General features: G+C 42.8%; 3 protein-coding genes across 3 annotated transcripts in view; 2 read left to right on the top strand and 1 right to left on the bottom strand.

Moving 5' to 3' along the window:
* The window catches only part of dnaaf11 (dynein axonemal assembly factor 11), a 48870-nt gene extending 22859 nt beyond the window's left edge, over window positions 1-26011 (bottom strand). Inside the window, exons 1-10 of the mRNA XM_061731399.1 lie at window positions 26002-26011; window positions 21516-21728; window positions 19519-19596; window positions 19133-19305; window positions 17763-17915; window positions 13302-13444; window positions 6599-6679; window positions 3753-3818; window positions 3603-3672; window positions 1-14 (exon numbers count right to left, since the gene is read on the bottom strand). The exon at window positions 1-14 is cut by the window's left edge and continues 82 nt beyond it. Of these exons, the coding sequence (XP_061587383.1) occupies window positions 1-14; window positions 3603-3672; window positions 3753-3818; window positions 6599-6679; window positions 13302-13444; window positions 17763-17915; window positions 19133-19305; window positions 19519-19596; window positions 21516-21728; window positions 26002-26011 (1001 nt within the window). The remainder of the gene's footprint in view (window positions 15-3602; window positions 3673-3752; window positions 3819-6598; window positions 6680-13301; window positions 13445-17762; window positions 17916-19132; window positions 19306-19518; window positions 19597-21515; window positions 21729-26001) is intronic.
* Window positions 26012-33335: 7324 nt separating this feature from the next.
* Window positions 33336-53869, top strand: LOC133452177 (zinc finger and BTB domain-containing protein 24-like). Its single transcript, XM_061731396.1, has 5 exons — window positions 33336-33552; window positions 35220-35903; window positions 43796-44134; window positions 52183-52242; window positions 53084-53869. The coding sequence occupies exons 1-5, from the start codon at window positions 33471-33473 to the stop codon at window positions 53866-53868; spliced, it is 1950 nt and encodes a 649-aa protein (XP_061587380.1). The 5' UTR covers window positions 33336-33470; the 3' UTR covers window position 53869.
* A 3242-nt stretch (window positions 53870-57111) lies between these two features.
* Window positions 57112-68317, top strand: LOC133452391 (zinc finger protein with KRAB and SCAN domains 1-like). Its single transcript, XM_061731661.1, has 4 exons — window positions 57112-57486; window positions 63126-63220; window positions 63299-63365; window positions 67321-68317. The coding sequence occupies exons 1-4, from the start codon at window positions 57174-57176 to the stop codon at window positions 68121-68123; spliced, it is 1278 nt and encodes a 425-aa protein (XP_061587645.1). The 5' UTR covers window positions 57112-57173; the 3' UTR covers window positions 68124-68317.
* Window positions 68318-72089: the final 3772 nt, after the last annotated feature.

Raw genomic sequence — 72089 nt, 5'->3', positions numbered from 1 at the left:
ACGACCTGGAACATCTGCGGAGGGAAACGTTCTTTAATTAACAAGATTAATGTTCTGATCCGCCGTCGCCGCGTGTCAAAGGCCTTCAATCGTTAGCGGCTCTTTTTATAGGTTCCAGACCGGAATAGCTCCGGCCATCAATCACTCGGCTGAACTAGCACCAGAACTAAGACGGACCCGTGTGGGATCAAGACCATAATTACACTTTTTTTTTCCACTTCTCAATTACTTTTATTCCAAACTGGGCTGCAGATTTATGGGATGTGCTTTTCGAACTCTGAGAGCAGCTGACGGGATCTCCTTACAGATGCCCCCCCGACCCCGAATGGTTTCATACAGTTGTAAAAAAAAAAATCAGGGGGGATGGTGGATTTTATCATATGGGGACAGATAATTTGTGCTGATTACAAATAATATAATATATTACAAATAATAGCAGTGACCAAAACAACTGCAGAAATACTGCAGGAATGACATAGCAGCAGTTAAATGCAGCCTTCTGTAAGCTTTAAATATCCACTGGGCTTACATCAAATACATCAAAACACAACAATAAAAAACACTTTTCTGAATTTATCAATATGACTGTGTCCTTCACAGGATAAGTAAAATGGATCACTGCAAAAACTCAAAATCTTAACAAGAATATTTGTCTTATTTCTAGTTAAAATGTCTCATTTTAGTAAAAAAAATCTTATTACACTTAAAACAAGACTCATCACTGGAAAAAACAACAATTTTCACCTGTTTCAAGTAGATTTTCACTTAAAATAAGTAGAAAAATCTGCCAGTGGAACAAGATTTATTTGCTTGTAATGAGAAGATAAATCTTGTTCCACTGGCAGATTTTCCTACTTATTTCAAGTGAAAATTTACTTGAAACAGGTGAAAATTGTCAAATAAGTAATTTTTCTGGTGATGACTCTAAATGTTGAAATAGCAGTAAAACCACATTCATTAATGAAATGACATAAGGGATGGAAAGGGGGGATGGCAGTTTTACAGGGGGGATGATTTTGACTGTATTTATTTCAGGGGGGGATGCCATCCCCCCTCACCCCCCTCATCCCCCCTCAACTCCAGTACTGGGTTCATATTAAAGAGAATCTGAAAGGCCTGATGCATCACGTTGTAAATCCCCTCACCTGTCCAATCAGCAACTGCACGTAAATATTGTGGCCATGGCAACGGGAGATAAAGACCTCGACCACGACTATATGCTGGCCGCGGGGTGAAAAGGACGGGGGGCATGTTAACGGCCGTTAACCAGGGCTCAAAGGTCCCGGCAGTCTGTCAGCGGCGGATTTAAACCCCCGACAGAAGTAAAACAAACAGACCTTTGAAATAAAAGCCAAACAAACCTCTAACAGAAGCCAGAGACAATGAGTGCGTTTACATGGGAAGTTTAATTCCTCTTTAATTAGGGCCCTATTGTATCTGTAGGAGTTTTTGTTTTTCTCGTTTTTCTTCCGACGAAATGAGGGCCTTTTTTCCCCCTAAGCGTGCCCCAAAAGTCCCCAAATTTTGCACGCAAGCCAGGCCTGGCGATAAATGTGATATTTAATGGTTTGCATTAATGGGCGTGGCCTAATGACTCAACAGCGCCCCCTAGAAAACTTTGTGCCTCAAGCCCCACAATACGGTTTGACGTACATGCACGAAAATCGCTACACACTTGTATCATGTCACAACTTAAAGAAAAGTCTCTTGGAGCCATGGCCGAAACCCAACAGGAAGTCGGCCATTTTTAATTAATCTTGTAATTTTGGCGCAATTTATGCCATTTCTTCTGCAGTTAATACGGCCCGAACCGTAACATGCACCCAGGTGTGTTATACATCAAAATGTGCGTCTCCATCCTTCGACGACGCACATTACTTTTCTTAGTCAAAAGCGTTACCGTGGCGACGATAGACGCCAAAAAGCGTGCCACCCCCCTTCATCTGATTGGTCGATATTTGATAATTCCTACTTTCTGCAATAACTTGAATGGTTTGACATAAAGACTCGTGGGTGGTGTCATCTGACTCCATTTTGAGTTCTTTACCTTTATTGGTAAAAATTGCACGCGCGAGGGCGCATTCATCTCTGCTTGCAGGTTTAATTCAGAATTAAAATTAAATCCAATTTAAAATGAGTAAAAACACCTTATTCTGAATGAAAATGGCCGAAGTGGCTGGTTTATTCCGATTTTAAATCCGAATAGAACAATTCCGCCATCATACATACACTCATTCCGCTTTAAATTAATTGCGGTCCTTCTGCGCTGCTCGTTCCCTCGCCCGTCTGTCGACATGACATTGGGTTTTCTTTTCCACGTCTATGTAGGAAAGTGGATCCAAAGATGGATCTTCTTCTTCTTCTTCTCCAGCCCCAGAGCAGATCCCCACGTTTCTCTATGTAACTTAGTTTTTAATCTACGTGAACCTAGAGCTCTGCGTTAACGGCATCAGCCTCTAACTCTGCAGCTGCATCTTCTGGATCTGATTCCCCGCTGCAGCGACTGGGATTGAGGACTAACGTCACCCAGCAGAACTAAACCAGAGAAACTACTGAAAACATGGACATTAAACCAGAGAAACTACTGAAAACATGGACATTAAACCAGAGAAACTACTGAAAACATGGACATTAAACCAGAGAAACTACTGAAAACATGGACATTAAACCAGAGAAACTACTGGAAACATGGACATTAAACCAGAGAAACTACTGAAAACATGGACATTAAACCAGAGAAACTACTGAAAACATGGACATTAAACCAGAGAAACTACTGAAAACATGGACATTAAACCAGAGAAACTACTGAAAACATGGACATTTTAGCAGAGTTTTTATTTTGTAATCTACATTTTAGTCTGGTTTTTATTCCTCTACGATATTGCATTATATATTTCATTATCGTTATCGTCACATGACCAGCATGTTCGTTGCGTCTTGTCTCGTTTTCCTCAGGTGATGAAGGTTCATTGACAACGATATTTAGTTGGCGAAAGCAACTTTAGCTGGCTGTCAACTCGTCTTTAAGAGAACAGAACCTCATCCACGACAAGGTTCATGCGTAAAACCATTTTTCCACCACTAAGAGAAGCCGTCCAGTTGTTTTCCAGACAGACTGTCCCTCTGATGGCTGCTGGGGGTCATGTGACCTTGTTTCAGAGCGGTAAAGCTCTGGGATGTTGACGGTTGGGCTCGTGGAGCGTGGGACGGGTCGTCCGTGGACTCGGCCCGTCCCAGATCGCTCAGGAAGCCGCTGACAAACGCCGGCTGAAGTGTGACGACTCCTCTCTGCTCATGTGTAACTGCTGCTGCCGTCTGAAGTCTGGAAGCGCGGATCTCTGACCCGCCGCCTCCATCGACGTGTCGCAGTGAGACAAACTCGATGAAAAAAAACACGAGTCTCTCCAGAAATGCAGCGGCGCCACATCAAACATCTTTCAGAGAGTTTAGTTTCCTCCGTCGGCAGAAATGAGCGACTGTTTCCGAGGCTCTTTTCATGACTCAGCAAAAACCGCCCGACAGGAAAAGCTACGGAGCAACAAACATCGAAACTACCAACCGCTGACGAACCCTAACGAGGGTCAAGAACGGGGGGGTACCTTTCCTCTGATGGCCACTCTGGCGTACGTCGGCTGCACGTCCACGTCCAGCAGGGAGGTGTCCATGTGTCTGGGCGGGCGAGGAGGTCAAGGTCAGTCACATCTCATAATTATCTAAAGTAAAGCTATTAAGGGTTTTTATTGTCCTACCTGTAAACTGCCAGGTCCAGAACGACGGTGCCGTTCTCTTCATCCTCCGTGAGACAGAAGTCCAGTCTGAGGACGGAGAGAAAAGTCCCAACATCAAGAAGGAATAGCGATGATAAAGCGGGACAATACGACCGTTACTTAGATCATAACAGAACAATAAAAACAAACATTGAATTAAAGCTGCAAGCAGCGATGAACGGGCCCTCAGGCGTGCAATTTTCACCAATAAAAGTCAAGGACTCAAAACCGAGTCCGATGACACCACCCACGACTCTCTATATCAAACCAATCAAAAATTATGGCAGAAAATAGACACTATCAAATATCGACCAATCAGAAGAGGGGGCGGGGCTAATTTGCACCAATTATGTTCAAGGACTCAAAACCGAGTCCGATGACACCACCCACGACTCTTTATGTCATACCATTCAAAAGTTATGGCAGAAAGTAGGAACTATCAAATATGGACCAATCAGATGAAGGGTGGGCGCGCTTTTTGGTGTCTAGCGTCGCCACGGTAACGCTTTTGAAAGAGAAAAGTAATGCGTGTTGTCGCAGGATGGAGACGCACATTTTGATGTATAACACACCTGGGTGCACGTTACGGTTCGGGCCGTATTAACGGTCAAAGGAATGGCATAAATAATTACACAATTAATTCAAAATGGCCGACTTCCTGTTCGGTTTCGGCCATGGCTCCAAGAGACTTTTCTTTTAGTTGCGACATGATACAGGTGTGTACCGATTTTCGTGCATGTACGTCAAACCGTATTGTGGGGCTTGAGGCACAAAGTTTTCTAGGGGGCGCTGTTGAGCCATTAGGCCACGCCCAATAATGTAAACCATCAAATATCAAATTTTTCGCCAGGCCTGGCTTACGTGCAAAATTTGGTGACTTTTGGGGCACGTTTAGGGGGAAAAAAGGCCCTCATTTTGTCGGGAAAAGAAAAACAAGAACGAGGAAAACAATTCCTACAGATACAATAGGGCCTTCGCACTGTAAGTGCTCGGGGCCTAATTACTGACATTATGATCCGGAAGTGACTGAAACATCAACAAAGAGGAGCAAAATACCTGAAACAGAACTCAGACCCACAAACCGACCATAAGACCCGCGCCCAAACGCAGATGAGCCAATGGAGCTCCGGGTGACCTACCAGAAATTTGAATTATTGCCTTAATCCGACCGATATTGATGTTTTAACAATCATGCTTACATCTTAAACGGGCCGAACTGAAGCTCTTGAGATTTTAGTGCCAGATAATGGTCCTAATCTGAGTTACTCAGGCATTTATACCAACGGATCGATCCTGAAATATCGATACTTCCGATACCGATTCCGATACTGGTTGCAGAGCCCTCACTCACCACTGCACCTTATATGATAGAGTTGAATAGCCGTCTTTGACGACGCGCCGTCTCATCCACTGGTACAGTTTTATCTATAAAGCATTCCTTGGCCTACTCCCAAATTATTATTTATGCAACTACATTTCCAGAACCCACAGCAATTACTGCTTATGTTCCAATGAGTTATATCTGCTAAACGTGCCAAAGATGCATTCAGAACTAGGTAAACACTGTTTTAAGTATCTGCACCTGCTGCCTGGGACTCCGTACAGAAGACACTAAATCTGAAGGATTTAGGACTGTTGGAAATTTTAAAAGCCATATGAAGGATCAGCAGCAGCTACTTTTCACACTTCTTGTTGTTTTAATGTAAATTCTTAACCTTGTGTTTTAACCTAGCACACATTTTTATTTATCTTGTCGAGTATTTTATTTATTTATTTTATTGAGTGAGTTGGTGGTGTCTGTTTTTAAATGTTGCACTTTTAATGCTTCTCTGGCTGTTGTCTTGGCGAGGCTTCCCTTGAAAAAGAGGTCATTGTATCAATGGGACCGACCGGGTTAAATAAAGGTTAAATAAAAAATAAAAATAAAAAAACAGATCTGTTGGCTCCAAAATCGATTTTCAAACTAAAATATCAATACTTCCGATACCAGATCTGTAAGCTGTAAAATCGATTCTCAAACTGAAATAGATACTTTTAATACTTCGGTTATTTGTGGTGATGTACATCATTAACAGGAATACTGTGGAAAGTAACTAAACTATTCAGATTCTGTCTAAATGACACGCTGCTGGTAGGAACTAGTTATTATTTAGTAGTTCTCATTTTTGTTTATTATTCTCTTATCTATTTTAATGGTTTTATTATTTCACGTAGAATCTTATTCAGTGATGGAAACACCTTTTTCAAACAATTGTTGTAACAGCTCAGCTACCTCAGTAAACTTCTGACTTTAAGATAAGTAGCTAAATAAGTGACTCTGATGTCTTGTATTCTTAAACTATCTAAAATACACCATTTATTTTAAATTTAACGGCACATTAGGTGTAATTGAATAATGTATCGGTGTTGCTGATACCAGCCTGAATTCTTCTCAAGTGATGACACCGAGCGAGGAATATCAACATTCACGGTATCACAACAACACGGAAACAGAAGAAGAATGGGGAGACTTTTACAGAGCTGCTGCGACGTTAGTTCCCATGTTGTCGTCCTCCTTCGCACTTATTTACTAATTGTACCGGAAGAACGCCAAAGTGAAAGTATGAAAGTGCCACCTAGCGTCACAGAGTCGGACGCATCTCACTCAATTGATTTATCTTTTTGTGAATTTTTACTCAGATGTCTGTGAACCTCCAGTTTACTCCTCAGCTGGATTGTTGCCAACAGCTGGATTTATATGTGCAGGGAACGGCACCGTGACTACAAATTCAGCTCTGAAGGCTTTACAGCGCAGCTTTTAGGAAAATAAGCTTTTCTGAGGTTCCTACTTGGGTTCATTGACGTTCAGCACTCGTCCGTCCGCGGTGATCAGCGTCCTCGGCGTCTTCGGCTTCGTCTCTTTGGCCCTGCTGAAAAAACAGAAACGTTAATGTGAGAGGAGTCCAGTCCAGATCCTTGTCTGGGTCCAGGACTCTGGTTCTGGAGGTGGCCAGGCCTCCCCCAGGTGATCCCCGCCTCCCCCAGCTGGCCGTTACGTAACGACGGGCGCGATTTCCATAGGTTGGCCTCCGATGCGTGAAACCACGTCCACAACTAACTCCGCCGGAGCTTCCGCCATTTTTCCGTAGCGGTGTATCGCGTCATTCAAGCAGCCAATCAGCACAGAGCCTCATTATCATAGCCCCGCCCACTCAGAATCCCGCATAGATAATGAGGTTAGAGAATGGGAAGATAAAGACATGGTTTAGAGGCTGAATTTCTAATTTATTTAGCAAAAACAATCAAGCTTGTTTTTAAGATATTCAAGGCATGTTTAAAATAGGTATTAGATGCCATAATAGGTCCCCTTTAAAATGTGACGGTAAACAAAGCGAGATTCCGTCACCTCCGTACCCTTAAAGTTTCCTCCTCTGTCAGACTGGACACATGAAAAGAAAAAAAACAGAAGATGATGGAAAGAAAGAAGGTGATGTGAAGTTTGGATATAGATAGTTATGTTATTTATTATTTATTTCATATGTTAATTGTTAAATAAAAGATTTATTTGCTGATCTGTGGTCCTGGACCTCATTCATCATGATTCGGGGGGGGCCCATGGTCTCCCCTGCCCAGGGCCCCCAGGGGGCTAGAAACACCCCTGTTAGAAACTCATTTTGAATCAGAGCTACTCTGAAAAGCGTGTTTTTCTTTGGGTCTCGAGGAATAAATGAGTCCAGCAGTTGGAGACGACCTGGAGACGTTACCTGTTCAGTAGTCAGATGAAAGTGTTTGTTTATCAACGTTTGAATAGCAGCTTGGTTGAAACCACTGAAGTCTGGAGTTCAGCAGGCCGCGACACGAGCTCCTGCAGGGAAACAAACGTTCTGCATCCGTCCGTCTCCTCGACCCGCTGAGCAGCAGACGGCCGGATCAGCGGGACGGAGTTTAACGCTCTGCAGAGAGCCGCCGCCGAGACCTGCAGCCGTCCATCAGCCGCCCAGAGCAGCGACGCGGCGCGATGATGGTGGAGGTCTGCAAACCTGATGGTCGGAACGGAGCTACAGGAGACCACCAGGGTCTGGATCCAGACCTGTAGTTCCTCTATGGACCACCAGGGTCTGGATCCAGACCTGCAGGTCCTCTACTGACCACCAGGGTCTGGATCCAGACCTGTAGTTCCTCTACTGACCACCAGGGTCTGGATCCAGACCTGTAGTTCCTCTACTGACCACCAGGGTCTGGATCCACCAGTGAGTTAACCTCCAACTTTACAGCAGACACAAACATTTACATTCTGGAACCAAACCACCAGTTTTTCAGGTAAAACTGTCTCAAGAAACACATTATTACACATTACGTTTTATAGAAATATATATTTGTACTGTTGGATCCCAGGAAGAATAGTTGCTGCTGAGGCAGCAACTAATTGGTCTGGTCTGGATCTGGACCCTAGTGGTCTGTAGAGGACCTGCAGGTCTGGATCTGGACCCTGCAGGGGACCAGTAGTAGTGGTCCCCTGCAGGCCCCAAATTTAGCGGCCCCGTAAAAGACGAGAGCGTGTTTAACACATTTATGTTGGGAGGAAATCAGCTGGTGAACTGAAGGAACATTGAAACAGGTCTATTATTGGATGGTCTATTAAAGAGGTTTTATGTCTCAAAACCACGTGGAAAGAAGCACATTTTACCTGATGTGTCGGTTAATGTGGAAAATGAGCCATTTCCCTCCAAAAATTAAAAAATGTACCGTATTTTTGCGACCATTAGGCGCATATAAACGTCTTCTTCTTTTTTTTTTTTTAAATGTGCCGCTCGCCCAATGACGCAATGCGCCTTTTGTATTATCTAAAGGCTGATTTATGGTTCCGCGTTACACCAACGCAGAGCCTACGGCGTAGGGCTGCGTCAACTTAACGCGGATCCATAAGGCGGACGTAGTAGTGTGTTTTAAATACAAAAATGACACATAAAACTGAGGGTGCACCTTTCCACACGGCGCACCGAATGGTCGTGAATATACGTTAATAAAAACCAGTCACCCGCCACAACAGATCTCTGATAGCTCGGAGAGATGTGACAAAGGACACAGGTGGACGGGATAAAAGACACAGGTGGATATTCTCTTTTTCTTACCCGTTTTCTCACCTGTAGACTCTGTGGATGTCGGGTTATTGATCGCGTCGTTGCTCAGGATGAAATAAAATCTTTTATAGGGGCTGAAAAAGTCACGGAAGCTCAAATAATTGATTGCAATCTCTTCTGAACTGCTGCTAAGGTTTTTCTGGGTAACAAACTCAGTCGTGGAGATGAAGTCGTTACGAGAGTTAAAGCTTTGTGCTGCTTCGGTCACAGAAACATTCACGGATCAATGAACGCAGGTTCATCAGCGGCGTTTCAACATCTCGGGGACTTCATATCGACATTCACCTCACGAGCTCGGAACCTTTATGCAAATCGGGCCGTTCCCATGGAAACGTAGGGAGCATCAATCAGCTGGTGGGAGGCAGGACGAAGAGATGGCTCCTCTTGACATGTAGAGCTACCTGCGGGTCTCAGAGGACCCCCCCCCCCCATGATAGATGAGTCCTCTGCAAGGGGGGGGGGGACATAAATCCAGCAGCGGAGGACGGAGGGGTCTTACACAGTCAGCAGTTTTCTGGGCCGCAGAATCCCGATGTTCAGGAAGATCAGCTGTCACTCAGACGTGCGTCCAGATAAACCTTCAACAAAACCGTCAGATGAAGATGGAAAGAATCGTATTTGGGGTTAAAAAGTGCTCCGGATGTAGATCCAACCATCGGTGTCCTCTTGCCCAACAGCCGAGTCATTAGTCACAGACGTGGTGCCTGATCCTGCCGCCGCCACCAGAACCGCTCGTTAATTAAGCTCCTCGTTAACCTGACAGCTGAACCCGGACCGACCCGCGCGGCCAACGAGGCTTCATCCGTCCCTGTCGGGGTGAGATTTATGGCCACTCGGAGTTTCAGACCGTCCTGATTGATTGATCTGTTCTCCTAAACGAGTCTCATTTACATCTTTTGCTCGTTTCGGTGGTTCTGACCCGTCCAGGCCCATGAAAACGCCACCTGCCATCTTTTCAGAACAGAAAAGATGGAGTCATCCTGAACATCTGCTCTTGGACATCCACCCGGGATTCTGAATTTCTGGGATTCAGTCTCCCAATTTAGAATACTTTATCTACAAAAGGAATTCATTGTTTCAGCTTTCAGAGACTCAATGTAGAGGTTTACTACTGTGGTCAGGAGGATCTCCTGAAGGGTCTCCCGTAGAGGTCCGGAGGGTCTCCCGTAGAGGTCCGAAGAGTCTCCCGTAGAGGTCTGGAGGATCTCCCGTAGAGGTCTGGAGGTCCGAAGGATCTCCCGTAGAGGTCCGAAGGATCTCCCGTAGGTCCTATGGGTCTCCCGTAGAGGTCCGGAGGTCCGAAGGATCTCCCGTAGAGGTCCGGAGGGTCTCCCGTAGAGGTCTGGAGGTCCGAAGGATCTCCCGTAGAGGTCCGGAGGGTCTCCCGTAGAGGTCCGAAAGGTCTCCCGTAGAGGTCCGAAGAGTCTCCCGTAGAGGTCTGATGGATCTCCAGTAGAGGTACAGAGGGTCTCCCATAGAGGTCCGAAGGATCTCCCGTAGAGGTCTGGAGGATCTCCCGTAGAGGTCTGGAGGTCCGAAGGATCTCCCGTAGGTCCTATGGGTCTCCTGTAGAGGTCCGGAGGTCCGAAGGATCTCCCGTAGAGGTCCGGAGGGTCTCCCGTAGAGGTCTGGAGGTCCGAAGGATCTCCCGTAGAGGTCCGAAGGATCTCCCGTAGAGGTCCGGAGGGTCTCCCGTAGAGGTCTGGAGGTCCGAAGGATCTCCCGTAGAGGTCTGAATGATATCCCGTAAAGGTCCGGAGGGTCTCCCGTAGAGGTCTGAAGAATCTCTACGGGAGACTCTTCGGACCTGTACGGGTGATCCTCCGGACCTGTACGGGATATCATTCAGACCTCTACGGGAGACCTTTCAGGAGATCCTCCTGCCCACAGCTCCCGTAGAGGTCCGAAGGGTCTCCCGTAGAGGTCCGAAAGATCTCCCGTAGAGGTCCGGAGGGTCTCCCGTAGAGGTCCGAAGGGTCTCCCGTAGAGGTCCGAAAGATCTCCTGTAGAGGTCTGAAGAGTCTCCCGTAGAGGTCCAAAGGGTCTCCCGTAGAGGTCCGGAGGATCTCCCGTAGAGGTCCGAAGGATCTCCCGTAGAGGTCTGAAGGATCTCCCGTAGAGGTCTGAAGGATCTCCTGTAGAGGTTTGTGTTCCAGCGGATTTGAAGACTCTGTTGCTGAGTCACTGTGTTGTGGAGAGGATGTTCAGGTTGTCCGTGATCTTCTATATTATATTACCGTAAGTTTCGTCCTTTGAACAATCTCCTCCAGAGGCTCCAGAACAGAATCAGCCTTCTTCATCAGTTCAGTCCAGCTTCATTAAGTCTCTGGTTCTGATGCTGCAGATGTGATTGAACTCTCCACAACAAACTTGTAGAAGATAAACATCTTGCTGAAGGAGCTGATCCTCCTGCTCCATCCTTCCTCATAAACACCATCAGTGTTGCATCTCCGGAGGTGAACACCCAGGTGTTTACACCACCTCCACCTCTCATCCCTTCTCTCATAAAAGACTAAAAAACAGATTTTATTGGACTGCAAAGATGAAAAAAACAAAACAAAAACAGCTTCAAAGTCTCTCCAACAGCTGTGATCATGGAAGTGCAGAAAATGTGTCGTAAATCCTTATTAAATCTTTTTATGAGCAAGATTGGCATAAAAAACGTATGACAAAAACAGAGACTGAGGTCGATAAAGAGACCGAACCAGAACAAATCCTGCAGAACTCTAATACCTTCACCTGCAGACCGAGATCAGGGCCGAGTCGGGATCATTTCACCTGCTCAGTAACCGGCTCATAGACGAGACATAAATCTGTCAAACGTGTGTGAAAGTCACTTTAATTACTGCATAGGTCACGCGTGAGTCGACTGTTGAGCCCTCAGCCGGGGACGTGTCTCTCTGATCTATTAAATCTATACACCAACTTGATAAATCAAGTACTTTTGAAGTGAGCTGAGTTGCTGGTTGATGTCACACTGACATCTAGTGGCCGAGACCGGAAACTGCAGCCGCGGATGCTGCGTTACACACTTCCAGTTCCGTCCAACTCGTAAGACAGAAATTCTCTAAATGATCATCTGGTTGTTTTCAGTTTAAGAGCAGTTTAAACTCAGAGAGCAGCAGAAATATTAGTGGTCAGGTTCTTTTAGACCTCATTTGCTCTCAAATCCTCCATAATCTATATTGATTATCAGGTATTAGTTTCTCACATGTGCAAATATGGCAGTTTTCATATTTTCCAAGATAAAAAAACCTTGACATCTTTGGGTTTTTGACTGTTGGTCAGAACAAAAACAGACATTTAAAAATGCTGATGCTGAATTCTACACGTTAAATGTCAGAACATGAATCTTCAGTTGTCCGGTTTTATGCTTGTAGCTACGGCAACAGAGGAAAATCCTGTTCCTGACACTAACAGGCTCTGTCAGTGGCGGCGGGTGGTGCTAAAACATTTTTTGGGGGGGTTGCAGTTTACCTCGGCATAAATGGGGGTGTAACGGTACACAGAAGTCACGGTTAGGTACAAGCTTGGTAGAACGGGGAAGAATGAAAGGTTAAAAATTATATTTTGGTCCTTTAATTTAGAAAAATGGAACCATCCAACAATGACTTATTGGTCCTAAGTTTTAGTGAAGCAGTTCAGTTCTGCTGCAGTGGAAAAAGAAAACTGAACATAAAGTAGGGGTTTAACATTTCAACAAGTCCACTCTTATTTTTGTTCTTCATGGTTTGGGTTCAGTTTATTTTACACATTAGAGAGAAGAAAAACATGAACATTTCCATTGTTCTGTCTGGAATATATATCATTTGAAAAGATAACGTTCCTTTCTTTCAGATATTTGATCATATACAAAATCAACAAATATTATTTCAAAAGCAAGTGTTATTTAACCTATTTAAAACCAACGTAAAAATCTGGTTTGTGTCGTTCAGTTTGATTTTCTAAAAAAGACGGGGAATGAATTGTCCAATAACTTTAGATTAAAACAACATACGAGTCACGATACTGATCACTGATTCGTTGCTGATAACTGAGTTTCTGGGACACGACTGCGTCACTTTAGAATCTAATTCAACCAATTAACAGAGATCCTCAGGTCACTTATCAAATGTTGGAGAGCTACACTGGATTCTGTTTAACCGGCGAAGTAAATAAAATAAGATAAAAAACATTTTGGAACCAAACAAATATTTAAACAACATTTAATTACTATTGACAGTCACCCACAGACTGAAATAACATCCTCTTTTAATAATTATATGCATCTTACAGCACGTTTTTTCTTTTTCTTTTATTCTTCTCTTGTTTTGTTGGGGGCGGCGCCCCCTACTGGCCAGCCGCCACTGTGCTCTGTTAAACCTTTCCTTGTGTTGGGGGGAGACAGGTGAGAGCAGGTGAGAGCACCTACCTGTCCCTGGCCCTCCTCTTCTCCTCCAGGTGGCGGTGAACCTCCAGACGAGACTCGGGGGTGTAAGAACACGGGGTGTTCCAGAACTCCTTCTCCCGCTGCTCTTCATCCAGGTCCCGGTCCTCCTTGTTCTCCTTGTTCTCCTCCACATCTGAACTGCAGAGGGAGATTGCATGAGTTCAGACTGGGATCATGGTGATTACTGCGTTTTAATCTTCCAGTTTAAGTCTGGTTTGATGACTCTGTTCGTGTTTGCTCCAGAAAAGAAGCCGAGCTCCTGTTCTGGACTTTTCTTTTATCTTTTTGATCAGGTTTCTCCTCAACTGACTAGATCAGGGGTCGGCAACCCGCGGCTCCAGAGCCGCATGCGGCTCTTTAGCGCCGCCCTAGTGGCTCCTGGAGGTTTTCAAAAATGTTTTACCTTTTTTTTCCTTTTTTTCTTCTTTTTTTTCTCTTTATTTTCTCTTTTTTTCTTTTTCTTTTTTTCCTTTTTTCTCTTTTATTCTTCCTTTTTCCTTTCCTTTTTAAATCTCGACATTTCGACTTTTTTCTCGTCATTTCCACTTTTTTCTGAACATTTCCACTTTTTTCTCAAGATTGTACTTTAACATTAATCTTGACATTTCGACTTTTTTCTCGAAATTTTGACTTTTTTCTCGACATTTCGGCTTTTTTCTCGTCATTTCGACTTTTTTCTCGACATTTCGACTTTTTTCTCAAAATTTTGACTATTTCCTCAACATTTCAACTTTTTTCTCAACATTTCGCCTTTCACCATTTGCCTTCATTTTAAGGCTGATACAAGACTTTTCATTTTTTGCGGCTCCAGACATATTTGTTTTTTGTGTTTTTGGTCCAATATGGCTCTTTCAACATTTTGGACTGGACTAGATATACAGGACTGTCTCAGAAAATTAGAATATTGTGATTTTCTGTAATGCAATTACAAAAACTAAAATGTCATACATTCTGGATTCATTACAAATCAACTGAAATATTGCAAGCCTTTTATTATTTTAATATTGCTGATCATGGCTTACAGTTTAAGAAAACTCAAATATCCTATCTCCAAAAATTAGAATATTCTGGGAATCTTAATCTTAAACTGTAAACCATAAGAATGTATGACATTTTTGTTTGTTTTTTAAATTTCATTACAGAAAATAAATAACTATCACAATATTCTAATTTTCTGAGACAGTCCTGTAAAAGTGTAACCAGGGGGAACCACGTCAGATGAAATCCCATAAAGCAACAGATGCGTCTGTGACTGTAATAACATTTGCTCAGTGTCAGGGATGTGGGGGACAGGACCAAGATACAGGAGACCGTGATTTATTAACTTTAACAAAACCAAAAGCGCTCCTGAGCAGGATGCAAAACTAACCAGAGAGTAAACACGACCAAAACTACCGGAACCAGACCTGAAACATGGAGGTAGAAACAGTACGGACCAGCAGGGAGGAAGGGGAAGACGAGAGCAGATATAAAACAGAAGGCTTGACGAGACACTGGTGCAGACAATCAGGACCGATGGGAACAAGGGAAGTCAAGACAGAACTGAAACAAATACACAGGTTTCAAAATAAAACACTGCCAAAACGAATTTCTTAGAAAGTTAAGAAGCCTTGTTTCAAGAAAAAATAAGACTGATTGTTGTGATTATATTGAATATAAATCAGCTGATTTTTATGATTATATTGATTATAAATCAGCTGATTTTTATGATTATATTGATTATAAATCAGCTGATTTTTATGATTATATTGATTATAAATCAGCTGATTTTTATGATTATATTGATTATAAATCAGCTGATTGTTATGATTATATTGAATAAAAATCAGCTGATTGTTATGATTATATTGATTATAAATCAGCTGATTGTTATGATTATATTGATTATAAATCAGCTGATTGTTATGATTATATTGGTTATGACTAACCTGATTGTTATGATTATATTGATTATCAGATCAATCAGCTGATTGTTATGATTATATTGATTATTAGACGAATCAGCTGACTGTTATGATTATATTGATTATAAATCAGCTGATTGTTATGATTATATTGATTATAAATCAGCTGATTGTTATGATTATGAATCAGCTGACTTTTATGATTATATTGATTATTAGATGAATCAGCTGATTGTTATGATTATATTGATTATGAATCAGCTGATTGTTATGATTATATTGATTATGAATCAGCTGATTGTTATGATTATATTGATTATGAGATGAATCAGCTGATTGTTATGATTATATTGATTATCAGATGAATCAGCTGACTGTTATGATTATATTGATTATCAGATGAATCAGCTGACTGTTATGATTATATTGATTATCAGATGAATCCGCTGATTGTTATGATTATATTGATTATCAGATGAATCAGCTGATTGTTATGATTATATTGATTATGAATCAGCTGATTGTTATGATTATATTGATTATGAATCAGCTGATTGTTATGATTATATTGATTATCAGATGAATCAGCTGATTGTTATGATTATATTGATTATCAGATGAATCAGCTGATTGTTATGATTATATTGATTATGAATCAGCTGATTGTTATGATTATATTGATTATCAGATGAATCAGCTGACTGTTATGATTATATTGATTATGAATCAGCTGATTGTTATGATTATATTGATTATGAATCAGCTGATTGTTATGATTATATTGATTATGAATCAGCTGATTGTTATGATTATATTGATTATCAGATGAATCAGCTGATTGTTATGATTATATTGATTATGAAACAGCTGATTGTTATGATTATATTGATTATGAATCAGCTGATTGTTATGATTATATTGATTATGAATCAGCTGATTGTTATGATTATATTGATTATGAATCAGCTGATTGTTATGATTATATTGATTATCAGATGAATCCGCTGATTGTTATGATTATATTGATTATCAGATGAATCAGCTGAATCAGCTGGGCTGTCTTACATTTTTGCCATTTTTTTATGATTATATTGCCAGTTTCCATTGGCAGAGGTACTTTTGCTCATAATAAGACAAATATGACTAGATTTAGGAATATGAGGCTTATTTCTAGCAGGGTTGTTTTTGCAGGAACTAAACACCAAAACTGTTTTATTATTATTAATAATATTAATACCTTATTCCTTTAAGAACAAAGAAGCTTTTCTCTTAGCAAGCCCTTAAATGAATCATAGATCTATTAATGACGGTAGCGGACTTGTGCAGACTTGTAACTACTGAACACTGAGTCCTTTTATGTATTTTATATCAACATACAAAGTTAAATTACTTTATTTTACTTTTTAATTCATTTATTGCCATTTTGCTGCAAACACATATTTTGTTCCAACTCTTCAGATGTCGTCGGTGGTGACAAACAAACCTTGACGTCTAATAGTAGATCCACATTTGTTTTAACTGCATGAATCTTACTCTAAGGTTTATAAAAAACATCTTTTTCATGATTGCAAAGTATTCAAAGATCCAAATATGTCTTTGTCTATGTCTTTGATAATTAGAGTTATGTACAGATTTCTTTTTTAAATGTGTGCATTATTATGAGCAAAACTATATTATTATTATTAGATTATTATTGATTATAATTATACGGAAGCGTATTGCATTCACAAAAAAAATCTGCTCTGTTTTTCTGAATTAACGAGATAATTATCTCAGAATTCTGAGAAAGGTTTTAATGAAGAAAAAAAAACGCTTTCCGTCTGAACAACTGCAAAGTCCTGAGGTGCCTGCGCAAAGTCGACAAACTAATACCAATACCATCTATATAACTTAAAGACAAGAGTATCTCCCAATGTTTCAACGCAAAAGCAAAATAAAACTGGATTAAACTGGACAGACGCAACATGTTTGCCATGAAATCCAGCTCTCAATTGAATGACAGCTTCTTGCAAATTGTGAGGTTAATTCAGAAAAACAGAGCAGATTTTTTTTTCATTAAAACTTTTCTTAGAATTCTGAGATAATTAACACGTTAATTCAGAAAAACAGAGCAGATTTTTTTTTCATTAAAACTTTTCTTAGAATTCTGAGATAATTAACACGTTAATTCAGAAAAACAGAGCAGATTTTTTTTTCATTAAAACTTTTCTTAGAATTCTGAGATAATTAACACGTTAATTCAGAAAAACAGAGCTGATTTATTTATTTTTTATTCAAATTTTTCTCGATTTTTGAGATAATTATCTCGTTAGTTCAGAAAAACAGAGCAGTTTTTTTTTTTTAATTAAAACTTTTTCTCGGGATTCTGAGATAATTCTCGTTAATTCAGATAATTCAGATAAACAGGAAATATCGTCCTGTTTAGACTCATGATGTCCGTGTACCTGCAGCCGTCGAGGCCCGGCGTCCTCTCCTCCTCATCTCCTGCCTCCTTCCTCCCCTCCTCGTCTCCTGCCTCCTTCATCTCCTCGTCTCCTGCCTCCTTCCTCTCCTCGTCTCCTGCCTCCTTCCTCTCCTCGGCTCTCGTCCTCAGGTACTCCCTCTCCTGCTCCCTGACTCGCCTCCTCACCTCTGCCAGGCCCTGCTGAGCCCGGATCTTCTCCGAGCGGGTCACCTCCGTCCCGTCCAGCCACTGAGGAGAGCAGAGCTTTAGCCGGAGCCCGGAGCCACCTGGAGCCCCATCTGGAGCCGGGGGCCACCTGAATCTAGGGTTGCCAACTGTCTCTTGAAAAACGGAATCATCCTGTATTTATAAACTAAAGTACGCGTCCCGTATTGAGCTGAAAAATACGGAAGAGTATTAGGGCCATGCAGGAGAAAACTTTTGTGCACTTTATATTGTGCACTTTGAGAAAAAAGTCAAAATGTTGAGAAAAAAGTTGAAATGTCGAGATTAATGTTGAAATAAAATTTCAAAATTAAAAAAGTCAAATTTCCGTGAATAAAGTCAAAGCATTTCAACTTTATTCACATAATTTTTTACTTTTTTCTCAATATTTCGACTTTTTTCTCAACATTTCAACTTTTTTCTCAAAGTGCATAATGAAAAAAAAATCTTCCTCCTCTAAAATATTATTTTTATTTTTCCCTGCCTGGCCCTAATACTCTTCCGTAGTACGGAAGAGGTTGAAATTTCAAGAAAAAAGTTGAAATGTCGAGATTAATGTTGAAGTACAATCTCGAGAAAAAAGTCGAAATGTTGAGGAAAAAAGTTGAAATTGTCGGAAAAAAAAAGTCGAAATGTCGAAATTAATGTTGAAGTAGAATTGGAGAAAAAAGTCGAAATGTTGAGAAAAAAGTCGAAATGTCGAAAAAAAAAAAAGTCGAAATGTTGAGATTAATGTTAAAGTAGAATTGGAGAAAAAAGTCGAAATGTTGAGAAAAAAGTCGAAATGTCAAGATTAATGTTGAAGTACAATCTCGAGAAAAAAGTCGAAATGTTGAGGAAAAAAGTTGAAATTGTCAAAAAAAAGTCTACATTTCGACTTTGTTCTTGAAATTGTATTTCAACATTAATTTCGACATTTTGACTTTTTTCTCAAAGTGCACAATAAAAAAAAATCTTCCTCCTGTAAAATATTTTTTCTCCTGCATGGCCCTAATACTCTTCCGTATGAAGACAATCGGGTTGAGGTGTCCCTATTTTGTTTTTCAGGGAGTCGGCAAACCCTACCCGGAGCTGCACCCACCTGCAGCTGCACCCACCTGGAGCTGCACCCACCTGCAGCTGCACCCACACGGAGCTGCACCCACCTGCAGCTGCACCCACCTGGAGCTGCACCCACCTGCAGCTGCACCCACCTGGAGCTGCACCCACCCGGAGCTGCACCCACCCGGAGCTGCACCCACCCGGAGCTGCGGCAGCGCCGCCACCACGAACTGGCGGTATCCCTGGAAGCGGGAGCAGGGGTTCCCCACCAGGAACAGCTCCCTCAGGTGCTGGTTGTGCCGCAGCGACGCCACGCCGCTCAGGGCTCCTACGAAGTTCATCGTCAGGTCCAGCTTCTGGAGGCTCTCGCAGCCTGGAGGCAGGAAGCAGCCCGTTTCCGTGGCAACGGAGAAAGTAAAAGAAAAGGTCAAAAGAGACATTTTGAGAACATTTTTCAGCAGTTATTAGATTTCAGGGCTGTAACTCCGGCCGAGTCTCTAGGCCTCGAGGTTTGAACCAAACGTGACGAGAGTGTCGGGACAGAACAGCATCCTTGAAGCAAAGACGGAGCGTTTGGGACTCTGACCTTCCAGGTTTTCGATCATCTCGATGTTGTTGACTGCCAGATTCAGATACTCCAGCTTCTTCAGGCGGCCCAGATTCTCTGCAGGCGAGAACAAAAACACAAACGCGTCAGAGGAACCTGTGGAGTTTCTGTCCACCTCTGGGTCTCTCCAGGTCTCGGACTCGGATAACTGAGAGTCCGTTAAACACCAAGGTGAAAGAATCTGGTGATCAGCAGTTCTTCCTCTTGTTAATGTACAGTTTTGTAAACTATTTGTACTTTTTATGTGATTTAATGTTTCGTTGCATCTGCCTGTGTCTGTATTTAATTACAGTTTTGTGCTTTTAACAGCTTTATTTGAATAAATATATGAATAATATTTGCATATTGTTGTGATTGATTCAGCATCAGGTCCATTTCAGTGATGCTGATATACGGTGTAATCTGATTACTATAATGGCAAATAATGTAATTTCAATGTTTAATATTTAAAATTCAGGTTTCATCTCCAAATTCAGTCCAATTTAAATCAGTAACATTTACTATTCATTCCTTTTCTGAGGTGGAGGGGGGTGTTGGAGCTGGTTATTCTGCTAGAGGACTTTGGGACTAGTTAGTAGTCGTGTCAATCCTTAAAAGCTCTGGAGTCAATCCTCCAATAGTGTAGAAATAGCGGTAGTGCAGTCTCCACACATATTTGATCTCAGCTGATGGATGGAAACATTTATAGTGAGTTCAACATCATCATCCACTTCTCTGTGTTATTGAGCTGCAGGTGAATACAAGCTCATATGGAAACTAGCTGAACCAGGATGGAGCTGATGTTCTACAATCACGCAGGATCAGACATTACTGGGTTTGTTTTTGGTCTAGTCTTGATCTGAACTAGACTTGGTCTTGTCTCTTGGTCTTTTTCTTGATACCATCTGGTCTTGGTCTTGATCTTGTCTCGTTCTGTCTTGGTCTTGGTCTTGGTCTTGAGCTGAACTAGTCTTGGTCTTGTCTCTGTCTTTTTCTTGATACCATCTGGTCTTAGTCTTGATACTTTCTGGTCTTGGTCTTGGTCTTGGTCTCTGTCTTAGTCTTGATACTCTCTGGTCTAGTCTTGGTCTGTCTTGGTCTTGAGTTGAACTAGTTTTGGTCTTGGTCTTGATCTTGCCTCGGTCTGTCTTGGTCTTGGTCTTGTCTTGGTCTGTCTTGGTCTTGATACTCTCTGGTCTTGTTCTTGGTCTTGATACTGATGAAGCAGCTTGGCCCCCTGCAGGGGCAGGTTGCCCAGTCCTACCTCCTGCAGGGCTTTGAACTAGGACCCAACACCTTTGGGGTAGCTTCAGCTTCCTACCCCCCGTGCAGATCCCGACACCTCGGAAGTTGGTTCAAACAGACTTGAATCACGAAAGCACCCTATGGGGTGATTTGGAGGTCTGTGACAGTCATGCCAAATGTCTGATAATGACATTTGGCCCGATTCACATCCGACTGTAAATTACTTTTTGTCTCTCGCCTGATTCGTGTATTCCTGCATCTTGTTGTATAAGAATCTGATTACAACATCACTCGAGGTCAGCATTTCTACCAGACCTCTGGTCTGTGTAGACGTGCTCACCGCCGGCTCAATAAAACCTCATAAAAAACCACAAAGCGGACTTCTGAACTGGTTTGATAAATTCCACAACAATACTCTGGTCTTGGTCTTGGACTTGTCTTGGTCTTGGTCTTTGTCTTGAGCTGAACTATTTTTGGTCTTGGACTTGTCTTGGTCTTGGTCTTGATACTCTCTGGTCTTGGTCTGTCTTGGTCTGTCTTGGTCTGTCTTGGTCTTGATACTCTCTGGTCTTGGTCTTGATACTCTCTGGTCTTGGTCTTGGTCTTGGTCTTGTCTCTGTCTTGGTCTTGAGCTGAACTGGTCTTGGTCTTGATACTCTCTGGTCTTGTCCTGGTCTGGGTTTAGGCGGTCTAGTCTCCAAGTCTAGTCTCCTGTGAGTCCGGTCTGTCTTTGCTGCCCCGGTCCTCCTCACCGATCCGGGGGATGAGGTTGTTCTGCAGGTAAAGGATCTTCAGCTCGCGGCACCATCTGTCCAGGTGCTGGATCCTCTGGATGTCCTGCTGGTGCAGAGAAACCTCCTCCAGAGAGAGGATCTGGCCCTCGTTGTGCTCGGCTCGCCGGCGCACCAGCTCCTCTGTGACTGGAAACACACAACAATCACAGCTCAGCTCCAATCTGCTCTTTACTGGAACAGAGAAAGCTGCTCTGGTAAAGATGATCAACTTCAACGTCTGTTAGACAGATTTCAGTCTGGCTTCGGAGAAAATCAAAGCACAGAGACGACTAGGGATGGGCGGTATGGACTAAAAAATGTATCACGATAATTTCTGGCATTTATCCCGATAACAATAAAAATGACGATAAAAAAAATACCAATTCAACTCCACCTTTGTAACTATAAATCTATCACCACATTCAGTCTTTGGAGCTCCCAAATCATTGCTCTAAAATATACTAAATTATATTAAACTACACCAATTAAATTGAATTAATAAAAACCAATTAAATTAGTACACCTGTAAAACTGGAATGACTCAGATCCTCCATGTTTGTTACACAAACACGTCATCAATGGGAATTTATCCTTCTTTCTTTCTTTCTTTCTTTCTTTCTTTCTTTCTTTCTTTCTTTCTTTCTTTCTTTCTTTCTTTCTTTCTTTCTTTCTTTCTTTCTGGCTCATTTCCTTCCTTCCTTCCTTCCTTCCTTCCTTCCTTCCTTCCTTCCTTCCTTCCTTCCTTCCTTCCTTCCTTCCTTCCTTCCTTCCTTCCTTCCTTCCTTCCTTCCTTCCTTCCTTCCTTCCTTCCTTCCTTCCTTCCTTCCTTCCTTCCTTCACGTACGTTGTGCATGGATTTAACACAGAACCATAAATCAGTTTTACACAAAAACATCATCAACGGGAATTTCTCGTTTTTACCGTGAGATACAAATTCTTACCGTGGGGAATTTTTTTGACGGTATATCGTGAACGGTAAAATATCACCCATTCCTAGAGACGTTCATCAGGTAAGTCCAGGTAAAACATCAGTTCTTGTGCTGCTGGATCTCAGTTCATTCTTTTTAGACCAGGATGGATCAGGTCATTTTATTTATATATAGCGTCTATTACAACAGAACTTGTCTCCAGGATGTTTCCAGACACCAGAACACGACCCCCCCCCAGCAATTATTACATAAACAACAGCAGGTTAAAACTCCCCTATTGGGAGAAAACAGGTTGTCTACAGGTTTGACCAAGGTAAGAAATCCAGCGCTGAGGTCGAGGTTGCCAGATCTGACAGGTTCAAGCCCAGACGCGATGTAAAACCCACTGAAATAATGAAAAACCAGCCAGAATCAAACATTCTCTATGTTAAAACTGTTAACTATTAAATGTGTAATACATTTCAAGCTTCACAACACCACTAAATAGCCCAAAAAAGGTTCAGGCTCCAAACAAAGACTACAATTAAATTCAGTAGATTTAAGCAAATCAAATATCAGAGTTTATTCTGTACGTTTCTACTTTTCTCTGCCATAATGGAAACTTTTTGATTAATAATTTCTCCTAAATATTTAGTAAAAACCAGGAAAAGCAGCGCAAATATATATTTTTCAGCCCAATTGGGCTGAAAAATATATATTTGCGCTGCTTCTTTACATGCCCAACCTGGCAACACAGATTTAGACTCTCCACAGGAGATTCTTCTATAAACAATGAAATAAATGTTTTAACGACTGGATACATTCCCTCTAAAATGAAGACCCTTGGATTGAGATTTAAGACATTTAAGACATTTAAAGGCCTTATTTTAGCAAAAATTTAATTTAAGACTTTTTAAGGACACGCGGCCGCCCTGGAAAAGCCAAACAGTGACAAGAAAAACTCCTTTTAAGAAGGAAGAAACCTGGACCAGAACCTGGATCATAAGGGGGACCCTCCTGCTGAAGTCTAGCCAAGTAGAGCAGGAAAAGAGAGATCCCTTGACCTGTGGAGTCCCTCAGGGGTCGATTCTTGGACCACTATTACCTCAAATTGTCAAATTGGTTTGAGTCACCGCACGAATCGGCACAGATTACTTTCTAATACTGTATTTGACCCGGTCTTTGTACGTTTTGTGCGTATAGAAATGTAATTCTTGCCATTGTAAGAATGAGATGTACCCGCTGTACTGCCCTTACTTTTTAACAACTTGTGCTTTTTTATTATTTTACCTCTTTTCTTATCATTTTATTTGTTATTCATGTTTTAATTGTGTCTTGCTGCTTTTAATGTTGATGTAAAGCACTTTGAATTACCTTGTGTTGAATTGTGCTATACAAATAAACTTGCCTTGCCCTTTTCTGTTCAACTGTATTGTAATTTGTTTATTTTTTTGCCATCTTTCATCACAACGTCTTTGTAAAGCACTTCGGGTTGCATTTGTGTGTGAAATCCAAATCAAAACGCTAGCAAGTATATTTGCTGTAGTTCTGTAAAATGGATTCAGATACAGCATCAATTCAACCTTTTTTAACCATTATTTACCGTTTTACTAGAAATAGCTCTGTTTGCTCTGGTCAAAGGATTTAAAACTCCTCAGACATGTTCATCCAACCTAATAGCAACATGCTGCAAAAAACTGAGTCTCCAGGAAACCTGCGAGTTACTTCACGCGTGACGTTCAACAGTTCTTTAACAGTCAGACTCCTGACCTCTCCATTTATGGAAGAGTGTTATTGTCAAAGGCTGAGGGTGTGTCGAGGTTTGTTTACCCTTCTTTGTCACTTTATGTTAATAATAAGCTGTGTAACGAAATTCACGATTTATTTAACAGATTTGTGTGGAAAAATAGACATCATTACCTCAAAAAGGAAATACTTAGCTTGGATAGAGCAGAGGGTGATTTAGAGATGCTGAATTTTATCTATTTGAACTGCACTTTTAAGATCAAGTGGCTTAAAAAAATGTTTGGAACATCTGGAATCAATATGGAATTTTATACCACATAATATATTTAAAAAATTTCTGTTAGGGTGTAATTTCACAGTTTCTAAATTACCAGCAAAGCATTCAATGTTTCATCAACAAGCATTACTGTCATGGAAATTATGCTATGTTCACAATTTTTTACCACATAAGAATATTATTTTGAACAATGGTAATATTACTGTTAATAAGAAAAGTTTATATAAAGAAAACTGGATTCAAAAAGATATTATCTTTGTAAAAGAATTGTTTGATGAAAAGGGCGGTCTTTGTAGCTATGAAAGCGTCATTAAAGCCAGGTCTTTTCCGATCACATACAAAGAATTTGCATCGGTTTTAAAAGCTATACCCTCAGGTATAATTGAATTAATGAAATGGCACTTAAACTATCAAATTGTTAAAATTCAAATGCCACTTTTAATGATTAGAGGTTTAAATTTAACAGACAGAAAGTGTACAAACAAACATATAAGGAAGGTTTTCCATAGTTACGGTAAGATTTCACCAAGAGGAAAATGTTTTTGGAACTCACAATTAGATAACATAAACTGGCGTAAAGCTTGGTTGTGTCCCTTTAAATTTTGTATCTCTAATAAGATTAGAAAAAATAATTTTAAAATTTTACACAATATCTATCCTTGTAACAAGTTAATATCCAAATTTGTTGATGTTGATGTTGATTGCACCTTTTGTAAGATTGAGCCTGAATCTCACATGCGTTTTGGACTGATTTTGAGAATTATATACATAGTAAAACTACCTTTTCTATAACAATTATGGCTAAAGATGTTATCACTCAGTTTGAATCTGACAATAAACCATTAAGTTACATAGTAAATCTTATGATTGCAATTGGTAAATTTCATATACACAAAGCAAAATTATCAAAATCACTCCCAAATTTCAATGCTTTCCTTGGAGATTTTAATTTATATATAAACTCCCTTAAACTTATGTCAAACCAAAAGAGCGAACACACATTGTCATATTATAAAGACCTTTTTTGTATTGCTTGATTAAGCTAAATTAATTTTATAGATATTTTTATTTTATTCATTTATACATATATATATAATTTTATATTGTATACTGTATTGTACACGTGTTTTTGTATTGCATACGATTTTTGTGTATAAATATTTGGCTGAATGTCTGTATGTTCAAAATCTCTAAATCTCTAAAAAAAAATAAAAACACAGTCAGACTCTTATAAAAGGTAAATCTTTTGTCAAGACTAAAGCAATTTTACAATAAACGAAGAACCAAATTACTCAAATCAAGAAAGACGACGTCCTGACTAAACAATTAATTTAATTAGTAACTCTTTTGTCGGTTTCGTTACGTTCATTAAACCAATTACGTTAAAAAAAATCCAAACCGAGCAGCTAAACTTAGATGTGGAAACAGATTTACATTTCCCAGAGACAAAAGACACAAAAACGATAAACTTTCTTAAGATTTAAGTAGTTGTTTCGGCGTTTTGCGGACTTTTTTGTGACTAAAATTTACTTACTAAAGACCATCGTCTTCCGTTGTCGACCGTTGCCGTGGAAACCGACCTGCTTCTACCGGGAAAATGGGACTTTCAAAATAAAACATCGTTTTCTATTACCGCGTTGAATCCAACTCCTAACTAGAAATACAAAGTAATGCTAGTTTTTCTTTTATGAACCACCACCAACATTTGAAGAACATAAACATCATGAATTGCCTTTTTAAAATGTGTGTTTTTTTAAAAGATGCACCAATATGGAGGAGTTTGAATGCAATTATGTGCTATTTTTCTGTTATATTAATGACAATGAAAATGAAAAAAGTGATGTGAAAATATGAAAATGAAAAGTTATGTAATTAGAAATGTTCAAAACGCCAAATGGATAAATAAAACTTGTAAGAGCCAATGTTGTATTGTGTTGTGCTCCCCATTTACAGTAACAACTTGTGTTGGTAAGTGAATTGTTGCAGTGCCATTTTTGCACAGTAGGTGGTATAAGGAGTTTGGGGGAATAGGTTTCAGAAAGGTGAGGCTGATCACGGGCAGGGCTGCTGGTTGCCGGTGAGCACAGTTTTTACAGTTCCTACTCCAAATTTCATTTTATGTCTGACATTCAATGAAAATAAAATCTTTCTATTCTATTCTATTCATTATGTTGTGACTTGACTTGATTTGTCCCAAACAAACAAGAACAAACCTACAAGTCACTGAGGCACTGATAAAAACAAACCCGGAAAACGTAAAACATAAAACACAAAACACATATCTGTCATTAAAATAAAACCATCATGGCGAATTAAAGGCTAGTGAGTAAAAATTAGTTTTAAGATGAGATTTAAAAACAGCCATACAAGGAGCCGGACGTATGTGCAGCTCGATCCAGAGTTTGGGGTTAATCTATCCATATAATTCCATTTATGGCACTGCACTTTTTATTTTTTATTTCTATTTTTATTTTCATCTTTGTATCTTTATATGAGTGTTTGGTTTTTGGGGTGTTTCATTTGTATATGACAGTGTTGTGTGTGTGAGATGGAGATGTCAATATCCCAGAGGGAAACTCCCAAAGGGATTAATAAAGTCGTCTGAATCTTTAGTCTGGAGGGGGGGGTTGTTAGGCGGAGTTGCTGACCTAAGAGCCCGAGAAGGTCTATGGATATTTAATGTGGACGGTTTCATCCAAGTTATAGCCTAAGTGCATGTAGTTCGCTCGTGTGTACAAATAAATACCTTTTTTGAGCATCACAGAGGATGTTTATGGACAATCATTCATTCAGCTTTTACCAGTGAATCAGCGCCTCAGTGACTTGTAAGTTTTTTCTTGTTTGTTTCGGTCAAATCAAGTCAAGTCACAACAAAACTTATGGCTCTTTTCCACTAGCACCTTCTCGGCTCGGCTCTCCTCGGTTTGGCTCTTTCCCACCAGGGGTCTAACGTGCTGAGTAGATACTTTTCTGTAGCTATTCTGTCGAGGTTCTAAGCGGCTGAGTCGGGCTGTGACGTCATCACACTCCAGGCCACCGATTGGTCGGGGGGTTGGAGTCAGACGTCTGAGTCAGGATGTGACATCAGAGAAAGAGACTCTGACGGATTCTTGTTCATTTTATCCGACCAGCAACGGCAGCAGAAGTCTGTTTGGTGATCCAACTCTGAGGTGCAGATGTTCATAAACCTGGTGCTGAGGAGAGAATTAAAAAGATCTAGACGGAGATAAGGAACGACCAGATCTACCAGGAGCTCTGTCACTTCATAGCTGCTCAGATACCAACGGACTTTTCAGCAGCGCAGAGACAAACTAAAAAAAATTAAAAAGCGTTGCCGCTTGAAGCTTCTTTCACTCTCATTTTTTAACTTGATATGGAACACAAGTCACAGACCCAGCAGCACATCTATCATCTCCTCCAGGTTCTACATCTTTAGTATTGGTTTCTTCTTTGTTTAGATCACACAATCAAATACGTCACAGCAGCTTCGCTCCAACCTCCTACTTCTGCTCCAGGTGATGAATTGTAGTGGAAAAGAAACTAGGCCGAGTTGATATGAGTAGAGCTGAGTAAGTGTTCGTGGAAAAGTGCCATTATGGAAGTAGAGACGTTTCCTACAGAAGAGTATTAGGGCCAGGGGTGCAGATCCGATGTCAGGATTGGGGGGGATACCAACGTGATTTTAATTTTTAATTTTTTGCCAATATGCAACTCATACCATGCCATAAATTGGTAAAGGCTCGCCAAAAAATACTGCACAGGGAATCATTTATTGTGCTTACCTTTCTTGTTTATTTGTCCTAAACAGCCAACAGTGTGTGTCACTGCTTACTTAACTGTTATATTCGTAAATCATAATTTTAAGGGTTTTTAAGGGATATGGATGAAATATGGAGCCCTAAACAAATTGTTTAAACTAACTGATCATGTTTTATAGGAGGACTATAGACCTCCCTGAGCTGACCTCACTCGTTAATAGAGCTAAGTCAACCACATGTATGTTAGACCCCATCCCAACTCGACTATTCAAAAATGTTTTTTCTCTTATTGGTGCGACAATACTAGACCAAATCAACCTATCCCTAAACTTAGGATATGTACCACAGGCTTTTAAAGTGGCAGTAATTAAACCTTTACTTAAAAAACCTTCTCTTGACCCAGACACCTTAGCTAATTATAGACCAATTTCCAACCTTCCATTTGTATCTAAAATTCTGGAAAAGGCAGTTTCAAGCCAGTTATGTGACTATTTGTATAGAAATGATCTGTTTGAAGTTTTTCAGTCAGGGTTCAGAATGCATCATAGCACAGAGACAGCACTGGTTCGAGTCACGAATGACCTTCTTATGGCATCAGATAAGGGACTAGTGTCCATATTGGTTCTACTGGACCTCAGTGCTGCTTTTGACACTGTAGATCAGCATTTTACTGCATAGGTTAGAGCATGTTGTTGGGATTAAAGGGACAGCTCTACGTTGGTTTAAATCATATCTATCTGACAGGTTCCAGTTTGTTCATGTACGGTACATGAGGTTTCTTCAGAACAGTCAAGGGTCTGCTATGGTGTTCCGCAGGGTTCAGTGCTAGGGCCAATCTTGTTCCGTTTATACATGCAGCCATTGGGAAGTATAATCCAGAATCACGGCATACACTTTCATTGTTATGCTGATGATACGCAGCTCTATTTTGCCACTTTTGCACTAGTATCGGTTCAGCCCGGCTCCGCTCGGCGCGGTACGGCACGGTTCCACCCGTGTGTTTTCGCATTGCCAGGGGAGAAGCGGGCAGGTTTGGGTGAAGCTGCTGTGACGTACTCGATTGCGCAACCGCTTTGTTCATGTTGCCGCTGATCAGAAATCAGCTGGAGCCGGGAGCGGCTGAGAGTAAAACAGCCCGTCTGCATCCCTTTTTAAATTTTTTCTCCTCAGCCACCAGGTTTATGAACATCTGCACCTCAGAGTTGGATCACCAAACAGACGTTTTGCGCTTTATAATAAAATCGCTGCGAGCCGCGAGTCGCCTCGCTCTGACTCCCGCTTCCTGATTCAAACGTCTGACTGCCCCGCCCCCAGACCAATCAGAGGCGAGGAGGTGGTGACGTCAGAAATAGTCCCTTCTCAGCCTGCAAAGAACCTGGCTGAAATGGTTACAGAAAAAAGTATCGACTTGGAGCGGCTTTACCCGTCTCAGCCCTAGTGCGAAAGCGCAAAATGGGGCCATAGCGGGTAGAACCGGGGAGAAGTGAGACTAATGCAAAAGCGCCATTTGTCTATGAAGCCGGATGAAACAGAACCGTTGGTTAAACTTCAGGCATGTCTTAGGGACATCAAGGACTGGATGTCCAGAAATTTCTTGCTTCTAAATTCAGATAAAACAGAGGTTATCATTCTTGGTCCAGAGCATCTTAGGAAGGGATTAGATGGTGTTGCGATGGCTTCCAGTGCAACTGTGAGAAACCTTGGTGTTGTTTTCGATCAGGATTTGTCGTTTAAACCATATGTTAATCAGGTTTGTAAAATAGCGTTTTTCCATCTCCGTAATATTGCAAAGATTAGGAAAATCCTCTCGCAGAGTGATGCAGAAAAACTAGTTCATGCGTTTGTATCTTCTAGACTAGATTATTGTAATGTGTTGTTAGCAGGATGTCCAAGTAATTTGCTGAATAGGCTCCAGCTGATCCAGAATGCAGCAGCCCGAGTGCTGACAGGAATCAGCAGGAGAGACCACGTCTCTCCAGTGTTAGCGTCGCTCCATTGGCTACCTGTAAAATTCAGAATCCAATTTAAAATTTTATTACTTGCATATAAAGCCCAAAACGGCTCAGCTCCGCAATATTTACAAGACCTGATAGTGCCTTATGTTCCTGGCAGAGCTCTCCAGGAGGGCAGGTTTACTCGTAGTTCCTAGAGTATCCAAATGTAGATTTGGAGGGCGGGCGTTCTGCTATCAGGCACCATTACTATGGAACCAACTTCCAATCTGGGTTAAAGAGACTGACACCACCTCCACCTTTAAAACTAAACTTAAAACCTTTCTGTTTAGTAAAGCCTATAGTTAGTGTTTAGTAAACCTCTAGCTGGTGTTGGTAAATCTCTAGGTAGTGTAAACTCTAGTGTGTTAGAGTCAGTAGTCATAGTTGCAGCTATAGAACAAGACTATAATAGTTAGTCTCAAACATAGCTTCGCGGTAGATATGCTGCTGTAGGCCTATGCTGCAGGGGGGCACCGACATGATCCGCTGGGCGATGCCTCTCACCTTTCTTCTCCTCTCCCTTTCCCTTCCTCTCTTCTCCATTTCCATTTTTATTTATTCTAAATGTCTCATATATATATAATAGCTTTTTTGTCGTTTTTGTCCATCGCTCCTGTAGTTTCTTGTGCTGGCCCCCCTTTTCTCTTTTTTGTGCATGTTTGCAGGCCGGAGCCTTGGGAGCTGCGTTCTGGCCTGTGGTCCCCGGTACCCCCCCCCCACCCCCCCCGGTCATCCCGTTGCTGCTTCCACCTGCCTGCTGTGTGCTGCTGACGTCCCCGACTCCCCCACTCTGGCCTTCGGCAGGAGGGTCCCCCCTTATGATCCTGGTCCTGCTCAAGGTTTCTTCCCTCTTAAAGGGGAGTTTTTTCTTGCCACTGTTTGGCTTAAGGTTTTTCTCCCACTAGGGGACTTTTTACCTGCCATTGTTTATGTAATAATTGCTCGGGGGATTATATTTATAATTATATTTATGTTTATGTTCATGTTCTGGATCTCTGGAAAGCGTCTAGAGACAACATCTGTTGTATTAGACGCTATATAAATAACATTGAATTGAATTTAATTGAATGTTTTAACACAGTTATGGTGGTAAACAATTCTAAAAAAAAAGCTTTCATTCTGTACACCTCAAAACGCACCGTGGATCTATTATTTTTTTAGAAATATATTTTTAATAAATATTCTACATATTCAACCTTTAAGTCTGAAAATACATTTGTTCAATTTTGAATAATTTTGAGTATTTTTATTGGGGGGGACAATTGTGTTTTTCAGAAATTGGGGGGGACATGTCCCCCCCGTCCCCCCCGGGATCTGCACCCATTAGGGCCAGGCAGGAGAAAAAATATTTGAGATGGGAAGATTTTTTTTATTGTGCACTTGAAGAAAAAAGTCGAAATGTCGAGAATAATGTTGAAATACCATTTCAAGAATAAAGTCGAAATAAATTCATAACGTTGCGAGAATAAAGTCGTAATATTACGATAATAAAGTCGTAATATTACGAGAATAAAGTCGAACAGACTTTATTCTCGTAATATTACGACTTTATTCTCGTAATATTACGACTTTATTCTATTACGACTTTATTCTCATATTATTATGACTTTATTCTCGTAATATTCCGACTTTGTTTGGCCCTATTACTACGTCGTACTTCCGTACACCCCCCCTCTTCCCAGACTCTTATTGTGAAACTCCTGGGCGGAAGCCGCCCCGGCCCCCGCCCCCGCAGCACCATCAGCTCTCCCCAGCCAGATCCCCCCGGACCGCCGCTCCGCCGCCATGAGCCTCAGCCTGCGAGCCTTCCAGTCCCAGCTCTCCTCCATCCTGGAGGCGCTGGCCGCGGCGGCGGCGGCGCAGATCTGCGGCTTGGTGGACGAGCGCTGCGCCGTCCTCACCATGGAGGTTTCCCGCAGCAACGCGGAGAACGAGGCGCTGCGCAGGAAGCTGGCGCTCATCGAGTCCATCATCGCCCGGGGCCAGCGGGGGGCCGCGGGGCCCGCGGACCGCGCAGGGCCGGCGGGGGACGGGGAGGGGCCGGCGGACCTCAGCGCTGGTGGGGGTTTGAGACTTTAGTTTCCTCTTAAAAGTCCTAGGAAACTGACACACGTCCCTTGAAATACGGAATTGTATGTGTAATTGGGAATCAAAAGTTCCGTATTGAACCAATGTGGACATATATTTAGAATAGAATAGAAGACTTTATTGATCTCCCAGAGGAGAAATTCAATCGTGCAGCAGCCAAACACAGCGAAACACACGGTTTATACAAAAAATTAAAATATAAATAACCAATAAATAGCTAAATAATAAAAAAGAGCAATATAAAATGTAGAAAACTGAGTAATGTACAAGAGAAAAAATAGTAAACACAAAAAAAACGGATAATATTTACATGTGCAAAAATACGTGAGGTATTTAGCGGGCAAAGGTTATTGCACTTTCAAATGTTTGAAATATTTGCTCTTATTTATTGATGTCATAACATACAGGTGCGGCTATTCTGTGGATTTTTCTTCCACCACTCGGGGCGCTCTAACCGGAATTAGAATCAAAACTAAGACAAAATAAATCCAAAGAAGAATACGCTACTTCTTTAGCAGATAGAAGTAGGTAGAAGCAGATTTCAAACAGATAAATAGATAAATAAATACCGGTTATTTTCTCTTGGTTCTGTCCCGTTTTAATCAGCAAAGTTGCTGCCGTGTTAAAAGACACTTAGGAGAGGATCTATTTAGGTACAAACATGTACATCATTTACAGTTCAAAATGGTTCTGTACATGTAGTAAATATCTAATCTAACAACATAAATATCTCCGACTTGCATATCTTTTTTTTTTTTTTTAAATAGAGCGCATGCGGCTTGTATGCAGGTGTGGCTTATAGTCCAGAAAATACGGTATTAGAAATAAGTTATGATGAGCTGTGAATTGTGGGTATTCTGTGGTCATTGTAGAGACCCGGCGTGCCAAAGACCTGCAGGTTTTCTAACAGAGTTTCTTTGCTTCCCCAGTTGGAGCCAAACCGTCTCCACCGTCCACCCTGAGGGGACGCAGACGGCGTCTGGCGCCGGAGGCGAAGGCCGAGGCCTCGACCGTGGTGAGACCACTGGCAGCTCCGTTCTCCACGATGGGGGGGGTCTGGATGTTGAACTTCTCTGTGGTTTCCCCAGGACCCCCTGACGGCTGAAGAGCCGACCGGAGGGGACCAGGAGGTCGTCGTGATCAAAGAGGACCAAGACGAAGGGATGGACGACCTCGCTACTGACGAGCTGTTGCTGGACGGCGACCCGCTGGACCTCGAACCGGCGGAACCGCTGGGAGGGAAAAGTAGGTTGGAATAAAGCTATCGTCCGAGGACCAGCTGACGGGAGCTCTGGACGTGCGGTGACATGCGGCGACGAGCCTCCCGTGTTTCCCTGGCAACCCTGGCAACGTGTTTAACATCTAATGTCACGTTAGAACTAGAATCGTGTTTATTGTCGTTGTACCAGTACGACGACATTCGCAGTAAAAACCCTTAAAGGAACTTGAGGCAGGATGGAGGCAGGATTTATGAAAAAAATTCGTATACGTTTTAAGTTTTCTAGTAATAATGTCAGATGAAGCGTTCCAAACCAAAAAGAATGAGCCCTCTACCGTATCTCTCCGTTGCCTTGAACAGGCTGTGTGCTGCAAAATGTGCTGCAATTGTGCCCGGAATTTCCCGCGCTGGGCTGCGGGTGTGACGTCACATGACGCTGCATGTGCGTTCTCCCCGTTCTCCCGTGCCGGCTTCACTGTTGGCTGCAGTACCCCCGACGGCCGTCGTTGTGAAGGGTGGCGCTAGAGAGTCTCATTTCTTAAAAGGAGCCTCATGCTCCTTTAAAGTGCGGAATAATTTCACTTTAAAAGCAACGGGGTCCCATCATCTGCATACAGCTGTCTCTTCACCTAATAATAATAATAATACATTTTATTTATAATGCACTTTACATTACTGAAAACCTCAAAGTGCTACTGTTTGATAATTAAAAGGAAACAGAAATAATAAAATCAAGATAATAGATAAAAGGGATAAAATAGAAAAGAGAATAAAATAATAAAAAACAGCAACTAGGGAACAGCATTGTTTAGTTGAGTCTACGGAAGAGTATTACGGCCATGCAGGAGAAAAAATATTTGAGAGGGGAAGATTATTTTTTATTGTGCAGTTGAAATGTCGAGAAAAAAGTCGAAATGTCCAGAATAATGTTGAAATACAATTTCGAAAATTAAGTTGAAATTTCGTCTTTTTTCTCAACATTTCAACATTATTCTCGACATTTCGACTTTTTTGAAAAAAAAATGAAAAAAAAATCTTCCTGTAAAATATTATTTTTATTTGGCCCTAATACCGTATTGGCCTGAATATAAGACGGTGTTTTTTGCATTGAAATAAGACTGAAAAAGTAGGGGTCGTCTTACATTAGGGGTTTAGACGTTATACCCATTCACAACGCTAGATGGTGCCAGATATCTTTAAAGCGAATGCTGAACTTAACTCCCCAGGCCAAAGCGAACCCCTGTCACGAAGAAGAAAAATAAAAAAATAGTATAAGAAAGAAAATAAGAGAAGAGATAACAGAAAGTGGAGAAACGTAGCGACAATCTGGAGAAAAGAGGGTGGAAGTTCGGCAGGTAAACCGGCAGCTGAGGAGAAGTTATGATGCAAACTTCAAGATAATGATTTCAAATAGTCAAGATAACATGCTTTTTCTCTCCAATATATTGTTATAATCATTTGTTTCAGATGTACTGTAATTATTTTCTGTATAAAAATTGAATTTGGTGTTCAAAAAGTCTTTCTTCCAACTTGAGTTTTGAAAAAGAGGGGATCGTCTTATAATCAGGGTCGTCTTATATTTGGGACAATACGGTACTCTTCCGTAGAGTGAGTACCTGTTGGTACTCACCGCAGTTGCCGTGGTTACCGCTGTCGGACGATGACTCAGAAACGTTTGTCATCTTCTTTCAAGGGTTTCAAGCGAAGGAGGAGGAGGACGAGAGCGAGGAGGGGCCCTCTGGGATGAAGGTGTCGGACAGCGACGCCCACTCCTGGGACCGCCACGGTACCGGGCCGGCGGAGAGACTGGGGTCCTACAGCGCGCCGGGTTCCCCGGGCCCAACCGGAGCGTCGGAAATCGTGTACGACCTCGCCGCGGAGCTAGACTGCGGCGCCCGGAGACGGTTCCTGCTCCGGTCGGGAGGAAGTCCCGCCTCGCTTCCCGGGACCTCGGAACCGTACCAGGGCTCGGCCCAGACCTGCTCGCTCCCCTACGACGGCGAGCTGGACCCGGGCCCCTCGTGGACCGGTATGTCCGGCGGCCAGCGGCCGGCGCTGCTCGCCCTCGGCCGGCCGCGCCTGGACTCCCTGGACCTGAACCGGTACTGCCGGGACCGGCGCTTCGCCTGCAGCTACTGCGGGAAGTGCTTCACGTCGTCGCGGAGCCTGGAGACGCACGTGCGCGTACACACGGGCGAGCGGCCCTACAGCTGCGCCCAGTGCGGGAAGCGCTTCACGCAGTCGGGGCACCTGAAGACGCACCAGAGCGTCCACACGGGCGAGCGGCCCTTCGCCTGCCAGCGCTGCGGCAAGAGGTTCGCCGGGAAGCAGAACCTCCGGATCCACCTGCAGAAGCACCACAGCGAGCAGGGGGGGGGCCCGCTCTGACCCTCGGGGGGGGCAGGACTCTGGGGGGGGCCCCGCTCTGACCTGAGACCAGACTCTGGGGGAGGGGGGACTTTAGGGGGAGACCAGAACTCTGGGGGGGCCCGCTCTGACCTTGGGTGCTTTCACACCTGTCCCGTTTGGAGCAGTTGTTCCGGAACAGCGAGTGTTTCCCCCTAAAGATCGGTTGGTTTGGTATATGTGAACACAGCAATCACGCTCGGATGCGGCACAAAACAAGCGAGCCGAGATCAACTAGGAGAGCTGATCTCGGCTCGCTTCCATTCCAGACCTGGAGCGGTGCGTTTGTAGTGAGAACATAATCGACACAGCAACCGATACAACTCCATTTATTGTGTATGTGCGACCCCGGCGCAAGGAGAAGAGTCGGTGCAGCCTCCACCACCTTCTCTCCTATTGGACGTGCCGAGATGTCGTCCCAGCGCGGCACGGGGAAATTAAAAAATTTTCAATTCAGGCAGGAATGCGCGGCGCAACGCCGCGGCATGCGCCGCTGAGCTCGGCAGCAGAGCGGTCCGCTCTTGCGCCGCGGTAGCACATACGCAATGAATGGGAAAGCCGGCGGCGGTCTGCGCTTTGCAGCCTCTATATGAAAGGGGCTTTATAACCATTGTTGTATTTCCCGGGGTACGGAAGAGGAAACTCCTTACGCGTTCATTTCTGACCAATCAGAGAACAGCTGGTTTGCGCATGGCATTTGTTAACAGCTTTGAACCGCTACGGACGCTTGCCTTGTGAACACCAACCCCACAAACGAAGGCCCTGAATCAGAACAAAACAAACGGGCCACAGGTCTGAAAGCACCCCTTGAGACCAGACTCTGGGGGGGCCCAGTCTGCAGTGTTGTGCAAGTTCCTACTTCTCATGAACTAGTTCAGTTCACATAGTTTAAAAATGAATAATTCACATTCATAGTTCACCATTTTCATTTTTAACTAGTTCAAATTCAGTTCATTTCAATATTTTTAGGTGAGAAGTACAAATGAAACGCCACCCTATCCTAAAACTGTTCACCGTATACCAGGGGTCTCCAACCCTGGTCCTCAGGACTCCCTGTCCTGCATGTTTTAGATGTTTCCTGCTTCAGCACCCTGATAGAAATGACAGACTTGTGCAGACCTGGATGACAAGCTGATGACGACCATTAATTAGAATCAGGTGTGTTGATGCAGGAAACATCTAAAACATGCAGGACAGGGGTCCCGAGGACCAGGGTTGGAGACCACTGTCGTATACAATCATGTATTGTTCTAGTGGCTTTTCAACTTTACTCAGGCTGTAAATCTCCAACAATGTAGTCCATTATCAGTGTGTCTACCTGTTGCAGGTAAATCAACCCTCAAGGTGCAGCAGGTGGGACTGGGGTCGTTTGGGGCTGTTGGGTCTTCTTGGTCTTTCCTGATCACTTTCTTTGATCGTCAAGGACTCACAGATATTTCCTCCCACTGGACGGATGCTTTAACTCCACATGACGTTTCAAATGTGAAGTTGACGAGGCAGACGCTCAGACTTGTTTTCTCAGCGCAGGTGGACATAATTTACACAGAAAGGTTGGATTTTTACCTCCGTACTCTTTGGGAAACGATGTGTAAAATTTCCACAGATAATGTTAAGCGTTTGCCATGGTAGCTGGTGCCCGTTGCTATGCTAGTATGCACTGCATTGTGGGTAATGTAGTGTGAAGTCATCGTCTCTTCCAGTATTTTAAATGTGCCGCCCGCTGGTGAAATGCATTCCGAAATAATTGGACCTAAACAGTGAAGCGGAAACTCACATAATCTGAACAGTTGAAATTCCAGTTCGTATCTGCAGATCTGAACAAGTTCACGTTCAAGTTCTTTATTTGCAAATATGTTGCATTCAGTTCAACGTTCTCACGGAAATGAAGTCGTTCATGCACAACACTGCTGCTCTGACCCTGAGACCAGACCCTGGGGGGGCAGAACCCTGGGGGGGACCAAAATCTGGAGGGGGGACCAGAACCCTGGAGGGACCAGGACTCTTGTGGGGGGGACCAGAACCCCGGGCCGAGACCAGACCTCAGCCTGACCCTGAACTCAGCATTTAATTCTTTCTTTTTTATGTCAAAGACGTTTTGATTTTAATTTTTTTTAAATTTTTGACCTTTTAACCTTTTATTTATTCAGGTAAAACTTCCCTGAGACCAGGATCTCATTTACAAGAGAGACCTGTTCCAGGAAGCAGCAGCAGCAAAACACAAAGTTACAGACTAACTGAAGGCACAAGACGCAAAAACAGGAACATAATTAATAATAATAATAAAATTAAGGAAAAAGGAACTAATTAAGTACAGCACACGTGCAGACCCCCCCGACTGGACAGCTTCAGCTTCTGTTCCAGGTTCCAGCCCAGTACAGTACGAGCCGAGGGGCAGATGTCACATCATACAGGGACCGGAGGAACCGGAGTGACCGGAGTGACCGGAGTGACCGGAGGCTCCAATCGGACCCCTGTGTCCTTCTGAGGTCTTCGTTGACGTGAAACGGCACCAGAACCTTCCCGGGTCCAGCCCGGGTGCTCGTTGAGGGTCTGGGAACCAGTTCCCCGTCGCGAGGACGTGGACGCCGACGCTGCGTTTTTTGAGAGTAAAAGTTTTTTTCATTTGTTGGATGTTGTTGTGAACGCTTCTCAGGTTTGTTGTGACGACAATAAAATGATATAAAAATCTAAAAACGTGAACCCACGTGTCCTTTTTATATCATTTCTTATTTTCAGTTTGTTTCACAATTACAAACTTTTATTTTGACATTTCAAGCGTCGCCATGGCAGCATTGACTTTTTAAAATTTCTGTTTAACAATAACAAACTTATTTTTTTTCAGTTTGTTTATCAATAATCAATAATTTATTGATATTATTACTATACAAAGATGGTTATTAATATTATTATTATTGTTATCATTATTGCTGTTAGTATATTATTATTATTATTATTATTATAGAAAACCGGATAGATGAATGGATGAACGAATGGGATGCCTGGGTCTGGGGCCCTCCGTTGTTGGGTCCATGCGGGTGTCGCCCTGTTGGGGGGTTCCCCTCTCTCCGGGCCCGTCTCCGGTCCCCCCCGCTGCCTCTGCGGCGGGGCGCCCCTCTGGTTTTGGAGGGCCACTTACGTGGGGGCGGGTGCGCCTGCCCGTGTTGGCGGCCGGGCTGTCTCTCCGGGCAGGCTGGCCCCCTGCCGGGTGGGGGTCGTTGGCCTGGAGGGTGAGGGCCTCCTGGCCACATGTCCGGCCCGGACCGGGTGGCCGGGGATTGCCTGGGTAGCGGTCCGCCGCCGCGGGATCCCTGGCTGCCCCTTCCCGTGTCGTGGGGGCCCTGCCCGCGGGTCTCCTCGGCTGCCGACGGGGGGGGGGGGCCTCGCTGGCGGTGGGTTTCCTCCCAACCTCTTCTCCCCTCTGTGGGGTTGCTGGTGGCCTGGGTACCGGGTTCTTCCTTGTCGGCCTCTGGTCTCGCTGGTGGCAGTAGTGTAGCTACTACACTACTGTTTGTTTACACTCACAACGCTGCCGTAATGGCCGCGGCGTCCCAGAATGCACCTTGGCGACCAAGCCCTTGTGTTTTTCTTGTATTTCCAGTTCGTTTCACAATAACAAACTTTTATTTTGAAATTCCGAGTGTCATCATGGCAGCATTGTCATTTGTATTCCTGTTTAACAATAACAAACTCTTATTTTGAAAAATATTTAGTGACGTACCGTGTTTTCCTTTTTCTTCAGTTCTTTTCATAATAAACTTTTATTTTGAAATTTCGAGTCTCGTCATGGCAGCATTGTCATTTGTATTCCTGTTTAACAATAACAAACTCTTATTTTGACATTTCGAGTCTCGTCATGGCAGCTTTGCCATCTGTTCCTGTTTAACAATAACAAGCTCTTATTTTGAAATTTTGAGTATCGTCATGGCAGCTTTGCCATCTGTTCCTGTTTAACAATAACAAACTAATTTGATTTGTGTTTGTGTTGAACCACATTTCTCCCTTTGCTTTGAACATGTATTGTTTGGCTTCATTGACTATCCTTCTGTCAAAAAAAAACAATTTTATATTATTAATCTTATTATACTTTTGACAAAATGGTTTATTCATAAATCCCGGTATACTAATCATAAGCCTCTTTTTTATATTTTTGAAAATGAGGTCAAACAATACATTAGAACCATTAGTCTCTCCACCAATGCAAAGGCCATCAAGACCTTAAGATTATGTGCTCTTTTCAATGTATTTTTGTAGTTCATTGTTTCATTCGGTGCGTCCGAAATCCCGTACTAAAAAGTATATACTAAAAAGTATACTTAAATTCGGCACACTTTTGAGTAAATATCAGTAGTGTGAATTAATTCGGACGTACTATTAAGAGCGCAGTAGTCACAGCAGCAGTAGCAGCACCGCGCCGCTATTTCCTGTTTATTCTGGCCGAAACAAGATGACATTATATAATATTATTATATACGATAATATATATATATATATATATATATATATATATATATATATATATATATATATATATATATATATATAATATTAATGTTATGTAATAATATTATTATATTTAATATTATACTTATGACATATACGTATCACTTAGCAACCAAACGCTGCTGCATTGCATTGTGGGAAGTTTCTGCTCGGCTACTGTCCATCAATCCACACTCAAAAAATTCTCAGGAATGAGTATGGATAGTACATACTATTGAGTACGTTCTAATGTTTCGGACGGATTAAAAAATCTCCCACACTCATTTTGCATACTCATTAGGGTGGAAGTATGCGATTTCGGACGCAGCGTAGGTAACAGTTAAACAGTAATAGAACTCCGGATAGAATTTAATTTATTTGCCAAGGATTTCTTATTAGAACACATTCATTATATATGTTGTTGTGATTCAGGCTTATTGTGTAGTAGTCAATTGGAAAATCACTGTCATCTGTCAGTCTGCCTCACCCATGTCTTTAAGTTAAAAATCAACAGACATATTACGATGTTATTGTTGTTGTCAAAGAATGTACAGGTTTATTAAACTTAACAGAGTTCAAATCAATTAACATAACATAAAAATACTCCAAAGCGAAACATTTATTGACATTCTTTACCGATTGTCGTGGTTTTTCTTCAAGTTTTTGAATTGCCCGCCAGCACTTCCGGGAACTTCCGTCGGCTACATGGACCACGTGATCGACCAGCTTTTTGAACTTCCGTTGTCGGCACTTTCTCTCTCTCTAGTACTCTAGTCATGGCAGCTTTATCATCTGTTCCTGTTTAACAATAACATACGGAGCCCCTCTGGTGACATTTCTACTCGTGGCCACGCATTAATAACTCGCGGCCACGCATTAATAACTCGTGGCCACGCATTAATAACTCGTGGCCACGCATTATTTTATTTCTTTCAAATGTCACCAGAGGGGCTCCGTACGACAACATGTTTCTTGCATTGATTTTGGTGTACACAAGATACATTACACCTCCAAAATACCCTTGTACTTATCTAAATACTTTCAAAATGTAAAAGATGTTCGCCACCATAACACTAGAGGCAGCTCCACAAATCACTTTCAGCCCAGGGTTAACTCCAAGAAAGGTTCAAATTCGTTTGCATCCTATTCTACCAACATGTGGAATTCCTTACCGACAGCCATAAAAGAGAGAAAATCCCTAATCTCCTTCAAGTCTGCCCTAAAAAGCACCTACAGGAGGCTGCTACTCGTAACTGGGAATAATCAAAGCCTCTACTGCACATCCTGCTGTTCCTTCTGATTATTGTTTCTTGTTTCTTGTTTTTGTTTTTTGTTTTGTTTTCTGCTTTTGTTTTGTATTACCTAGCTTATTCTATTTGTCTCATCATCTTTTTAGTCTCTCTCGGTGCAAAATAACAGTAATTCCCCCCTTTTCTTTTTTTACAATCTTCCCTACAAAGTACTGCTTCTTACCTGTATGTCATTCAATGTTAAATGAGTTAAAAAAGGTCTCCAACAAGTGTAATGCTTTCTTGGAATAATGCCTTTTAGTTGACTTTGTATCAGCGAATCTGTACTGTCATGAAACTGTACCTGAACCTATGCAAGTCTTCTAATAAATTCTTCAATCAATCAAAAAATAACATGTGACATTTGAAAAAAATAAAATAATGCGTGGCCACGCATTAATAACTCGTGGCCACGCATTAATAACTCGTGGCCACGCATTAATAACTCGTGGCCACGCATTAATAACTCGTGGCCACGCATTAATAACTCGTGGCCACGCATTAATAACTCGTGGCCACGCATTAATAACTCGTGGCCACGCATTAATAACTCGTGGCAACACATTATTTTATTTCTTTCAAATGTCACCAGAGGGGCTCCGTACTCCACCAATGCAAAGGCCATCAAGACCTTAAGTTTATGTGCTCTTTTCAATGTATTTTTGTAGTTCATTGTTTCATTGTGTCCTGATTTTCCGCCGCTGAGTGTATGTCTCCCCCTGGCAGTTGTATTGTGCTGTTTGCATCTTGTCTTTCAATAAAAAAATAACAAACTCTTGGGGGTGGCAGAAGCAAAGCTTATTAATTTCCATCCCCCGCCAACACACATATAACAAAGACAACCACAACACAAAGTTACTCCCTTAAGCCCCTCTTCCCCTCAATAATTTCATTTCTTTACATCAGTTTATCTCCCCTTCCCTTTTATACATTTCAAAGACTGTTTTTCTGTACTTACTTTTAAATTGACCGACACTTTGACTAAGTTTAATTCCATCATCTAAACTGTTCCACAGAATAACCCCTCCAACAGAAACACACATACTTTTAAGAGTTTAACTTACACTTTGTTGTTGCAATTTCAGTTTTCCTCTTAAGTCATACCTTTTACAACCTTCCCTGTCATGAAATAATTTTTGAATTAAACTTGGAAGAAGATAGTGTTTAGCTTTATACATAATTAGTGCAGTTTTCAATTTTACCAAATCAAAAAATTTTAACGCAAAGGCCTTAAGAAAAAGTAAATTAGTGTGATCATTGAACCTGACATTGAAAACGGTTCGTATGGCTCTTTTTTGCAATATGTAAAGAGGCAACAGGTTAGTTTTATATGCATTACCCAGGGGTGGAAAGTAACAAATTACATTTACTCACGTTACTGTAATTGAGTACTTTTTATGAGTAATTTGTAATTTTCTAAGTAGTTTTTGAAATATGTAATTTTTACTTTTACTCGAGTACATTTTGAACCCCCTTACGTTACTGAGTACAAAATTTATGGTGAAAAAATTAAATGCGGGCAGAAACCAGCCACAAAAACCACAAAAACCCTTGGCCAAACTTGGAAGACTTATTCGCGTTCAAACGCACAAAAGGCAACAACATTATAATACAGTGTAAAATGTGCCTGCCCGGCAGAACGGAGCTTTCAGCATTCAAGACATCAACATCTAAAAAAATGTACTCTAACAAGTGTGGATGTGTACTTTAATATGCCTCGAAGTTGATTAATTTGAATCGTGACTCATCCTTTTTTTGCATTAAATAACTGAAAGTAACTTTTACTCAAATTACATTTTAAATGAAGTACTTTTGTACTTTTACTCAAGTAAATTTTTAGATGAGTACTTTTACTTTTACTTTGAGTAGGATGTAAGCAAAGTAAAGATACTTTTACTCAATTACAATTTTTCAGTACTTTTTCCACCTCTGGCATTACCCCAGACTTCCACACAGTAACTCAAATATGGCAAAACAAAAGAATAATATAAAATAAGTAGCTAGAATAACAAACTCTTATTGTGAAATCCATGTTCCGGACGTGACGTCGGCGACAGCGCCATTGTTGCTCTGTAGTTGCTCAGACTCTCTGAAGTCTCCAACCTCCTCTGGTCTGGTTCTGGTTCTGGTTCTGGTAGCGGGATGTCGGTGCCCAGCAGCAGCGCGGCTCTGCAGCAGCAGCTGTCCGGCATCATGGCGGCGCTGAGCGAGGCGGCGGTGCTGCAGATCTGCGAGGCGGTGCAGGCCGGATACGCCGCGCTGCGGATGGAGATCTGCCGGAGTCAACAGGAGAACCAGGACCTGAGGAAGAAGCTGCACCTCATCGAGTCCATCGTGGGCCGGAGCGGGGGGGCGCAGGCGGTAGAGGAGGCCCGGGGGGCCGGGGAGGACCGGGCAGCCCCTGGACCGGACCAGGACCAGGACCAGGACCAGGACCAGGTAACCGGGCTGCAGACCCGAACAGGAACCACAGTTCCCCACAGTTCCGTGTGTTTACGTCCCTGATCAGAGCAGCCGGCTGAAGGGGGGGCTCAGAAACTCAGTCCCACCCCCTTTATTCTGATAGATTTCCGTACTTATGTGCAGTGTTGAGACCATTGTTGTGCTAGTTACTGAAAAATAGTAACTAGTTACCATTACTAGTTACTTCATTAAAAAGTAACTCAGTAACTCAGCTACTTAGACCAAAAAGTAATGCGTTACTATGAAAAGTTACTTTTTAGTTACGGTACTTTAAATAAAAACATTATTTCTTCTTGCTTCTTATTGCTTCTTCACTTCCTGTGTCAATAACGTTGGTTGCTTAGCAACAAGCTGAGAACGGCCAATGAGCTTCAGCAGCAGCTCAAGAACGGAACTCTTTGATGAATCGTTCATTACAGTCTCAAATATAATCCATGGTCGCATGTCAGTTTATAAGAATCTTTTTGCCCAGAAGAAAAAACAGCGACAAAACAACCCATAACTATTTTCTTCTCTCGAAAAAACACACCTGCACCGGGGGCTTTAGGAGAAAAAGACGCTACAGAGTCGGGATGCAGCGGCGCAGTCAGAAGAGCAGTGGATTACGTGCGAGGCGGTGCTGATCTCTGCAATTTGAAGCCTTTTTAATTGTAAAAAGAATTTCACTTACCACAGGTTCTTTTTGGAACGTAACCGCTGCGAAAAACGACTGATTACTGTAATGACAATATCTCCACGTTGCTAAACTGGCCGTCTCTCGGCGACCGCGGTGAAGTTAGTTTTATGTTGGATATTCGACTGACGTTCGCTCTGGGGACGGCATTTCTGTCGAATATCCAACGAATATCCAACGTAAAACTAACTTCACCGCGGTCTCGCCATGACCGTCATGTTTTTCAAAGAAGACCCACTACTTTTCCTCCGGTCTCCGCGTGCGGGGAAAAAAAGCTTTGGTAACGGTAATTGCGTTACTGAATTTAAAAAGTAATGCGTTAGAGTATCAGTTACCTCAAAACTAACGGCGTTACTGTAACGCGCTACTAAATAACGCGTTAGTCCCCACACTGGTTGGAACTAACAGCCTGTCATAACTGCATGCGAGCGTCCGACTGTCGCGCTGCACTGCGTGGCATCGGACGCGCTCTGTCCACACTGAACGCGTTATCGGCCCCACGTTCTACCACGTTGTTTTGATTGACAGCGGAGACTCGCCTTTTAAAATGCTGATTTATGGTTCCGCGTTACACTAACGCAGACCTTATGGCGTAGGGTACGCGGCGCACTCACCGAACGGTGCGCGTCGCCGCGTACCCTACGCCGTAGGCTACGCCGTCGATTTTACGCGGAACCATAAATCTCCCTTTATTCACCCGCCCGAGACTCGCCTTTTATTCTCCCCACCAACCGCCCGTGCGCTCCCTTTGCAGCTCCCTGTCCATCTCCCTCCAGCAGCTGCCACTTTATTGAGGTTTTTGTAGTGAAATGAGGAGGAATCATAGAGATAACTTCTCATTTCAACTAACTGGATCAGCCGTTCCTCATCATGACTGTTTCCTGCAGCGCTTTCAACCGACTTTTAACGCAGGCGGCAGGAAGAAAATAGAAGCAGGTCTACCGTCCGACCAAAGTGGGGAAAAAAACGAACAAAATAACGGAGTGTGGTGACGCAATCACACAGCGAACAGCTGGAGTGACTGGCGTGTTCGTGGTGTTAAATGCAGCAAACATGTCAGATCATTACTGGGATGTGGGAAAAAAGCAGAGGACACGAGAAATGACCAAATAGGTACCAGATCTTGTTGGATCCGGCACAAATTAAGCCCTAATAAGATTAAGATAAGATTCTTATTATATCTTATTATTTTATCAGAGCCTTCCAGCTCCTTGGCGATCTCCCTCCAGCCAGCTGCCACTTTATTGAGGTTCTTGTATTGAAATCACTGTTTCCTACAGCGCTTTACAACTTTTTTTTTCAACTTTCAACCGGCTTTCAAAGCGAGCGACGGGAAGAAAATAGAAGCAGGGCGTGCGACAAAAGTCCAGCTCAAAACGGCGCGCCGCATCGCGCCGCGTCGCGCCGCGTCGCTCGCAACCAGTGTAGACAAAAAATAAAAAATAAAGCAATGGAACTGTTTTTGACGCTGACGCTCGCTCGCGTCGCATGCAGTGTGGACACGGTGTAACGCGTTATTTAGTAGCGCGTTACAGTAACGCTGTTAGTTTTGAGGTAGCTAGTACTCTAACCAGGGGTGCAGATCCGATGTCAGGATTGGGGGGGGCACCAACGTGATTTTAATTTTTAATTTTTAGCCAATATGCAACTCATACCATGACATAAATTGGTAAAGGCTCGCCAAAAAATACTGCACAGGGAATCATTTATTGTGTTTACCTTTCTTGTTTATTTGTCCTAAACAGCCAACAGTGTGTGTCACTGCTTACGGTACTTAACTGTTATATTCGTAAATCATCATTTTAAGGGTTTTGGGCATAGTGTCTACTCATCTCAAATTCTTCTCACCATCTTCCTTTTATCCTATGGGACTACTTTATGCACGATCAATTGATATATGCAGGGCTGCATTTTGGTCTGGTGCTCAGAGGAGCCCCTGGATATGTGACTTGGGGCTCCAAAAACGCGGTGACCCGTCTCGCCGCATCGATAAAAGAGGGATGCAGGAATAAGTTATAGGCAAAACGATATTTATTCACTTATAAAGATGAATTAACAAATTATGGTGCGTGTTAGTCTGTAGAGTCAGTATAAAAGTTACAGGTTTTATCGGCCAGATTGAGATGCTCACGGCATATTTTGCACCTAGGGTTGCAAACTTTCAGAAATAAAAATAAAGGACGCCCCGATTTCAGCAGCGCAGGAGCCAAAAAAAAGCCCCAAAACTTCTAAACTGCATAAAAATGTGTTTATTTTATATGAAAAAACGTGTTCTTTAATAGCATTGAACTTGCATGACTGTACAGACAGCCAACCATATAGCAGCTGAAATAGCCGCCTATGCTATGTACTGTATGTCCACATCAGCCAAGGTGTAGAATATTGCTACAGGTGAAGAATATGGTGTAAAAGTTAACTTATTTCAATAATTCAACTAGAATATGGTGTAAAAGTTAATCTATTTCAATAATTCAACTAGAATATGGTGTAAAAGTTAACTTATTTCAATAATTCAACTAGAATATGGTGTAAAAGTTAACTTATTTCAATAATTCAACTAGAATATGGTGTAAAAGTTAACTTATTTCAATAATTCAACTAGAATATGGTGTAAAAGTTAACTTATTTCAATTATTCAACTAGAATATGGTGTAAAAGTTAACTTATTTCAATAATTCAACTAGAATATGGTGTAAAAGTTCATTTATTTCAATAATTCAACTAGAATTTGGTGTAAAAGTTAACTTATTTCAATTATTCAAGTAGAATATGGTGTAAAAGTTAACTTATTTCAATAATTCAACTAGAATATGGTGTAAAAGTTAATCTATTTCAATAATTCAACTAGAATTTGGTGTAAAAGTTAACTTATTTCAATTATTCAACTAGAATATGGTGTAAAAGTTAACTTATTTCAATAATTCAACTAGAATATGGTGTAAAAGTTAACTTATTTCAATAATTCAACTAGAATATGGTGTAAAAGTTAATTTATTTCAATAATTCAACTAGAATATGGTGTAAAAGTTAATCTATTTCAATAATTCAACTAGAATTTGGTGTAAAAGTTAACTTATTTCAATTATTCAACTAGAATATGGTGTAAAAGTTAATCTATTTCAATAATTCAACTAGAATTTGGTGTAAAAGTTAACTTATTTCAATTATTCAACTAGAATATGGTGTAAAAGTTAACTTATTTCAATAATTCAACTAGAATATGGTGTAAAAGTTAATTTATTTTAAATAATTCAACTAGAATATGGTGTAAAAGTTAATTTATTTCAATAATTCAACTAGAATTTGGTGTAAAAGTTAACTTATTTCAATAATTCAACTAGAATATGGTGTAAAAGTTAATCTATTTCAATAATTCAACTTAAAAGGTGAAACTAATATATTACCTAGTCTTATTACTGTACATGCAAAGCAAGATATGTTGAACCTTTATTTGTTATAATTTTGATGATGGAATTGTTTATTGATTTCATAAAATATTCTCTAATTTATTTTTTATTTGGGGTTTTCATAAACTGAGCCATAATCAGAGAGCAGCGTCTTGCTGGTGCAGGAAACTGCGGCACGCATTGACGGACACTGGCTGATTTATGGTTCTGCGTTGCACCAACGCAGAGCTTACGGGGTAGGATACGCGGGAACGCGAACGTACGGTGCGCGTCGCCGCGTAACATCATGCAGCCACTTCTCGGCGAACACACGTTTTCTGTTCGATTCGGGTAGTGGTTCAGTTTGGCGTCTCTTTGTATTTGGTGGTGGTGGAACGCCAAAATAATTACTTAATGGCGCTTGCTTCTTGGACATTTCGACGAGACGCGTCGGGGTTTGTTCAGTAAAGCTGATCCTTACCTTTCTTCCTCCCCAACTCACCTCCGCAACGAGCATGGAGGGGGAGTAAGGACGCGCTGTGATTGGCCAGTACCAACTTTGAGTGGCAGTTCTGGGGAAAAGCTCTCGCAATAGATGTTTTATTATTAGTATTCTGGTCTGGCCACAACCAATAATATGAGCCCCAGCTGTTGGTACGCAAAAGCGCTTCGCAGCACAAGATTGACAGCGCACTAGGGCTGCACGATTAATCGTTAAAAAATCGCGATCTCGATTCATGCTTGAACGCAATCTCATTTCCAAATGACGACGATTTAATTTTTTTTTTTTTTTTATGTTCAATGTCAGCTGTTACAAAGTTGATGCCAGTCTTTTATCAGGCACCATCATATTTTTTGTAACGTTTACCTTTTGTATCGGCAGCTTCTTAATAGCAGCAAAAGGCAATGGGGGGTTCATCCCAGCCAGAGGAATAATTTGTTGCCTCAGAACTACAGGATCTGTTTCAAGTCCCCTTTCTGAAAGGGTGTTCAACTCAGGGAGGAACAAATATTGTTCAAAATTGTTATTATTGTTTAAATTATTCAAAGGATTGTGTAAAGAAGACAAGAGATGTTTATTGTTATTATATTTTTGTTCAGCTGTTGCAAAGTTAAAGTAATAAGTGCAATAAATTTTATATTGGAAAAAAATCGTGAGAGAATCGTGATCTCAATTCTAAGCAAAAAAATCGTGATTCTCATTTTGTCCAGAATCGTGCAGCCCTACAGCGCACTGTGGATTTTGACGGCGCATGCGCTCTGGCGGCCCACTTATGTGCAGCCCTGGATATATGGATGAAATACGGAGAACTGATCATGTTTTAACACAGTTATGGTGGTAAACAGTTCTAAAAAAGAGAGGACCCATTGCTAAGAGCACAATTGAATAATTTAGGGTATTTTTATTGGGGGAGACAATTCATGTTTTTCAGAAATTGGGGGGGGCATGTGTCCCCCCCCGTCCCCCCCGGGATCTGCACCCATGACTAACGCATGACTTTTTAAATTCAGTAACGCAATTACCGTTATTTCTGGCTGCAGTGAAGCTTTTTTCCCCCACGCGCGGAGACCAGAGGAAACGTTGTATGTGTGCTTTCAAAAACATGACGGTCATGAGCCAAGAGAAGGCGAGTTTCGCAACGTGGAGATATTGTCATCACAGTAATCCCTGGTTTTTCGCAGGGGTTACGTTCCAAAAAGAACCCGTGATTAGTGAAATTCTTTTTACAATTATTATAGAAGGCTTCAAATTGTGGAGATCAGCACCGCCTCGTACGTATTTCACTGCTCTTCTGATGCCGCTGCATCCTGACTTTACTCCGCTCTGTAGCGTCTTTAATTCATTTTTGGTCTAAGTAACTGAGTTACTTTTTATTGAAGTAACTAGTAACGGTAACTAGTTACTATTTTTCAGTAACTAGCACAACACTAGTCAGGGTAAAGTTCAGTTGTCGTTTTGAAACGGGGGATTTAACGTATTTAGTCGGAATGTTTTCGATCTTTGAGGTGAAAATGTCTCGGATACGTGAGGTTTATATAAAACGTTCCTGCTTCCCGGGTTCAGTTAATGCAACATGATGAGAAACACAGAGTCGGTCAAGACTGGGATGTTGAATAATTCCACACATGGCCCTGTTCCACCAAACCCGTTCCAGAACCGGTTCCAAGGTAACTCTTTGCTGGACTAGAGGAGAGAACCGCTTACGTAAGCGGAGGGGGCGGAGTTATTAAGATATGAGGAGGAGACAACCTGTCTTTTAGAAATGTGGTCCACGGAGGTGCAAGTCCTATTAGAACAAACACCTTGTTGTTGCTGCAACTTTCACACAAACGCAGTGACGTAATGACGTGGCTCCCCTCAGCACCCGAGCTGTGGAAAAACAAACCGGTTCTCAGCTGGTTCCCAAGTTGAACGAGTTGTGAACCAGAACCAACACTGGAACCGGTTTGGTGGAAAAGGGGTATCAGGTGTGGGTCTGTGATGTCACGAGTCCGAGCCAGACACGGGGGCCTGTACAGATAATTACACCAATGCTTTGCAGTAGGGATGGGCGGTATGGACTAAAAAAATGTATCACGATCATTTCTGGCATTTATCCCGATAACGATATAAATGACGATAAAAAAAATACTAATTCAACTCCATCTTTTTAACTATAAATCTATCTCGCTCTCAGATCCGCCATGTTTGTTACACAAAAACGTCATCTCCTTCCTTCCTTCCTTCCTTCCTTCCTTCCTTCCTTCCTTCCTTCCTTCCTTCCTTCCTTCCTTCCTTCCTTCCTTCCTTCCTTCCTTCCTTCCTTCCTTCCTTCCTTCCTTCCTTCCTTCCTTCCTTCCTTCCTCCCTCCCTCCCTCCCTCCCTCCCTCCCTCCCTCCCTCCCTCCCTCCCTCCCTCCCTCCCTCCCTCCCTTCCTTCCTTCCTTCCTTCCTTCCTTCCTTCACGTTGTGCGTGGATTTAAAGGGAAAGTTCGGTTTTTTACAACCTGGACCTTATTTCTGGCATTTTTTATGGTTGTATACTCACCCAGAGGTGTTTGGTGTCATTTGGAGTCCTTCGGAAGATATTAGGAGTTTTTTGCGAGCCGCTTCTCCATATAATGGTAGTGAACGGGGCACAGCGGGACACAGACGATGCAGCGTCTAAATAACACATGATTGCCGCGAAACTCTTCATTTCTTTTATGAATCACTAGATCTGCTTCCAGGACCTGTTGTAACATTGTGGCGCTGTCTGTGTAATAAATAAAATAAATAAATCCGTTTGTAAAGAAGACCTCTGAACTCATGACGTCATCTCTGTGCGCGCATCCCAGACACAGCTCCGTGTACAGCTGGAGTTCACTACTGTTAGTTTACTGATAGTTATTTGAAACATGTCTGAATATTTGTCAAATTCTGAGGTTGTGGACGACGACTTTGAATATGATGGACGTCCTTACCGTTTTGAGCCGGAGTAAACGGCTGAAGAGCTCACTGAACGGAGGACAGAGTGCGCGCACAGAGATGACGTCATGAGTTCAGAGGTCTTGTTTACAAACTGATTTATTTATTTTATTTATTACACAGACAGCGCCACAATGTTACAACAGGTCCTGGAAGCAGATCTAGTGATTCATAAAAGAAATGAAGAGTTTCGCGGCAATCATGTGTTATTTAGACGCTGCATCGTCTGTGTCCCGCTGTGCCCCGTTCACTACCGTTATATGGAGAAGAGGCTCGCAAAAAACTACTAATATCTTCCGAAGGACTCCAAATGAGTATACAACCATAAAAAATGCCAGAAATAAGGTCCAGGTTGTAAAAAACCAAACTTTCCCTTTAACGCAGAACCATAAATCAGCTTTACACAAAAACATCATCAACGGGAGTTTATCGTTTTTACCGCGAGATGATAAATTCTTATCGTGGGGGGAATCGTGAGTTCTGGTTCTAACGTTGTTCTTTGGCGTCTGCAGGTTCTGGACGTGGTTCTGATCAAAGACGAGGACTCCGACAGCAGCGACGCCACTGAGGACGGTGAGTCGCTGCGACCTTTTTAAACGTGTTGATAAGACACTCGAAGGTGAACTTTGTCGGGTCGACGGCGATCTGCTCGTTTGACTTCAGTCACAACTGTCAGGGTTTTTACTGGGTTTGGATTTTGAGTATTAATGTTGGATTGTTGTCACTGAAATGAAAAGTTTTTTTTTTTTAATTCACAACCTTGAAACATTCACTTCAACATATAACCCCTTTATAATTCTTATAAAACTCACAACTTTTCAAAACGTCTCTAAAAACGAAGCAAAGAAACTTAAATGAGACCTGAGCTTGTTATTTTTTGACAAATAATTGTTTATACATTTTTATTTAATCCCAGATGGGTTTTATCAGAAAAAAATAAGTGAAAAATCACAATTCACATTCAATTAAGACATCTATTTATTAATAACAATTTGTCAATAAAATGCTTTTATTTTGTAGTACAGATTTGTGTTGAAAAATCATTTTATTTTCTAATAACGCTTTAATTTAATACCACATTTATTCATTTAAACAGGCTTTTATTTTGTAATACTTATACGATAAACTTTTTTTTGAATCCTTATTTTCTAATGCTACATTTATTTATCAATGTAAGCAGGCAATTATTTTGTAATACTTGTACAATTATTATTTTTTTATCCGTATTTTCTAATACCACATTAATTCATTTAAACAGGCTGTTATTTTGTAATACTTACATATAAACCTTTTTTTTAATCCTTATTTTCTAATGCTACATTTATTTATTAATTTAAGCAGGCTTTTACTTTTTTTTTTTACAATAGTGATGTAAACGCCGACTGAAAGACTGAAACTCTCCTCTCTCCTCCAGCTGCCGGGTCGGCGGACGGCGCCGCGGCGACCACCGTCAGCCGGCGGAGGAGGAGACGTAGCCGTGGAAACGAAGACGGCGAGAGGTCGTCGTCCTCCGAGCAGCCGGCCGTGACGCTGTCCGCCGCCGCGGCGCAGAACACGTTGACCATCTACATGCTGGACCCGCCCGGCGCCGAGGACGTCCAGATGGTCCGGGACGTCTCCCCGGGGCCCTCCGGCGCCGGCCGGCCCCCGTACTTCAGCGGTGGCGCCCCGGCGGAGGCCCGGTCTCCGCCGGACACGGACCCGGACCTGGACTCCCCCTGGACGCGGCAGCCCGGAGCTCCGGCCAACCCGGGCTTCTCCCGGTTCCTGCAGACCCAGATGGACGACGACGGCGACGCCTTCGGGCTGAAGCTGGTCAGCGTCTCCGGCGCCGCCGCCGGCTTCGAGGACGACGGCAGCGGCGGCAGCGCGGTAAACTTCGGGCTCTACGGTGAGGTGCCGGCCGGGTCGCAGCCGGCCGGCACCGCCGCCGCCCACAGAAAGCGCTTCATCTGCCCCGTCTGCAACAAGGCCTACGCCAACGCGCAGACCCTGGAGGTGCATCTGCGCATCCACACGGGCGAGCGGCCCTTCAGCTGCAACCAGTGCGGCAAGAAGTTCACGCAGTCGGCGCACCTGAAGTCGCACCTGAACATCCACACGGGCGCGCGGCCGTACACCTGCAGCCTCTGCGACAAGAGCTTCGTCATAAAGTACAGTCTGACGCTGCACATGAGGAAGCAGCACGCCAACGCCTGAGCCGGGAGCCGGTACCTGGACCCGGTACCTGGACCCGGTACCTGGACCCGCTCTCCATCCTCACGCAGAGGATCCGGTGGTTCAGTCGGACGTCTGCTGCTTCTGTTTTTACGTGGAACTCGACTCGAGACCTTTGATTGTCTGCATTTATTACCCAGAAGTCAGTGCTTCAGGAACATTTTAAAGACTCGTCATTCAGTGCATTTACATGGGAAGTTTAATTCCTCTTTAATTCAGAATTAAAATTAAATCCGATTTAAAATTATTAAAAATTACCATGTAAACACCTAATTCCAAATGAACATGGCCATTCCGAATTAAACTTAATTCAGAAGCAAGTAGCTGGTTTATTACGATTTTAAATCCGAATAGAATAATTCCACGACCATGTATACACTCATTCCGCTTTAAATTAATTCTGGTCTTTCTTTCTGCTCGTTCCCTCGCCCGTCTGTCTCCATGAGGCTTATATTCTGCGCTGGGCTGGTTTTCCAAACAAAGTTTCAAGATGGCAGCACGCAGTAAACGCTGGTCAAGATCATGACCCCGGGTCCCGAGGTCACGACCTCAGAGTTTAAGGTCACGACCTCAGAGTTTAAGGTCACGACCTCTGGGTCCGGGGACACGTGTTGGTGATTCCTCCAGACCAGCTGGTTAATTGTTGACGTTCAGTAAAACGACCTTTGACCTAAATAAACTCGTCTCCTGGTGATTTTTACAGAAATGTTTCTACGACTAAACGGTCGTCTGAAAGCTTCACCTCCTCCACGGACGTGGAAGAAAAACGACTACAATACCACAGTGATTCCAGGTGTTGGGGTTCCAGATGTTGGGGTTCCAGGTGCTGGGGTTCCAGGTGCTGGGGTTCCAGGTGTTCCAGGTGTTGGGGTTCCAGGTGTTCCAGGTGTTGGGGTTCCAAGTGTTCCAGGTGCTGGTGTTCCAGGTGCTGAGGTTCCAGATGTTGGGGTTCCAGGTGTTCCAGGTGTTGGGGTTCCAGGTGTTGGGGTTCCAGGTGTTGGGGTTCCAGGTGTTGGGGTTCCAGATGTTGGGGTTCCAGGTGCTGGGGTTCCAGATGTTGGGGTTCCAGGTGCTGGGGTTCCAGGTGTTCCAGGTGTTGGGGTTCCAGGTGTTCCAGGTGCTGGGGTTCCAGGTGTGGACCAGAGAAGCCTGCAGATGTGGGCAGATGATTATCTGGGAAACCAACAACAAAAAGAAGAGTGGAGACAAGAACCTGGTGGAAAAATCTGTTTATCTGCTGGTGGAAACATCTGCTGATGGTGAAAACATCTGCTGATGGAGGAAACATCTGCTGATGGAAACATCTGCTGATGGTGGAAACATCTGCTGATTGAGGAAACATCTGCTGATGGAGGAAACATCTGGCAGTGGAAACATCTGCAGGTGGAAACATCTGTTTATCTGCAGGTGGAAACATCTGCAGGTGGAAACATCTGTTTATCTGCAGGTGGAAACATCTGCAGGTGGAAACATCTGTTTATCTGCTGGTGGAAACATCTGCAGGTGGAAACATCTGTTTATCTGCTGGTGGAAACATCTGTTTATCTGCAGGTGGAAACATCTGCTGGTGGAAACATCTGTTTATCTGCTGGTGGAAACATCTGCAGATGGAAACGTCTGCTGGTGGAAATGTCTGCAGATGGAAACGTCTGCTGGTGGAAACATCTGCTGGTGGAAACATCTGCAGGTGGAAACGTCTGCTGGTGGAAACGTCTGCAGGTGGAAACTTCTGTTGGTGGAAACATCTGCAGGTGGAAACTTCTGTTGGTGGAAACATCTGCAGGTGGAAACTTCTGTTGGTGGAAACATCTGCAGGTGGAAACATCTGCTGATGGTGAAAACATCTGCTGATGGAGGAAACATCTGCTGATGGAGGAAACATCTGCTGATTGAGGAAACATCTGCTGATGGTGGAAACATCTGCTGATTGAGGAAACATCTGCTGATGGAGGAAACATCTGGCAGTGGAAACATCTGCAGGTGGAAACATCTGTTTATCTGCAGGTGGAAACATCTGCAGGTGGAAACATCTGTTTATCTGCAGGTGGAAACATCTGCAGGTGGAAACATCTGCAGGTGGAAACATCTGTTTATCTGCTGGTGGAAACATCTGTTTATCTGCAGGTGGAAACATCTGCTGGTGGAAACATCTGCTGGTGGAAACATCTGCAGATGGAAACGTCTGCTGGTGGAAATGTCTGCAGATGGAAACGTCTGCTGGTGGAAACATCTGCAGGTGGAAACGTCTGCTGGTGGAAACGTCTGCAGGTGGAAACTTCTGTTGGTGGAAACATCTGCAGGTGGAAACTTCTGTTGGTGGAAACATCTGCAGGTGGAAACTTCTGTTGGTGGAAACATCTGCAGGTGGAAACTTCTGTTGGTGGAAACATCTGCAGGTGGAAACTTCTGTTGGTGGAAACATCTGCAGGTGGAAACTTCTGTTGGTGGAAACATCTGCAGGTGGAAACTTCTGTTGGTGGAAACATCTGCAGGTGGAAACTTCTGTTGGTGGAAACGTCTGCAGGTGGAAACTTCTGTTGGTGGAAACGTCTGCTGGTGGAGACATCTGCTGGTGGAAACATCTGCAGGTGGAAACATCTGCTGGTGGAAACTTCTGCTGGTGGAGACATCTGTTGGTGGAAACATCTGCAGGTGGAAACATCTGCTGGTGGAAACATCTGCGGGTGGAAACATCTGCTGGTGGAATCATCTGCTGGTGGAAACAGATGTTTCCATCTGCAGGTGGAAACATCTGCCGGTGGAAACATCTGCTGAAGGAAACATCTGCTGAAGGAAACATCTGCTGAAGGAAACATCTGCCGGTGGAAACATCTGCCGAAGGAAACATCTGCAGATGGAAACATCTGCTGAAGGAAACATCTGCTGAAGGAAACATCTGCCGGTGGAAACATCTGCCGAAGGAAACATCTGCTGGTGGAAACATCTGCAGATGGAAACATCTGCCGGTGGAAACATCTGCCGGTGGAAACATCTGCTGAATGAAACATCTGTTGGTGGAAACATCTGCAGATGGAAACATCTGCTGCAGATGGAAACATCTGCTGCAGATGGAAACATCTGCTGCAGATGGAAACATCTGCTGCAGATGGAAACATCTGCATCCATCTGAGGGGTTTCAGGGGTCAAAGGGCATCGCTTGTTTTTCTGCTTTGTGTGGGGGGATTTTAGTTTGAAAGGAACCGCGCGCATGCGCAGACCCCGCGGTCCCGCTTAGGCAGCAGCAGCATCACTTCCGGGTTCGGTTCCTCCAGACGGGTTCTTGCAGCATGTCCGCGGCCCCGGTGTCGTCCCTGCACGCGCAGCTCGCGGCCGTGATGGAGGTTCTGGCCAACGCGGCGGTGGCGGAGATCTGCGCGCTGGTGGACGGGGGGCTGGCGGCGCTGCGGCGCGAGAACGAGGCGCTGCGGAGACAAGTCCGGCTGGCCGAGACCCGGGCCGGGCACCCCGGGCCGCGCATGCGCGTCCGCCTGCACCCGGGACCCGGACCCAGACCCAGACCGGGACCAGGACCCGGCTCTGGCACCGGGACCGGGACCAGGGTCCCGACAGGTGAGCGGGACCGCGTCACAAAAAGACAAGGTGAGGCGTTTACGGACCGCCCAGAGTGTGGGGAAATCTGTGCTCTGATCCAGGGCTCTTCAACCGGGGGTCTGTACGGTGGCCGACAAGTATGGGCTCAAATTAAAGCCATAAATATGTTGTATCTATAAATAAACTTTGTACTTATATTTGTACTTGCAAAAAATATTTGTACTTGTAGAAATATTTTGTGCATGTGCAAAAAATATTTCTACTTATAGAAATATTTTGTGCGTGTGCAAAAAATATTTGTACTTGCAAAAAATATTTGTACTTGTAGAAGTATTTTGTGCGTGTGCAAAAAATATTTGTACTTGCAAAAAATATTGGTACTTGTAGAAATATTTTGTGCGTGTGCAAAAAATATTTGTACTTGTAGAAATATTTTGTGCATGTGCAAAAAATATTTGTACTTGTAGAAATATTTTGTGCGTGTGCAAAAAATATTTGTACTTGTAGAAATATTTTGTGCGTGTGCAAAAAATATTTCTACTTGCAAAAAATATTTGTACTTGTAGAAATATTTTGTGCGTGTGCAAAAAATATTTCTACTTGCAAAAAATATTTGTACTTGTAGAAATATTTTGTGCGTGTGCAAAAAATATTTGTACTTTCAAAAAATATTTGTACTTGTAGAAATATTTTGTGCGTGTGCAAAAAATATTTGTACTTGTAGAAATATTTTGTGCGTGTGCAAAAAATATTTGTACTTGTAGAAATATTTTGTGCGTGTGCAAAAAATATTTGTACTTGTAGAAATATTTTGTGCATGTGCAAAAAATATTTGTACTTGCAAAAAATATTTGTACTTGTACAAATATTTTGTGCATGTTTAAAACATTTTTGTAGCTGTGGAATTAATTTGTACGGAGCCCTGGAGGTGACATGGAAATTATTATTTTTATCTCGTGCGCACCACTTTTTATGTCGTACGCACGACTTTTTATGTCGTGCGCACCACTTTTTATCTCATGCGCACCACTTTTTATGTCGTGCGCACGACTTACTGAAAAGTCGTGCGCACGAGATAAAAAGTCGTGCGCACGACTTTTTATCTCGTGCGCACCACTTTTTAGTCAGTGAGAACAGAACACTGGATTGAATAGGAAGGAAGGCCAAAAGGAAACCCCCAAAAGTGACATATCCGCTCACTTCAACATATACAGCTATTGATGCCAAGCATTTATCTAGTCGTCGAAGTCCGATCTCGGGAAACTGGCTTCACAAACGACGTTTTAAAAGTGGAACTATTTCCAGAGGCGGAGTTGTCACAAAGTGCTTCGACATTGTCACGTGAGCGTGCTGGACCAATCAGAGTGGCCGCTGGTCCAAGATCGCTGCCTACAGTGCTGATTTTATTTGTAGAAATAAGCTTTAGATTGCACTAAAATGACTACAAACAATGTTATATGTAAACGAAAATTAATCTGAATTATAAACCTAAGAGACCTGCTGAAACAGTGATAATTCTGTCATTAGACAGAACATTAGACAGTGATGATTCTGTCATTAGAAATAGGGGGTTCTCCCAAATGATGGGAATATAATACCCATGCTCAAAACCTATGTTAAACCTGCAATAATAACATGTTTTCTATTTTCTATTAAAATAGAAAATAGAAAACATGTTAATAATAACATGTTTTCTATTTTCTATTAAAATAGAAAATAGAAAACATGTTATTATTTTTTATTATTTTCTATTTTATTATTATTTTATTATATTATGATTATATATCTATTATATTATTTTATTATTTTCTATTTTAATAAAAAATAATAACATGTTTTCTATTTTCTATTTTAATAGAAAATAGAAAACATGTTATTAATAACATTTTTTCTATTTTCTATTTTATTATTATTTTATTATATTATTATTATATATCTATTATATTATTTTATTATTTTCTATTTTAATAAAAAATAATAACATGTTTTCTATTTTCTATTAAAAATAATAGATAGTAATAATAGACAGAAAATAATAAAATAATATAATAGATATATAATAATAATATAATAAAATAATAATAAAATAATAATAAAATAGAAAATAGAAAACATGTTATTAATAACATGTTTTCTATTTTCTATTAAAATAGAAAATAGAAAACATGTTATTATTGCAGGTTTAACATAGGTTTTGAGCATATGGGTATTATATTCCCATCATTTGGGAGAACCCCCTATTTCTAATGACAGAATCATCACTGTCTAATGTTCTGTCTAATGACAGAATTATCACTGTTTCAGCAGGTCTCTTAGGTTTATAATTCAGATTAATTTTCGTTTACATATAACATTGTTTGTAGTCATTTTAGTGCAATTTAAAGCTTATTTCTACAAATAAAATCAGCACTGTAGGCAGCGATCTTGGACCAGCGGCCACTCTGATTGGTCCAGCACGCTCACGTGACAATGTCGAAGCACTTTGTGACAACTCCGCCTCTGGAAATAGTTCCACTTTTAAAACGTCGTTTGTGAAGCCAGTTTCCCGAGATCGGACTTCGACGACTAGATAAATGCTTGGCATCAATAGCTGTATATGTTGAAGTGAGCGGATATGTCACTTTTGGGGGTTTCCTTTTGGCCTTCCTTCCTATTCAATCCAGTGTTCTGTTCTCACTGACTAAAAAGTGGTGCGCACGAGATAAAAAGTCGTGCGCACGACTTTTTATCTCGTGCGCACGACTTTTCAGTAAGTCGTGCGCACGACATAAAAAGTGGTGCGCATGAGATAAAAAGTGGTGCGCACGAGATAAAAAGTCGTGCGCACGACATAAAAAGTCGTGCGCACGAGATAAAAATAATAATTTCCATGTCACCTCCAGGGCTCCGTAAATTTGTCTGTGTGCAACATTGGATATACAAAGATACTTTTTTTTACAAAAGCTACAAACTTTTTTTACAACTACGAATTATGGCACTGTTTTGACGTGCCAATAATAAGAGCCAATCAGCGACCTTCCATACGCGTGAGGTGTTTACGGACCGCCCAGAGTGTGGGGAAATCTGCGCTCTGATCCAGGGCTCTTCAACCGGGGGTCTGTACGGTGGCCGACAAGCAGTGTTGGGGTAGTTACTCAAAAAAAGTAATCCATTACATATTACTAGTTACTTAAAAAAAAGTAATCCCTTACACTACTTAGTTACTGGTTGCTGAAAGTAACTAATTACATTACTAGTTACATTACTTTTGGATTACTCCGCATATCACCTGAGCTGCACCAGAACTCGATTGCCAATGAACAACATTTACAGGACTGTCTCCGAAAATTAGAATATTGTGATTTTCTGTAATGCAATTACAAAAACAAAAATGTCATACATTCTGGATTCATTACAAATCAACTGAAATATTGCAAGCCTTTTATTACTTTAATATTGCTGATTATGGCTTACAGTTTAAGAAAACTCAAATATCCTATCTCAAAAAATTAAAATATTCTGGGAATCTTAAACTGTAAGCCATGATCAGCAATATTAAAATAATAAAAGGCTTGAAATATTTCAGTTCATTTGTAATGAATCCAGAATGTATGACATTTTTTTTTTTTTCAATTGCATAACAGAAAATAAAGAACTTTATCACAATATTCTAATTTTCTGAGACAGTCCTGTAGTTGGAACCTTATTACTGCAGTGCCCAGATAATAGATCAGCACCAGAAATCCCGTAGAATCCCGTAAGATCACGTTAAAGGCTGATTTATGGTTCTGCGTTACACCAACGCAGAACTTACGGCGTAGGGTATGCGGCGACGCGCACCGTACGGTGTGCGTCGCTGCGTACCCTACGCCGTAGGTTCTGCGTCGATTTAACGCGGGACCATAAATCAGACTTAAGTTAGACAAGTGTTGCGCAACGCGTGAAGGTGCATGAAAGGCAAGTTTGATTTTCTTTTCTCCCATTCTACATGTAGCTGAAAAGCTTAAAGTAACTAAAGTAACGTATTTTTTTTGTGTCTTTTTTAACTATAACGGGATTACCCAAATTACAACTGTAACGCGTTACATTACTGCGTTACTGGCGAATGTAATCTCGTTACAGTAACGCGTTACTTTGTAACGCGTTACACCCAACACTGCCTACAAGTATGGGCTCAAATTAAAGCCATAAATATTTTGTATCTGTAAATAAACTTTGTACTTGTAGAAATATTTTGTGTGTGTGCAAAAAATATTTGTACTTGCAAAAAATATTTGTACTTGTAGAAATATTTTGTGCATGTTTAAAAACATTTTTGTAGCTGTGGAATTAATTTGTCTGTGTGCAACATTGGATATACAAAGCTACAAACTTTTTTTTACAAAAGCTACAAACTTTTTTTAGAAATATTTTTTGTAGAAATATTTTGTGCGTGTGCAAAAAATATTTGTACTTGCAAAAAATATTTGTACTTGTAGAAATATTTTGTGCGTGTGCAAAAAATATTTGTACTTGTAGAAATATTTTGTGCATGTTTAAAACATTTTTGTAGCTGTGGAATTAATTTGTCTGTGTGCAACATTGGATATACAAAGCTACAAACTTTTTTTTACAAAAGCTACAAACTTTTTTTACAACTACGAATTATGGCACTGTTTTGACGTGCCAATAATAAGAGCCAATCAGCGATCTTTGGCACGGGTTTCAAAGCGTTTCTGGAGAGGTCGGCGCCGTCTTGCCACATCCAATATGGCGGCGACGTCAGTAGGCGACGCAATGTGCTGATTTGCTCTCCAGAAACGCTTTGAAACCCGTGCCAAATATTTTTTGCACACGCACAAAATATTTCTACAAGTACAAAGTTTATTTACAGATACAAAATATTTATGGCTTTAATTTGAGCCCATATACAAGGGCCAAACGCACTGCAACGGCCTAATGCGTCTCAGTTAAGGAAAAGGCTTCACGTACAGAAACGATTCAAATTCCCAAACTCAAAAGGAGGTGCAAAAACAGGAACGTGGTGCAAATGAAAAAACATGCTGCAAAAAACAAAGACAAATGCAGCATCATTGAACGCTGCAAATAGAGAAACGATGCAAAGCACAAAACGATATAAAACAAGAAACCATCTTCAAAAGAAAAACGCTTTGAGTTGCAACATGATACAGGTGTGTACCGATTTCCCTGCATGTACGTCAAATTGTATTGTGGGGCTTGAGGCACGAAGGTTTCTAGGGGGCGCTGTTGAGCCATTTTGCCACGCTCATTAATGCAAACCATGAAATATCACATTTATCACCAGGCCTGGCTTCGTGCAAATTTTGATGACTTTTGGGGCACGTTTTTAGGGGAAAAAAAAAGCCCTAATTTCATCGGAAAAATAAAAACAACGAGAACAAGAACTCCTACAGATACAATAGGGCCTTCGCACTGTAAGTGCTCGGCCCTAATTAAAGCTGCAGTGATGAACGGGCCCTCGCGCGAGCAATTTTCACCAATAAAAGGACTCAAAACAGAGTTCGATGACACCACCCACGACTCTTTATGTCAAACCATTAAAAAGTTATGGCAGAAAATAGGAACTATCAAATATCGACCAATCAGATGAAGGGGAAGGTCCAATTTCTACCCGTAGAAATGAGAGAAAGCTAATGGTTCCACCTTAATCTGAACATCTCTTCTGGACTCACCTTCTCCACCCACAGCGGCGCCGACCCGGGCGTCCAGGCAGGAGCCGCTCCGCTGCAGAGACCCCAGTCCTCCGACGTCGGAGTCGGACCGGGAGCCCAGTCCGCCGATGGTGAGTGAAGGAGCGTCTCGCACCGCCGCACCTCCTCTCTGACCCCTGCAGCTCCCCCCATGTCTGCTGTCGTTCCAGGCCACGGCCTTCGAGACCACCGTGGTGATCAAGGTGGAGGACGACGAGCCCTGGTTGCAGGCGGAGGGTGAGCATTTCCCTTAGTCGGGGGGGGGGCGGTGATGCAGGATTTTATTGTTCTACGTAACAACTGGACCCAAACACAACGGTGGAGCACAGTGTGATTCTGAAGTCCCCTTTTCCACCAAACCGGTTCCAGGGCTGGTTCACCAGCTGAGAACCTGTTTGTTTTTCCACAGCTCGGGTGCTAAGGGGAGACACGTCATTAAGTCTCTGCAAACGTCAGTTACGTTGCTGTGTTTGCGTGAAAGTTGCAGCAACAACCAGGTATCTGCTCTAAAAGGACTTGGTCCACGTAGCTCCTCCGTGGACACATCTCTAAAGACAGGTTGTCTCCTCCTCCCATGATGCTTTGCTGCATCCAGATTCATTCTTATTTGAAAATGTCTCCGTCTCCCAGTCTTGCTGTTGCCGTTGGTCTAAATAACTCCACCCCCTCCGCTTACGTAAGTGGTTCTTCTTCCAGAACCAGCCCTGGAACCAGTTTGGTGGAAAAGGGGTATAAGTATCGAGGGAAGTAACTCAACCCCATGTAAGGAGGAATCTGTGAGGCTTCTTGGAGGCGTGAAAAGAGTCTCAAAACCACTGACTGAAAATTACCCCATGTGACCACAAGGTGGCGGTAATGTGGACCGTTTTTTGCATAAAAGGAGACTAACCCTGCGTTCACACTGAAAGCGTCACGGGCGTCATAGGCGTCTGGCTGCCATTCATTGTCTATGAAAAACAGGCGGCGGGACCGGCGGGAGCGGCGGGAGCGGCAGGAGCGGCAGGAGCGGCGGGCGGCTGGCGCGGCGCGTCAATTTGAAAGTTGAAAAATCAGAACTTTATGCAAATGAGCAGCGTTGACGCCGAGGCGTCGTGCAATCACAGACCGGGATTCCCGAAGCGAGAAGCCTCAATGCAGATTGTACTTTCATGTACACACAAACGTACACTCATTCACATGCGTACAGGAGCAGAGCTGTGCACTAACAAACTTATTTTATCAGGAATTAATATATTTCATCCAGCAAAATGACATTTTTGTTGATTTGACGGCCGTTTTTACCTGAACTGATCATGTGAAACACGTAACTGATGGGTGAGGAGCTGGATGGTCCCAACGATTTTATTTGCTACATTGATCCAACGAAAAATAATTAAAACCCGTGCTTATTAATCACAAAACACAGGTTAAACATCATGACTAAATCCGCTCCGACCCGGTGTGTCAGTGTTCACCGCACAGGCTGCAGCTTCGCCTGAATTATGGTGCGGTGCGGTGCGCGTCGACCCTACGCCGTAGGTTCTGCGTTGGTGTGACGCGGAACCATAAATCAGCCTAGGCGGATTTATGGTTCACCGGGCTCTGGCGGTTGATGTTGATCCGCGGACCAAACTTGTTAAGGAGCATCAAACTCACTCTTATCTACGCGGAAATAACGCTAAGATATAAAGAAGGCGTCCCAAAGTGTGATCTATGGTGAAATAGGAAACTGAAGATGTGTAGGCTGTTCCCACTGTTCCCTTCAGTTCTGCAGCGCAGCTTTAGCCCCGCCCACCCCCGCCCCGCTGCAGGCACTGATGCTTTCAGTGTGAATGCACCAAGCGGCGAGATGCTGGCGTCGGGACTCCCGTGACGCTTTCAGTGTGAACGAGGGGTAAGAATAAACACGTAAACAATGGATGCTACTTGTCGGGGCATTGGGCAGGCATTTTGACTTAAAATCTATGTAAATCGCAGCTTCATGAAATTTGAATATGTTGTAGTCCACAGCGAGGCGAGTTTTGAAACATTCGAATCATGTCCCTACGATAACCTGTTGCCTAGCAACAAGCGTCCAAAGTCAAATGGAAAATTTTTTCTTTTTTATTGAAAGTTTAATATCTCAAAAAAAATTTATAATTGGTATAATGAGGTTAACAGATCTTTTGGTCCGAAGCAAACAGAGTCAGGGAACATTTGAATGATGTCTTTACGATAAAGTTCGGCCGACCAATAAGCGTTCGAATTTTCACCTTTTTTTCCGCTTCTTAGCATCTAGCGTTGCCACGGTAACGCTTTTGACAGAAAAGTATCGCCCTTCGAGGCACAATGGATCCACATGTGTTGATGTATGCTATGTGTGGGTGCACGTTCCGGTTCAGGCTACGTTAACGGATAGGTTTTTTTTTCACCATGGTAAAAAGCCATGGATTTTGACATAATATTTCCTTAAATCACAGCTTCATGAGATTTTAATATGTTGAAGTCCACAGCGTGCCGAGTCTGGAAACATTTGTACGATGTCTCTACGATAACCTGTTGCCTAGCAACAAGCGTCCAAAGTTTAGTGCCAATCGGGCCGAGTGTTTGAACGTTTGAATGATGTCTTTACGATAAAGTATGGCCAAGTAAAAAGGTACGGAATATTTGCCCTTTTTTTTGCTTGCTAGCCGCCAGCGTTGCCATAATAACACTTTTGACTGAGAAAAGTAATGCCCATCGAGGCACGATGGAGACGCATCCAACAATGTATACCATGCATGGGTCCACGTTGCGGTTTGGGCCGCATTAACGGACGAAAAAAAGAGTGCGGAATAAGAAGAACAAGAAGAAGAAAAGGAAAACCTTTTCTGTATACTAATATATCGCCTGCATTTTCATGTTTTTCCTCGGTTTTTCGGGCGTGTTTTATTTTTGGGGGATTTTTTTCTTCCATATCAGAGCGGGGTCATGCTGTACACCGGCTGCTGCGCTGGGGTACTTTAGCTTTCTAGAAAAAAATGCTAGCAACATTGCCCTTTGGATCGTTTTGGACAATTGTAATATGATAATGCCACTACTTGGCATGACCATAATTACCGTTTTCGTCACGTGACCAGCATTTTCGTTGCGTCTCGTTTTCCTCAGGTGATAAAGGTTTGTTGACGACGATATGTAGTCATAATTTTCGTTGACGAAAGCAACTTTAGTCGTACGTCTGGGAGCTCCGGGTGGTCGGGGGTCCAAAGTTCCCGTCGAGGGTCCTATTCCTTCAGTCTGCTACGAGGTGAACGTGCGACGAACCGGGTCGAAGATATGATCTGCTCTAGTGATGCACCGATTGTTCGGTAACCGAAATTGTTCGGCCGAAAATGGCAAAAAAACACTTTCGGTGTTCGGTGGAATAAGTGGGGAAAAAAAACGAACAATTAATAACGGCGTTGTAATATAAATAGACTGGCCGCTCCGTAACTGTTGCGCACCACATAAAGTGTTGGCCAACAAAAAACTAACCACATAAGAATTTTACCTAACATTCACCAGCAGGTGGAACCAAAACAACATAAATCAATCTATTCCAGGTGCGTTTAGATGACGAAATCAAACAGCGAAGAGCGTGGAGTGAAGTGGTGCAAACATGTCAGCAGTGTGGAAGTATTTTAGAGTGGCAAAGAATAAAACAAGAATGGCTGTTTGCAATGAATGTTCTGCTCAAATATCTAGAGGGGGCACATCTGCAAAGTCTTTCAGCTACAAGTTTGATTTATCATTTGAAATGATACAAAAAACCCTGAGCGCTTTAATGCATTTTTATTGTTTTAAGGCCTATGTTACAATGTTCAGTCAGTTAAGCCTAACGTAAGCTCAAAGATGGCCAAAAAATGTATTTTGCTAATTTATTTATTTTAAGTTATTGTTCTTTGCTGGTATAATGTCTGCTGGAATATTTAAGAAATGCTGGGAAATTAAAAAATGTTCAGTTTTTTATGTTCAACAAATGTTTTCTACCTTGTAATTTTGTAAAAGATATTTTTCTTTTAAAAGCATGCCTAAATCACATTTATTTGATTTATGCAATGGTGAAAAAATTGGCAAAATAAATGAAAAACTGCGAAGAACCATGTTCGGTATTGTTCGGTATTCGGCCAAGTGTTTATTATTATTTTCGGTTTCGGTTTCGGCCACAAATTTTCATTTCGGTGCATCACTAATCTGCTCCGTTTTCTGTCTCCAGAGAGTTTCTGCCGCGTTGCCGATGGACAGATGTCAGAGACGAAGGCGTCGCCGCCCCTCGGCCAACAGGACGCCGCCAGCGACGACCACGATGATGGCGGAGGCGGCGTCTCGTCCCAGTCCTGGATGAGCGGCGAGGTCAGCTCCACCTCCACCCACAGCGTCCTGGCCGGCGGTCTGAAGCCCGAGCCCGGCGGCTACGAGTGTCCGGTGCTGGAGCTGGAGGCCGGCCCCCGGGGCCCCCAGGTCTCCCTGGTAACGGAGGCCAGCGGGGTCTTACCGGTTCACGACGAGCCGCCTGGAGGGTTCCACGCCCACAAGCAGAGGGCGGCGCCGCCGCTCCCGGACAAGCCCATCCCGGACAAGCCCCTACAGGATGAGCCCCGGCCGCCGCCGACGGGTCACGGCGCCGGGACCTGGCGGCGGCCCGACCCCCGCGGCCGCCACGACCCCGGCCTGAAGCCCTACGGCTGCACCTTCTGCGGTAAGACTCTGGCCTGCCTGAAGAACCTGAAGACGCACATGCGCGTCCACACGGGTGAGAAGCCCTTCGTCTGCCCGCTCTGCGGCAAGCGCTTTTCCGACTCCAGCAACCTGAAGCGCCACCAGAGCGTCCACACGGGCGAGAAGCGCTACGGCTGCGTCCACTGCGGCAAGCGCTTCGCCCAGTCCGGGTCGCTGAAGGTGCACATGAGCGTTCACACAGACTGCAAGCAGTTCCGCTGCTCGCAATGCGGCAAGACCTTCATCTCGGGGGTGCACCTGCGCCGGCACCTGGCCGGGCACGCCGTCGCGCTGTCCTGACGCCCGTAGCCCCGCCCCCGCCGGCTCCTCTGACATCATCGTCTCAGACTTGTCCGTCAACCTGTTGCCGGTTCCTCCTGGTCCCGGGAGACCGGTTGGTCCTGCGGCAGGACGTCCCGATTACCGGTAAATGTTTGTATGTAACCGATTCTGATGTGAAGCAAAAATTAATTAATAAATAAATGAATAAATAAATAAATAAATCGCCTCCATGGATGTGGACTCACCAGAACTGATCTCTGAACCAGAATGGAAACATGTTGATTTCTGCTGTATTTGAACCTGCAGGTCTGGATCTGGACCCTAGTGGTCAGTAGTAGAACTATTCAATTCAATTCAATTTTATTTATATAGCGTCTAATACAACAGATGTTGTCTCTAGACGCTTTCCAGAGATCCAGAACATGAACATAAACGTAAACATAAACATAAACCCAGAGCAATTATTACATAAACAATGGCAGGTAAAAACTCCCCTAGTGGGAGAAAAACCTTAAGCCAAACAGTGGCAAAAAAAACTCCCCTTTAGGCAGGCATCAGAATCTTCCGCGGATCCGCGGAATTCCGCGGATTTTGGTCTCAGCAAAACCTTTCCGCGCCTTCCGCGGAACGGGGGAAAAAAAAAAATCCCCAAACAACGGACTCGAAAACGCGATGCGCCAGGCCAGAAAAGAAAAAAATAATATGCAAAAAATAAGCGACTATCCATTCATTCAGAAATCAAAAATCATTTCCATTTGGGAGCCTCTGTGCTGCGCTGAATATGCAATGCAGTTTTGCGGTGTGCTCCTCATTGAAATGACTGGAGGCAACACGTTGCAGCAGTGAGTGAAGCCTGAATTATGGTTCTGCGTTAAATCTCAGTAGCCAGCAGAAACGGCAGTAGGAGCATTTATTACATTTATTAACTGTAGTACCGCTATTATGAGAGGTTATTTCTCACAGTATTAGCCTAAAGGGACTTAAGTCTGATTTATGGTCCCGCGTTACACCAACGCAGAGCCTACGGCGTAGGGTAGGCGGCCTACCCTACGCCTACCCTACAGCGTAGGGTACGCGGCGACGCGCGCCGTACGGTGCGTACGGCCGCCTACCCTACGCCGTAGGCTCTGCGTTGGTGTAACGCGGGACCATAAATCAGACTTAAGTCCCTTTAGGCTAATACTGTGAGAAATAACCTCTCATAATAGCGGTACTACAGTTAATAAATGTAATAAATGCTCCTACTGCCGTTTCTGCTGGCTACTGAGTCCCCTAAGTGGCGAGTGAGTTTTAACTCCTTAATTACTAACCAGCGTCAGAGTCACGCACAGTACACAAACTGTGATGTTAGAGAGCCACCTGTTGGTCAATTTAAGCAACAGCATCGCCAGCTGCTTGACAGTGGCTCAACTCATTAGTTTACTGTTTTTGTTGTTATTATCTATGCAATTGTGAAAAAAATGGCAAAATAAATGAAAAACTGTGAACAACCGCATTCATTAGGCTATTCCGTACTCAGTATTCAGCAGGGTCTTTAAATTTTATTCGGCTTCAGGTTCGGCCTCCAATTTTCATTTCGGTGCATCCCTAGTTTTTTCGGTGGGAAAGGGGGATTCTTGCCATTTTAGAAGTTTAAGATATAATTATCTTCATTTCAAGATTTATTCATGCATGAAGAATTACCTATGATGATGAATGAGTGTTATTATGTTATCAAAATGCATCATTCTTTGCCAAAATTCAGATTTTTTTGTGTGTATTCTTGCATTGATAAAAGATGTGATTATGGAGCTTTGAGACCACCAGAATGCACAATTTTGAGTCTATTTTTCAAAATATTTCGGGGGGGCATGCCCCCGGACCCTCCTAGAGGGTTCGGGCGCGTTGCGCCCTCACTCGTCCACGTCGAGAATTTTCCTCTTTTTTTAGGACAAGCCATTCTGATGCCTGTAAGGAGGGAAGAAACCTTGAGCAGGACCAGGCTCATAAGGGGGGACCCTCCTGCCGAAAGCCAGACTGGGGGAGTCGGGGACGTCAGCAGCACAGCAGTCATGTGGAAGCAGCAACGGGATGATCAGGGAGGGGGGGGGGGGCGCCAGCAGCACGCAGCAGACATCCACGTAGGCAGGTGGAAGCAGCAATGGGATGACCGGGGATGGGGGGGACCGGGACCGCAGGCCAGAACGCAGCTCCCGAGGCTCCGGCCTGCAAACATGCACAAAAGAGGAAGATGGGGGGCCGGCAAAAGAAACTACAGGAACGATGGACAAAAATGATAGCTATGAGATATTTAAAATAAAAATGGAAATGGAGAACAGAGGAAGGAGAGAAGAAAAAGGGTGAGAGGCACCGCCCAGCGGATCATGTCGGTGCACCCCTGCAGCATAGGCCTATAGCAGCATATCTACCGCGAAGCTATATTTGAGACTAACTATTATAGTTTTGTTCTATAGCTGCAACTATGACTACTGACTCTAACACACTACCTTTACACTACCTAGAGATTTACCAACACCAGCTAGAGGTTTACTAAACACTAACTATAAGCTTTACTAAACAGAAAGGTTTTAAGTTTAGTTTTAAAGGTGGAGGTGGTGTCAGCCTCCTTAACCCAGATTGGAAGTTGGTTCCATAGTAATGGTTCCTGATAGCAGAACGCCCGCCCTCCAAATCTACATTTAGATACTCTAGGAACTACGAGTAAACCTGCACTCTGAGAACGGAGAGCTCTGCCAGGAACATAAGGCACTATCATGTCTTGTAAATACTGCGGAGCTAAGCCGTTTTGGGCTTTATATACAAGTGTAGCACGGCGAGTGCTACGGGGCCCGACCGACAGGACAGAGAGGACACGGAGTTTAGTGCAGAACCCTTTATTGGCAAAACTTCCAACACGCCGCCACACGTGCACAAGCACCTTCTCCAACAGCCCCCCAGCTTCAGTCTCAGTCTCCCTTATAAGGCTGGCAGGGTGGAGAGGCTGACGGGACACACCTGTGACCCATCAGCCTGAGTGGCTGCAGCTCCTCCACCCTGCCACAACAAGTAATACAATTTTAAATTGGATTCTGAATTTTACAGGTAGCCAATGGAGCGACGCTAACACTGGAGAGACGTGGTCTCTCCTGCTGATTCCTGTCAGCACTCGTGCTGCTGCATTCTGGATCAGCTGGAGACTATTCAGCAAATTACTTGGACATCAGCTAATAACACATTACAGTAATCCAGTCTAGAAGATACAAACGCATTAACTAGTTTTTCTGCATCACTCTGCGAGAGGATTTTCCTAATCTTTGCAATATTACGGAGATGGAAAAACGCTACAATATTAACTTCCTCCTGGATCTGGACCCAGAAGGGCCCAGATCCAGGACCCGGTGTAGAGTTCTTATATAACTTGGCTGACCTGGGAACGAAGACCTTGTGGAGCCGGCTGGACGGACGGAGGTCTGGATCCCTCCGCTTAGACCGCCGTCCCCGGGACCCGGACCTGGACTCCGTCTCTCATCTTCTCTTCCGGTCTTTAGATCAGATCCAACTTTATTGTCATTGCACTGAGACAACGAAGTGTAGCTAGCATCTCACAGCTAGCATCTCACCAGAAGTGAGGAACATACAGTCATATAAAATAATGTGTGCATAGTGAGCAGCAGTTTTGTAAACTGTGACAAACTATGAAAGGGTTTAAGGGTTTATACAGTTTTAAATATATGTACAATACAGTAAAGTAGTAAATTAAGCTGAGACTATAAACATGAGAATATACAGTATAGAGTATTTTTTATACTTAGTCGCCTCGTAGACGCCGCGGTGTTGTACCTGAAACCGATGCAGGTGTTACAGCTGGTCTGAGAGCAAATATTCCCTCAAATGAGGCAGAAATTTTACCAACAAAAGTCCGCCGTGCTACTTTAAGGCTCCAGTTTTCCATGTTCACTTTGACGCGGCTCTGAAAGTTGTAAACTGTTGCTTAAACGAGAACAA

The sequence above is a fragment of the Cololabis saira genome, chromosome 10 (genome assembly GCF_033807715.1).
Source record: "Cololabis saira isolate AMF1-May2022 chromosome 10, fColSai1.1, whole genome shotgun sequence".
Taxonomy (NCBI): domain Eukaryota; kingdom Metazoa; phylum Chordata; class Actinopteri; order Beloniformes; family Belonidae; genus Cololabis; species Cololabis saira.
The sequence above is the reverse complement of the archived record's forward strand: the minus strand, read 5'-3'. Positions and strand labels throughout refer to the sequence as shown.

Coding starts and splice junctions, on each gene's coding strand:
- LOC133452177 (XM_061731396.1), top strand. CDS start 33,471: ATGGACGACCTCGCTACTGACGAGCTGTTGCTGGACGGCGACCCGCTG. Junction 35,904..43,795: donor CCACAGCGAGCAGGGGGGGG/GCCCGCTCTGAC, acceptor GACTCTCTGAAG/TCTCCAACCTCCTCTGGTCT. Junction 44,135..52,182: donor GGACCAGGACCAGGACCAGG/ACCAGGTAACCG, acceptor GGCGTCTGCAGG/TTCTGGACGTGGTTCTGATC.
- LOC133452391 (XM_061731661.1), top strand. CDS start 57,174: ATGTCCGCGGCCCCGGTGTCGTCCCTGCACGCGCAGCTCGCGGCCGTG. Junction 63,221..63,298: donor GGGAGCCCAGTCCGCCGATG/GTGAGTGAAGGA, acceptor CTGTCGTTCCAG/GCCACGGCCTTCGAGACCAC. Junction 63,366..67,320: donor GCCCTGGTTGCAGGCGGAGG/GTGAGCATTTCC, acceptor TTCTGTCTCCAG/AGAGTTTCTGCCGCGTTGCC.